The sequence below is a fragment of the Electrophorus electricus genome, chromosome 14, assembly GCF_041902795.1.
Source record: "Electrophorus electricus isolate QZ-2024a chromosome 14, ASM4190279v1, whole genome shotgun sequence".
Lineage (NCBI taxonomy): Eukaryota > Metazoa > Chordata > Actinopteri > Gymnotiformes > Gymnotidae > Electrophorus > Electrophorus electricus.
The window spans coordinates 11,448,552-11,520,640 of record NC_137510.1 but is presented as its reverse complement, the minus strand read 5'-3'; the positions used below and the strand labels follow the sequence as shown (position 1 = coordinate 11,520,640).

At 39.2% G+C, this 72,089-nt stretch overlaps 3 protein-coding genes and 1 long non-coding RNA gene across 6 annotated transcripts; all 4 read left to right on the top strand.

Moving 5' to 3' along the window:
- The first annotated feature begins 11,865 nt into the window (after positions 1-11,865).
- LOC145651162 (collagen alpha-1(XXI) chain-like) lies at positions 11,866-16,944 on the top strand. Its single transcript, XM_081696441.1, is given in 6 exon segments — positions 11,866-11,944; positions 12,295-12,855; positions 13,919-14,084; positions 14,795-15,020; positions 16,388-16,560; positions 16,866-16,944. Coding segments are annotated over 5 exon segments (1,062 nt in total). The 3' UTR covers positions 16,418-16,560; positions 16,866-16,944.
- A 450-nt stretch (positions 16,945-17,394) lies between these two features.
- LOC113574772 (uncharacterized) lies at positions 17,395-35,437 on the top strand. 3 transcript variants are annotated; one of them, XM_081696842.1, is made up of 13 exons: positions 17,395-17,765; positions 17,984-18,037; positions 18,634-18,687; positions 19,246-19,320; positions 25,743-25,796; positions 28,367-28,411; positions 28,702-28,755; positions 30,528-30,572; positions 30,742-30,795; positions 32,253-32,285; positions 32,807-32,953; positions 34,899-34,992; positions 35,302-35,437. In XM_081696842.1, the coding sequence occupies exons 4-12, from the start codon at positions 19,291-19,293 to the stop codon at positions 34,953-34,955; spliced, it is 519 nt and encodes a 172-aa protein (XP_081552968.1). In that variant the 5' UTR covers positions 17,395-17,765; positions 17,984-18,037; positions 18,634-18,687; positions 19,246-19,290; the 3' UTR covers positions 34,956-34,992; positions 35,302-35,437. The 3 variants fall into 3 exon arrangements, with proteins under 3 accessions (XP_081552968.1, XP_081552967.1, XP_081552969.1); XM_081696841.1 differs by having other exon boundaries at positions 34,899-34,951; positions 35,302-35,405; XM_081696843.1 differs by lacking the exon at positions 34,899-34,992 and having other exon boundaries at positions 35,302-35,426.
- Positions 35,349-37,091, top strand: LOC145651231 (uncharacterized). Its single transcript, XR_014117047.1, has 4 exons — positions 35,349-35,493; positions 35,600-35,677; positions 35,895-36,010; positions 36,669-37,091. It is a non-coding gene; the product is annotated as an uncharacterized LOC145651231 (long non-coding RNA).
- A 2,033-nt stretch (positions 37,092-39,124) lies between these two features.
- Positions 39,125-40,505, top strand: ccr12b.2 (chemokine (C-C motif) receptor 12b, tandem duplicate 2). Its single transcript, XM_027005942.3, has 2 exons — positions 39,125-39,204; positions 39,360-40,505. Exon 2 carries the CDS (start codon positions 39,372-39,374, stop codon positions 40,359-40,361), a length of 990 nt encoding a protein of 329 aa, XP_026861743.2. The 5' UTR covers positions 39,125-39,204; positions 39,360-39,371; the 3' UTR covers positions 40,362-40,505.
- Positions 40,506-72,089: the final 31,584 nt, after the last annotated feature.

Below are 72,089 nucleotides of genomic sequence, written 5' to 3'. Positions count from 1 at the left end.
ATGCTATTTTTTGTTTTATTAACATGCGTGTTACCTCTGCTAATCTAAGATACATTTCCAAAGCATAAAACAAAAAGAGGCATCTCTGCTTATTCTGTATTTAACACAAGGTATTTGTGAATGGCCAGCATGTTCACATCTCAGATGATTAGGCACTATCAGAATTTGTCAGAAGCACTTGAAAATGTAAACCTCATAATTCTTCTTTTATTTTGTGTAAGTGAAATCCTGGCGAGTAGATAAGATGTTCCTTTTTATGCTGAGTGGGCAAGACTCTGTGAGGCAGGATATTGCAGTGACTTGCCCTGAAGCTGACACTTCTGTTGCAGGTGAACTATGACTAAATGCCCTGTTGGAGGAAATGGAACTTCAATCTCAATCTCCCTCAACAGGAAAAGAGTCAGTCCCACAAACAGTAGATATAGTGTATTAGTTATTTACTTGTGTCAAGAGGATTCATTCACATTGTCTATTCATGGCATTCTGAGAGGATTGAACTGAATTTGATGAAATTTCTGGAGCCATTTACTTTCATAGTTGACTTTAGGGTAAAAGGGTTATTTCATCTGCAGGAAGGAGAGAGGAAGAAGAAGATAAAAATAGTCATTATAATAGAATAGCAGTAAATTAATAATAATAGCAATAAATTAGCTGAGATATGACAGAAGTAGAGAGACAGAGACAGAGTGAAAAAAATGTCATAGATCAAGGATCTTAATGATAACTTTTAGATGATAGACTGTTGAATAGTTAGTTGTAAACAACAAAGGATAATAGCCTGGAAATACAAATGTTCAAACATAGTCATTGCCAGTGTGGTGTGCTTCACAAAACACATGGTATCCTTTGTAAATCTGAAACCCTAGGAATACTAGAGGGGTCCAGACATTCTGAAATAGTACTTTTTAATATAACACAATATCAACCTCTTAAAGCACTTCAGTGAAGTTTAAGTGAGTGCAATTTAACCGAGACTGTCCACTTTGTTTTCTTTGGTATGGTATTGAAAGCAATTTTGAAAATTGGCAGTTTGAGTCTTTCATAAAGATTAAAAATGTCTGTAAAATACATGCTGGGTGCTACATGCTGGCAAACATGTGCTAAGCCTCTGTCTGGGCCACCAGATTTAGAGATGCTGAGACATTTAAATGTCCATCTCACATTGTACTTAGAGACAGTGGAGTTGCAGTCATGTGGTTCTGGATGATTCTGACTGGCACACTCAAAATAAACAATCCAGCATTTATTTCATCAGGTGTTTTTATAGCTTTTTCAAATAGATGGCTCAGTTCGCCTTTTGTTATGGGAATAGGAGTTTATAACAATTTTACTAAAGTTTGTACAATATGTATATTTTATGGTATAATATTTTGGACAAATTAACAGGAAATGCATATTTGTTCCACTTTCTTGTAAATCACATTGTTCATTTTGGGATTCTTTTGGTGTATGGTAGCTTCTGTTTTAACATATTGTTCACATCAAATTTTCTTGTTTGTCTTTCTTTCAAGTCAGTGTTGATCAAATACTCCAATATCTGAATTTAATACTAATATGCAGGAATTATTATTATTTCTTAAGCACTCAAGCTGTGTTAATGTACTGACAGCAAATAACAGTTTGTGAAGACTGATAGCAAAGGTGCTGAACATAAAACACAAATTTAAATTTGTGATTTCATGACTTTTACTAAAGGCAATTTGATATAGTTAAGTGGGAATATGAATAAGTCATAACATTGTATTTTACTTGTAATGACTCCTTATAAAGATATAATCTCCTTGTACTATTTAATGAATAATCAAAATTGCCATGGCAAACTCTTTTAAGTGGGACAGACAACAAACTGTATACATTGAAATCTAAAAATACAGTTTATTAAGTAATTGTTCAGTCTCAGTATTGTGGTAAAGTACTACTGAACCAAATAAACAACAGTTCTGGTAAGGTTGCTAAGATTGCGTTAATATAATCAGACTAAAACATGTCTGCAAAACACTGCTGCACTCTACTGGTCATTCATCTTTACAGGTTTTTCTTTGAGAAAGAGGTAGTTCTTTGTTTTGTTACTAATTATAATTTTCTAGGGCATCTTAACTGTTTAAGTGATATTTTACACATATCTATTTATCTAATATATATATATATATATTAGATAAATGTTGTCCCAGTGGTGATAGGGGTTACTGTGCGTGTGTGTGTGTGTGTGTTTTGAGTTAAATCAATGCTATGACTGAAAATGAAAACAAATGACATATAATTCAGCCCTATGGTAACTATTTTAGATATTGGATAAAACTAGGGTAGAGGAAAATTTCCATATTCACCTATTAGTTTGTTAGTTTATTGGGTATTGAAAATTTTTTTCTTTTTCATATTATTTAATATTTATTTCGTTTTCATATTTAGGCCTTTATTTACTGTTACACTATTTATTTTTATGTTTAGCTGTTCACAAACAAAAATAAATGCACTCAAGAGATAAATACATTACATTTTTCTTTCAAAACTGGCATTTAGGAACTCAAATAAAGGTTTTTTTAGGCGATTTTTAAAAAATTCCATAAACTAGAATTTTTATTTAAAAGTTTTTTTTACCCGTTACCTGTAATTTTCCCCCATAGATTGGGAACTAGCTAGGTTTAGTTAGCTAAACCAATTCACACAAGCTAGATAGCTTAGGTAGCATTAGCTAACCTACCATGCAAATTATTTCCTATTGTGGCGTAGTAGCTAGCACAGATAGTGTCTAACTAACCTGTCCTGTCTGTGTTTATTGTTTATTAACATGTTTTTCAGAAAAGAAAATCTGATCTTTTTGCCCATAAAGATAATCAAGATGTGTCAGAAACAAAGTTAAGCATTAGAAAAAATTGCCTTGTCTTCTTCTTCTTTTTTTTTTTTTTTTCTGTTTTATCCGTCCTGTCTCTGTGTGAAACATCTTAACTTTCATTTGTTTTACTGGAGTTGTTTTGCTTTTTACTTCTTGCCCTCTTACCCTCTTTACATCAGAACCTGACAGACTCTAGACTTTCCAGGTGCTTTTTAATCCTAAGACCTAAAAAGATTTCAAAGAACGCTTTGATGTTGTTATAGTGATCAAATAACTGTAAATCCCAAATTCTTTTTGTTCTCCTGAGAAAGGAGGTTTTGATATGAAATTGATCATTATTTTGGATCAAATCACTATATATATGACTTATAGGGTATTCAAATTTTAGTATTTCATATACTTCACAAATAGGGTATTAGTACAGAACAGAACTTGGAGAATAAGTGTTTTTCATGCTTTTACTGCGAAAAAGACATTTGGATGACTTAAGGTACTGGTACAGAATGTCTGAATACATGCCAGAGAAAAGCCTCATCGCAGTACTTAATGTGACAAAAGTTTCTGATAATTTGCTTGTCTGTGTATGTGAGGAGTCTCACAGATGAGAAGACTCCAGTGTGCCATATCCTTTAGGTTTTTTATGTCCGGAGATCTGAAAAACCAGAACCTTCACACTAGTAAGGCCTCAGTGTTCTGCAAGCTCACATAAATAAATTATAGGACTCTCAGGGCTATATGGAAATATCTCAGTTAACTCAGTTGACTTCTAAAAATGGCCTTCAGGTTAACCAGGAGGATGAAATAGGAATTATAATGATGGGCCATATAATGTCCCAGAAAATATGGCTTCTTGTCCAAGTCCAGTGTCAGATGGCTATGAGGAACATGTTCAGTATGGCTAATGGTATTGAGTCAAGCATGTCTTTCAGCTATTAGACACATAAATATAGATTGATCATAATTTTGTAATGTGTCCAAACTGCCTGCAGGGAAGGTATATCTGAGTATTTGATATGTGCACTTAAAAAAAAAGTAGTTTTTTTTTTATTTTGTTTTGAGCATAAAAATGTGACAACATCATATTAAGCTTTGCTAGTTTGGATGGGAGGGCATGTAAAGTGAAAGATTTTGGAAGTGTAATTGATCTTACTTTTCAGAGACTACCAAAGAAAAACTAACATTTCTGCAGAGAGACTTCTATAGATCTCTGTCAGCAGGTGAGAAAAGGTTTGGCCAAACCTTGCTGCTCAGCAAGTTCACACTACAGAAGGCTTTAGCTAAGAGGAAAAGTTATCAGTTCAATGTCACACACATGAGAAGCCTCAACAGTGTTCAGTGTGTCACAAAGAGTTTGCTATGAATTGCAATTTTTTTCATGACAATAAGGACCACTTAAAAGTCCACAATTATATTCATTTTTTAAAAATTACATTTATATAAAAATGTTTTGGCATAAAAGTGTATGTGTATGAGAATTGTTACATTTTGCACTGAGTGAATGTGATTTTCTTATCTTCTCCAAATCCTTTAGTCACCAGGGGCCAGTTTTTCAAAAGAAATTCAGCTAGATCAAAGTAATCAGATCACATCAAATAAGAAAATTACATTTTTCAAAAAAAGATATCAACATTTCTGATTGCACTTATTTGGATTTGCATTTTGTAATCCAAATCCAGTTATGAATCAGGATTAAATACATTTAGATTTTTTAAAACCTGGGGCTAAAATCTAGTTTAGTTTAATAAAAAACAACAACAACAAAAAAAAAAAACGGAATATGTTGATATTACATGGCAAGGTGGATTTGGTGTAGCTAAACAGCAAGGAGTGTATTATTATTTCATTGTTTTGGGTCAGAATAAGGGTCTGACTGTTTAAAAGAAGTTGGAATGCAAAGAGGTGTTTGCATTGTCCAATAAAAACACTTAATGAGACCCCATGACGGCTATTCTATCTGTTAATCTTTACTTAGCTAGTATCCTATATTGTGCTATGTAGTTCCATTTAGAGCAGTGATAATCTGGGTTGGTAATCTTGAAAATTGGGTATCTGGATCAGGGAGATCAAGTCCAATGTGGCTTTGAAAAAACCAACACAAAAGTAAGATTGATTACCTGATACTGGATAGCAAAACATGGGATTTCCAAATAAGGATAATTCTGATCTGGATTAATTAATTTTTTTTTATCAAGTGGGTGTAGATGATCCTATAGTAGGGAGGAACAGCAAAGCTGAACTCCTTTCACACCATGTATAGAGATATTGCCTCAAAATAAAGTACCTCTTAAAGATGACTGAAAGGTTTGTGGTATACATTTAAGGTTCATTTTTATATCCACACTTGTTTTTCAGAATATATTTACTAATGTAGTATAATTAGCATGAAGTCATATTTAGTATCATGCAACTCCTGAGCACATTTAAAATGTACTTGTGGCCTCTAAACAATGATCATTACTGCACTGTAAACAGTCCTTTATGATCACTTAGGGAATAAAAGTGTGCTGATAATTTGATATTTTATGTAGGAAAGTAAAAAACTGGTCATGTCATCAACAAAAAGGTCTTTACCAGTTAAGAACATACAAGGGATGTTGTGACATAAAACTGAACCACAGTAAGCTTCAAAATCCTTGCTCTGGATGTACCTAAAACTGCAGAATTGACACTGAGGGTTCATAGGCTCTGCAGATTTTGTGACCACAAAATAACAAATCTCATAAAGTTCAGGTGTCTCTGGTTAATAGAAAAAAACAAAAACAAAAAACAAAAAAAAACTATCGTGAGCACCAGGACTGAGGAGCCAAATGTGCTTGCACACCGAAAAAGAAAGTCAGAAGTGCAAGCTGTTAATTAAATCAATCATGCATGTGGAAGCGCCTATTCTCCGATTCTTTTCCGTCATTTGCCTGTAGGTGGTAGTGAAGAGCCACTAATTCCTACTGTAGGAATTATGTGCACTAAGAATTTTGGGAATAAATCTTTTGCAAACCTAGGTTTAAAATTAAGAAAGATTTATCATGTTAAATGGAGTAGGAACCACGTTAATTCATTAGGTCATTCATAACCACATGATTTCATTAGCATGGCTTACATGTGAACAAGCGATATAGCCTGTTTGACAAGGTATTCTTTATCATTATGTTGGTTAATTTTGGTTAATAGAAAATGGTAAAACAATAACGTTTCTATAAATATAATGAGGAAGTACGTAGGTTTGTAATGCTTAAGGCACATTTAGTTTACGCTTTCATTTTCATGCCAGAAACGGCACAGTGGCTAATTTCTCCTTGATTGGTTGATATTATAGAAATGTAAAAGTAAAAATTGTTACGCCTTCACTGCTTCAACTGTATAGGGTTGTTAATTACAACCTTCACTAGTACGGTAGTAGCCTGACGAGATCTGATGAACGGCAAAGAGTAAGCTTTTGCAGACTTGACGTCACGGGCAGCTGCAGGATAAGAACACGCACCTTTGCGATATGGCTTCCTCCAGTGGTAGCATCTAGAACTTCTCTGAGGGATGACAAAAATTGTGTAATTTGAATAGTAGTTTTCTTTTTGAAACGCAGACCTGGAATTTCGAGGCATTTTATTGCGACAAGTTTAATACAAAAAGGTAAGAGTTTTGTCTTTTTTTCACAAATTCTTACTGCCTACTGTAATTCAAAAGTGTAGATTTGTATCTTAGTACCGTTACACGTCACTGATGTAATAATGGTTTTTATAATAGGTTTTCCTAAAGCGCACAGGAAATGTACAAAGTTCCCTAAATACCCCATAGCAATGTAACAACTTTTGTTTTTTGTTTTGCTTTATAATCTTCAACTAAGGCAAGTCATAACAAAAGAAAAAATGTTACATTAAGTTGGTTTATGTTTAGCTATCTTTTCCGCAAATGCCAATTATTATTAGTTTTTACGTAATTGTTAATTCTACAATAATTACTGCATTCTACGACATCCTCCTGTCGATTAATATTAGGAAGCTATTGATCTCTCACCCCCTCTGCAGGGCAGGTTGTTGAGTTACTTCTCTGCGCGCAACAAGGACATTATATATTGATCGCATAAATTGAAATATCATTTTCTGATTCCCCGTTTTGCTTTCTTTTTTCTTTCTTTAATTTTTTTTTTTTTTACATCTGGATTAATATTATTTAACTATAACACTAAATATAACATTCCAGAGATCAGAATAGTAAAGCTGAAATATACTTAACCTCCCAAGATCTCCCACGATTGCCTTTATACTTTTAGGGTGTTCACATGCAGAAAAGAAACACTAAAATAGCACCCTGTGTTTTTCAGTGGGACCGTGTGCATTTTTTGTTAAATACAGGTTTTCCCCCAAGAAATTGATTTTTGGCCTACTTTTTAAAAAGTTAAATACAGTTTGCCTTACATTCAGAATTCCTGTTAAAGTTAAAAGTTCATGAGAGACTGGACAAATACTTAAGTTACACTATGACATGGTAATAGTAGATGCAGCTGGAGTAACAACATTTACCGGTCACATATTTCTTTCAGGTAGTATTATTAAGAATGAGTTATTCCATCATAAAAGCCTTTTGATTATACCGTAAACCTTGCTTTCTGATTTTTGGTTCTGTGTTGTTCATGGTTGCTAAACTATTAATTTTGCTGTAAGTAAAGATGAATGATCTATAATAGTGGTCACAAATGTCATGTTATTACCCATTTTGTGTAATGTCACTTGCTTAGCAAGCTTGGTTTCTAAAGCTACAGTCTATTCATGATTGGTATACTCATTTACAAATGTTTATTCTAGAAAAGGTGAACATGTCTAATGTGGTATATATTTCAGGTAAAGTGTTTCAGAATGAAAGTAGACATGAAATCAGGCTTTTCATGTTAAGTACTGAACAAGTCTAGCTGTTTCTGATTTATGGTTCCATGTCCTTGCCATCAAGAAAATATCTGCTCATAGTTGCTCATTTTTAATATAATGTATTAGGTTTGATGTGTTAATTTAGTTGTCATTGAATATGTAATGTGTAATGTCACTTGTTCCATAATCTCTGTTTCTAAAACTGCAGGCTATTTTTTTTTTTCACTGGAATTCACAAATGTTAAAAAGTATAAAATGTATAAAAAGGTGGACATGTGTCTCATGTTTATACTGCAGCAGGACTGTTTTACATGAGGCCTCACTACTTATACATTTGTACATATGGTGATTAGGTTCAAAGGTGCAGCCACCTATGTAATTTGTGTAATTTCAGTGGCTTTTAGACCAAGTGTAGCAGTTCCCACTTGGCCAGACAAGGATGGGGTGAACCTGTCCAGTAAACATGCAGTTCCATGCCTGAGTGAGCTTCTAAAGGCAGTTTGTATGTTGTACCATACGTAAAACTTAGTGGCCTAGGGCATGGAAATTCCTCACTGGGGCAGAACTGTCTCAGTTTTCAGAGACAGAGACATATGGGAATGTAACAGACAGTGCCTCTTTTGGAAATAATGCCTCATGCACCTTATATTTATTTAGGTGATGTAAATAACTGAAAATGTCATATATCTTAATTTACCAAAACCCTGCACATGGAGTTTTGAGAATTATATTTATTTAAATGACTAAGTGCCTTGTATTTCTGCTGAAACAATCCATGTGTCCCATCAATATCAAGGAAAAACAATACAAAGAATCTTCAGTGCACAAAAACTCTGCTATGGCACATCACATTTAGTACAGGGGAATATCTGCCTTCCCCACTGTGCTCTGTGGCTAATCAAAAGCTCTTTCCCAGTGCAGAAGCTCACCAGCGGACATCAACAGGAGATATATATATATATATATATATATATATATATATATATATATATATATATATATATATATATATAATATATATATATATATATATATATATATATATATATATATATATATATATATATATATATATATATATATATATATATATATATATAACAAAAGCCAGGCTCCACATGTGGACCTAGCAGTAGAAAAATGTGTCTCCACATATTACCATCAGTAAAATAGTTACTGTTTCCAGCCTACTTTATTTCAGCTTGATTGAGCATGTATATGGAATTTTTCACCCAAAATACTAAAGTATGTAATATGTATGTAATATAATAATATTCCAATAAGGTTTCTTCACTCTTATAAACTGCCTGGCCAAAAAAAAGGTCACACACTCTAATATTTTGTTGGACTGCCTTTAGCTTTGATTACAGCAAGCATTCGCTGTGCCATCGTTTTCAAAAGCTTTGGCAACGTGACAACATTTATTTCTGTCCAGAGTTGCATAAATCTTTCTCCAAGATCTTGTATTGATGATGTGAGATTTTGACCACTGCGCAAAGTCTTCTCCAGCACATCCCAAAGATTCTCAATGGGGTTCAGGTCTGGACTCTGTGGTGGCCAATCCCTGTGTGAAAATGATGTCTCATGCTCCCTGAACCACTCTTTCACAATTTGAGCCTGGTGAATCCTGGCATTATCATCATGTAATGTGCCCATGCCATTAGGGAAGAAAAAATCCATTGATGGAACAACCTGGTCATTCAATAAATTCAGGTAGTCAGCTGACCTCATTCTTTGGGCACATAACGTTGCTGAACCTAGACCTGACCAACTGCAGCAACCCCAGATCATAGCACTGCCCCCACAGGCTTGTACGGTAGGCACTAGGCATGATGGATGCGTCACTTCAGCCGCCTCTCTTCTTACCCTGATGCGCCCACCACTCTGGAACAGGGTAAATCTGGACTCATCAGACCACATGATCTTCTTCCATTGCTCCAGAGTCCAATCTTTATGCTCCCTAGTAAATTGAAGCCGTTTTTGCCAGTTAGCCTTACTGACAAGTGGTTTTCTTAAGGCTACACAGCTGTTTAGTCCCAATCCCTTGAGCTCCCTTTGCATTGTGCGTGTGGAAATGCTCTTACTTTCATTATTAAACATATCCTTGAGTTCTACTTTTGTTTTTCTATGATTTGATTTCATCACACATTTAAGTGATCGCCGATTACGATCATTCAAGATTTTTTTCGAAGATAATGTTTCCCCAGTGTCCTTCCACTTTTTAATAATGCGTTGGACAGTTCTTAACACGATTTTAATAGTTTCAGCAAACTCCTTAGATATTTCCTCTGCTTGATGCATGCCAATAATTTGACAATAATTTGATTAACATCTTTTCCATGACCACAGGATGTGTCTTTTTACATGAGAAGCTACTCACTGCATCAGATAGGGTTAAATAACTTGTTGCCAGCTGAAACATAATCACCCATGCAGTAATTATCCGATGGGAGGCGATTACCTATTTGCTTAGTTAAATTCAGGTGGTGATCTTTTTTTTTTGCCAGGCAGTATATTTATAAATGCAATATATATGCAGATGCTATGCATGAATTTTTAGATGATCAGTTAGGCTCCTTGCAGCAGGTATATCTGGCATTTGGTAATTGCTAAGGGAGGCAGGATGTGAAGGCTCCTGTATATTGCTGTCCTCTGTAGATGTGTATGAGACAGAAGATGGCAGAGCAAGGGCGTGACTGACCTATGAGCAAGCGCCCTTTAGACTGAGCAGAAATACATTCAGAACAAAATCACTTGATATTGCCCGGTTAGGGCACTCTATTGGTTCCTGTCATGTTAAGCTTTCAGGCCATAGTTATAAAAGGTCATGTTGTACTATAAGCTCCCACAGGTTTCTGCCCTTGGTGTTGGATCTTTTTATAGTTTGTCACATTTTGGGTAGCACACACCATTGTGTCAGACCCTATAAAGCACTGAGTGCCCATGCCCTTAAGAACATACTAAACGTCTCCTCATGTTATCTTTTTACAAGACACTACTCTGCAGCAACAATGGCTGCGTTACAGAATGTATTCTTATAACCCATTTTCTATGGCAAAGGTTAATGTGCTTTAATGTGCTTTTAGCAAAGTAAATGTGTAAACAAAACATGCTCTTTGCTAAGCGTTGTTAAAGTAAATGTGGGAAAGCAATACTTGAACAATATATCACAGGTCCTGCTTGACCAGGGTGCAATTATGTGTTATGCTACTTTGGACTAAAGTCAAATTATACCGAGATCCAGCTTAAAACTGACAGCACAGCTAATGTGTGAGGAAAACATCCAAACACTTGCTCTTTTTCTATTTTACTTATATTACAACTAACTGCAGAATAACTGCAAAATATACCTAAAGCAACCAGAAGAGGGCTGAATTTTGTCCACATATACTACTCTGCTCAGCTTAGCCCCTCCATAGGCTTGCCAGCACCCAGCTGCCCTGTATTTATTTTCATGTTGTGTTCACCAGCTTCCTACTTACATTGTTATTTTACTTGGCTGCAGTCTGTGGTCTGCGAGACAGCTCACAGACTTCACTGGAGCAGAGCATAAAATCAAGACCACATAGTTTTATGACACTTGAAAAAATGACCTTGTATAAAATATTTTCACATTATATATATATATATATATATATATATATATATATATATATATATATATATATATATATATATAATGAGTCCTTTACCAAAACAAGTATGAAAGATGGGAGTGGACACAGAAATTCCATTGACTGTTAAAGTGACTGTATCATCTATGATGTTTTCAAAGTTTGGCGGACATACTGCCTAATTTAACAACACCAAATGACAACAACAGTGTCTTATAGATTGCAAGTTTCTTATTAGCTCCACTTTTTAGACTTTTCAGTATATATTTATATTAATTTTGGTGTTTATATTAAGTGGGGATTTAGAGAATAATTACTTATGGTGCTTATGGTATGCTGTGTGTGCTTGCTCCTTACCATCTTTGAAGAATGTGCATAATGAGTAAGAAAATGAATTCTTTTGGTGTCGGGGTGACATCAGACAGAAACACTTAGTATGGTTGATATACTATTGTTGATATAAAGTTGTTTAGGGGAAATATCATATTCAGATGACATTTTTAATTCCTCTTTTTCAGGATCCTGAAAACTGAAACTTAATTTTACCGAAGAAAATATTTTTAAAATGTTAATATTGAAGTTACTGACAGCAATACTGCTCCTCACCTTTATACAATCAGTAGAAGAAGAGGATATTCGGGCAGGTATGTCCATACTGTGTTCATTTCACACTAAACAATTTTTATTCATTCTGCAATATTAGCCAGATCTATAGTAGATCCATAATAGAGATCTATAGTACAGCTATAGTAAGGAATCTAATAGGTTCACATTGAATTTATAGGTCAAGGGTCATAGGTCTTTCACCATGTATTTATAGTCCTTTATCTGACTATATCTGTGTAGTTCTGTATTCCTATTTATAAATCATCTTGAAGTTTCTCAATAGATGTTATCCTTAAATGCTATTACTTTTTTTTTTTTCATTGAGATGCTTAAGAGCAGCGATCTTGCTGTGAAAAATATAACAAATCTGGGCCCCTGTATTCTGTAGGTTGCAGTACAGCTGTGAATGATCTTGTGTACATCATTGTTGGATCCTAGAGTGTGGGCAATGAGGACTTCAACAGAGCCAAATGCTGGTTGGCCAATGTCACCAGTGGAATCGATGTGAGTGCCCACTACACCCAGGTGGGAGTGGTGCAGTACAGTGACACACCTCGCCTGGAGATCCCACTTGGCCTGCACCAGACCACACACGAGCTCATTAGGGCCATCCGGGGCATCAGCTACCTAGGTGGCAACACGCAAACAGGCCGAGCCATCAAGTTTGGTGTCGACCATATGTTTGCCTCTTCCCAGCGTGGTGGCTCCGTTAAGAATCGCATTGGAGTAGTAGTGACAGACGGAAAATCTCAGGACGACGTGGTGGATGTCAGTGTGGAGGCCTGAGCTCAGGGCATCATCACGTTCGCAGTTGGGGTGGGCTTAGAGATCACCACCTTGGAGTTGGTAGCCATTGCGAACAAGTCGTCCAGTGACTATGTGCTATATGCGGAGGACTACACTACCATTGATCGCATACGCGAATCCATGCAGCAGAAATTGTGTGAGGGTGGGTTTCTGCAAAAAGACCAATTCAATCAAAGGTTTTGAAAGGCTTTGGGATTGCTTAGGGTTCTTGTGTAAGATGGGCAAAATAATGAATTCAGTGGATGTGCAGACATATGCATGTGTAGTGAGGAATAGCTCTAATATTGTGGCTGCGCTGGGGAGTTAAAGGCGTGTTTTACTAATTTTTTTAGTGCGCACGCACATTTCTTGTCATTTATTAATTAGGTGTACAGAAATAAATTCATGTGCAAGATGGGTGGAAAGGCATTTGCAGGTGCAACAGTATTTTTAATCCATTTTGGTTGAATACCGTGCTTGCGCTACCGCTTCCTCGGAGCTGCTCTTAGTGCAACACGGTATTTTCCTCAGTTCATGAAGGCACATAAAGATATGTTCTCACGACGAGATTTTGACCACGAACACCTCACCCTCCCACAAAAAAGTGTGTGTATTCGCTACCATGATGAAATTATCACTATGTCGCCGGCTCACGCTCTGCTTTTAAAAGGAATAAGAGGAGTTAATCGGATTGGATACTGTGACTCCTTTCAAGTAGGATCTGCAATAGACACCCAATACTTCTTACTGAATCTGTTACAACTATAGTTGGGGATTGGCCCTATAAACATATCTTACAGAAATTAGTTTGATTATGTCCAACAATAGTATTTTAATATTTTAGGGTGTTTTGATGAATTACACTATAACTTATTGAGTCAGCAAAAGTAAACTTGGAAGTGTTTCAGTTTGACCAGTTCTAAATCTCCATTAGGCTGAATATAAAAAAGAGATCTAGCAGAAGTTACTATTTAGAAGGGCCTTTCCAATGTGTTTTTTTTTTTTTTTTTTTTTTTAAATGACCCATCAAGATTTTATATTTGAACACATGGTAATATGATTTGAGTGAGTTGAGCAAGAATAATGCTACGATTTATGAATACTAAGAATTCATTATAAATAAAGCTTGCATTAAATTTCCTTATTTTGCAAATTTGTAAGACACTGAGTGTTGGTTTTATGTAGCAGAAGGGTTCCACAGCACACTTCTATCTTCTCTTCTTCAGAGTCTGTTTGTCCCACACATATTCCTGTAGCCTCACGGGATGAGAAAGGCTTTGAGTTGATCCTGGGGATGAGGATCCATACAAAGGCCAAAAAGATCCAGGGCTCCCTGATGTCAGAGACAGCCTACCTGCTGAACAAAGGCATAGACATTACTGAAAAAACAAGGTAGGAAAAATCAGTCAGTCCATCAGTAAATCAATCAATCAATCAATCTCTCTCTCTCTCTCTCTCTCTCTCTCTCTCTCTCTCTCTCTCTCTCTCTATATATATATATATATATATATATATATATATATATATATATATATATATATATAACAAATTCATGCCTTGGAGCTGAGAGAAATCCTGGTGTCCTTTCCTGCCAATGACCATGTTGCTGTTGTGTTCTCACATACCTAATTCTGAATTACATCTGTCAGATACACATTTGCACTGCTTTGTGGTACACACACTCACAGTTTTGAATGGAATCTCAAATTTGTTTTTATAACCCCCACATGCTTTCCTACTGTGCTACTCAGAATGTTCTTATTTTTACTTATTTTCACTTTTTCACTTCCACTGTCTAAGTATAGCCTAGATGCATTAAAAGGAGAGGCCTTCTTCAGTATTTATAGCCAATCAGTTGTACAAAGATAGTATAGAAGACATTTTAATTAGCTGTTTTCTAAATCAAAAGGCCATATTTAATTGTTCCCACCCATATGTGTGAATCGTCAATTTGCTCCTATGCAGCCATGGTGTCTCTTCATCCTTCAGGCTCTTCAGGATCAAATGTAATGTTTACCCAGATGTGTTTATGACAATGAATGAAATAAATGAATATACCATAAAACAACTCAATGGGGATTTTCCTCCACATTCATTCTAAGGGAGATCTTCCCAGAGGGCCTCCCCCTATCCTACGCATTTGTGGCCACACTGAGGCTGACGGGTGCTGTGAGCAAGGAGAGGGTTGACCTGTGGAGAGTGCTTTCTAATGATCAACATATTCAAGTTGCTGTGACACTACATGGCCAGGACAGATCTGCCACTTTCATCACCACAAACACAGCAGATGGAGAGCAAAGAGTCACGATGAAAGCACAAGGCATTCAGGTTTGTAAAACGTTTTTCAGGTAACAAAAAATGCTCATAAATACTCAGAGACAATCCTTTTTACTATTTATCACAAGAAATGTTAGATAAAGGATTAGAATGATTTCGGTTACTCATGAATTCATCTATGTATCTTTAAACAGCTGGGTGAGCAGTTTAAAAATATCTGTAAAATACAAAGCACTTAGATGTTCTCTATTCGCATGCTTTCTCAAAGCTCTTTTGTAATATCTGGGGATGTTCCTTGTGTGACTGATGATGATGCTTTGGTGGAAAGCCACAGAGAACCCATAGGACAGGAAAAAAAAAAGTTTCTACTTACTTTTTCATAGTGTTTAGTGTTTGAGAGTAAATTTACAGACCTATTTTCCAGGTAGCCCTGCACACCTTTGATAAGAAATTTTCCTGTTTAGCTGAATTTAGAAAAAGAGAAAAGTTCAGTCCTGTATTTTAAGACAGAATTTACTGTGTCTCTGAATTTTAGTTGTATCCATATTTATTGTTATGAGGACATTTTAAGTGAGAATTTCATCAAATGTCTATAAAAGCTTCAACAACAGAGGTGTTACAGTTGACACAAAATTATACATTTGTTTGCAATCTGTTAAATGAACCTTTCTTCTGTGCTGGGCAGAATTGCACTATACACAGTCTTCCTTGATTCCTGATGAAGAAATATACTTTTATAATTTTGAAATGTGTTATAATTCACACATAAATAATACATGCATAACAAATAAATGCTAGATTTCTTTGAACTCTCTTATAGTTAGTTTCATAATTAGTTAAGATGCCCATTGTATGCATTACCCAGCCTAGTTATTGATGAATGCAGTGACAATAAACATTTTTCTTGGCATGCACTTCTCCTTTCACCAGTGATACCTTTGGTGGGTATAAAAAACTTAAGAACAATCAAAAACTTGAGACATTACTAAAGTTTTACACCTCTGTCTTTGACTCATATATCAGCATGTCAGTTCTTCATTCTGGGAGAACCAGGAAAGTGCACAGTGGTGGTATAATTGCTTGAGTGCCGGCTGCATGTTGAGCTCAGCTCTAGTTTGATACACATTTAAAAGGTTGGTAAATTAGTGGCCCACATTTTATTAGGAGTTTATTTGCCTTGCTTATGTCTGGACATGATAGGTCACTCTGGACTATACAATATATACTGTTTGTTTCAGACTTCTCAGTGAAAGAACTCTCCTCTTGGTCCAATTAATCCAGAACATATTTGTGTTCTTAATGTTATGCAGTAATTGGCTTCACATAGGTTGCATCATAACCTACTGTGTATAAGCCACTGAGAACCACTCAGCCAGGGCTGTGCTCTGGAAACTTCAAGTTTTTCTTAATATCACAAGGACTCTTTGATGGAACTTGGCATCAGCTGAAACTCCTGGTTCGGCCGAGACAGGTCTCCTGCTTTGTGGATGATCAGATTATTCAGGAAAATGATCTGGAGCCAGTTGTTCCCATTTACATCAATGGCAAGACCCAGATCGCCAAGCGCTACAGTGCTGAGGCCACAGTTCCTGTGAGTAACAATGAGAATATTGATTGCTCAAGTCTGACTCTTGACTTCAGAAATAGCTATATGATATGATAGCCTTGCAATTCCAGACAGCAGGATCTTATGTACATATGCAGTATAAAAGATCTCAATAACTTTTGCACAGCTGTATATATAGATAAAATAAAATATATTCAGATAGACAGTTCCCAGTTATGCTATAAAATCTGCAAGATGTTCATTGTACACAAATTTCAGTCCCCTAATCTATACATTATCAATATTGTAGAGCATTTTTGTTTCATGATTTTCTGTTTAAATTTTCATAGATAGAAGTCCAAAAACTGAGGCTCTATTGCGACCCAATGCAAAGTGAGAGGGAGACTGCATGTGAGATCTTGTCTGTGGTAAGCTTAAATGTTACAAATGACAGAGTTATTGATCTAAATGTTTGATTCAGCTAAAATATATGACATATATAAACCCCCTGGGTGGGTTCTCCTCTGCTGTCATTAGTCTCTACCTAACTTTTTTTTTACTCCTTCTCTTTCATTTGGATAGGATGATGAGAGGGTAAGTGAGATTTTTAGCATTATTCCTTCCCTTTGACAATCTGTGAATCTGAGCATGGTTGCAGTCTGTGTTTCTTTCTTTAGTGTCCCCCTCATCGGGAGTCACCTATGGACATGGAGGAAGCATGTGATTGTGGCTGGGTAAGCACTGGGCCTCCTGAAGCACCTGGGCCAAAGGTCCATATTTCCCAGCTGAGGTTTCAGTACTCCTAAACACCAACATAAAGAATGTACATTGGATATGTTATGTTTCATTATTACAGGGTGTAAATGGCCAGGATGGACACCCAGACCCTGTTGGTAAGCCTGTGAGTACTCTCCAATGCTTTCCATAACCTACTTCAGAAAAGGTTTACATATCTGTTATCACAGAAGATCATTGTATTGGATTTATAGTATTAGTCATGTGACTATGATTAACTTTGAAACATATTGTTCTGAAGGGTATCAGAGGTGAGCAAGGAATGCCAGGAGATCCTGGTAAAACAGGGGAGAATGTGAGATCTCTGCCTAACCTATTTTTAAGGAGTGCTTTTTAAAGATGTGCAGAAGAATATGCTGTGCTCTAAACCACTGTGCTCATTCTACATTTCCCCACCCTAGGGTAAACCTGGTTTACCTGGGCTTAAAGGTGATCCAGGAATAAAAGGCAGCAAAGTAAGTTAATCTGAAATGATCTAAATTTGTCAGATCTAATAAGTCAGATCTTCACCAAAGAGAAGATAGTTCTAGAAATAGAGGTGATGCTGCCTTCATTTAATTTATTCAATTAAATTCAGGACCAGTACATCCTATGGTAGTGTGAATGGCATTATCATTCTTCCACTGTGTGGTACCGCACTAGTTCTGTGTTCTAATTTATTCTGTATCTACAGGGGGACAGAGGACAACAAGGGTTGCCAGGGAAACCAGGCTTACCAGAACCCAAGGTAAGACCAGACCCAAGCAGGAAAAGCTGTTGAGTCTTTCTGGCTGTAAGCCATGTGGAATTGAGCCATACGTCCCTATCTCAGTGGCTGTCTTTATGGCCTTCATTAGATCTCAAGGTTTGTTCTCCTGTAGCTCATCTGGTATAGCAGGTAGAACAAGGTGCTGTTAACACCAAGGTCATGGGTTTGAGTTCCAGGGAGGACACATACGGTTGTTCTGATAAACATGTATGGGATTGTGGATAAGTATGCCTCTCAAATGCTAAAAGAATATAGACTATTTTAAACAGATTCCTTGAGCAAAGCACATGGCAAGGAAACAAATGAACTTGTCTAGTGTGTAAGAGCTGACAAAGTAAGAAATGTATCAATAAAATAGCCACAAGGGAGTTTAGACTTCCCTTTATTGTAACCCAAGGGCCCTAATTCAGTGTGGCCAAACAAGGAGGCTGCTGGAAGACCCTGGGAAAAACACAAGCCATGGATTTGATCTAACATTAAGTACAATTATAAAAGGATGGGCTTTTCTGGTACCTTTAGCATCACCCGTGTCCAAACAATGCACTGATTTAAAAAAAAAAACATCTTCTCAATAGTGACCTCAAGGTGAGAAGGGTGAACAAGGACTCCCTGGAGTGCCTGGCTCAAAGGTAAGCAAGCCTGATGTTCACAACTATGCAATTGCACATGACATGGCACACAGTAATTCCTTTAAAAGTTCTTTGGGTGGAAGCTTGAATTTGTGATCCCTAGCATGCTCTGCTGTCACTGCACGTTTCACAGCTATCCCAGCTGCCCTGAACCAACCATGTGAATGCAATATGCCAAACAGACTTACACATGGCTGGCCCTAAGAAATGCCAGATAAAATGAATCCCTGTAAACTGAATGTTGTGTCTCATTTCACATATCTAATTCAACACAATGGCTCAAAAACATGTCCCCTTCATGTCCCCTCAAATTAGTTTTTTTCATATCCTTAACACACAAGACACAGAAGTAATATGCTAACTTTCATTGGGTCACCTGATGTGGACTCTTGTCTGTGTGATAGTAATATAGTAGATTTCCTTTCCCAACAGACTCCCATTCTCCCTAGTTCATTCAGTGTCCTTAGGGGACTAATTTGTGTAATTGTGTTTCCTTTGGCTCATTTAAGAGTGGAATTTTGTTCTTGTGTTGCCTTGTCCTACTTTATCTCCTTAAAGTCCTGGATTTCTTATCCACAAGGGGATCCAGGGATACCTGGTATTATGGGAAGAGTTGGCCCAGTCGGACCAAAGGTCAGTCCCCTTTAAAAATGCTGTGGGGTGGCGAGGAGGGCATAAACTTTGTCATGGTGATGCATGTGAATTGTGTTCACAGGCCTGATTTACTTCACTTGTTGAGGACCACATTCCACATGTCATTGTTTTGCTCTCTTGGGCTCGTAATTTCACAGTCATTAATATCAAACAAGGCGTGCTACAATTCAGTTCACGTCCTGAGATTTTGCAAAGTGAAATGGTATTATGCATTGACCTTTATTTAACTGTTTTGGTGCTTTACTAATCTATGCATTTTCGGAAAAAGATCTGTTTTAGTCACCAAGAGGCTACAATGATTGCTGTAAAATTAGCCATATTCGCTGAAAAAACCCCTCAGCAAAAAAAGCATGTGAAAGTTTCTCTAATTATTCCTCTCTGTGGTCAAGACACCCACAAAGACTTGGCTTCAAAAGTCCTTGGAAACGTGGTTATGTCTATGCAATGTAACTTGACTAAGCAATTTAGGTAGTTTTCCTGTTATTAAAATGATAGTTGGAAGTGTTCAGGTTTGGACCTGTGATGTAGAGTGGAGTGTATCTCAGAATGTGGGTAGACAGCTGCTGCTCCCATTTTGAAGGCACTCACACTTTGAGTTACTAATGCAAAACACATGCTTGCCATGGCTGAGAGTGAGTAGTAAGACTAAACAGTCATATGTTCTCACCCACTGTACACAAACACTTTACATCAGATGGCAGACCTGGGATGAATCTGCACTGTTTAATGCTTTCTATGCTCTGATATACATGATTTAAGTCACCAGCTAATTATCAGGCCCTTTATGAGCTGGATCAGGTGTTTAAAGGCATTAATGATCACACTATGCCCTCCCTTTTCATATTTGAATTGGGATACAATTACCCACAGGGTTTTAATTTGCTAGATTTTCATTTTTAATTTCTTCCACTTATGAACAATCAATGTCTCTGAGTGCAGTCTACGTTCATTATATTATCTCCAGCGTAACTCAACCAGCTCTGAGTTCCAAGCTTACCAACCTTGGAGTATTCCCATGGTAATCTTTGGCTACACAAAAACAATAAATAAAGTACATTGCAGTGGATAATGATTTACAGGAGTCAGGCTGTATTTCAAAGACAGAGCTGTTTCTGCTTAGTTTACGTATTTGAATTAAACTCCCAATTACCATGGCAATAATGACTATTTTTGCATGGAAAAAACAGGATATTACCTAAGGATAGCTTGTCATTTTATATGGAGAGAAGCCATCTAAATTGAAGCAGACAAATCTTTATTAAATTAACAGATGAAACAGTGAGACCACTGATTTCTATGCAAGCAATGTAAAATGTACTTTACGTACGTCCCTTCAAATCATTTAAGAACTAATTCAACAAAGCTAATATATAATAACAAATGTATAGTAAAGAACATTGATCATTTTCCTACTTACCATAGATGACTCTGTTTTGTTTGTAGTGAGGAAGTGCACACTGCCCAGTGAGGCTCACTGGAAGACTTTGTAGTATTATAACTTCATGGCCAAAGTAGTAATTCTGTCTTGTTTGATCATAGCTGAGCTGTGCTTGAACTGGATGAATTCAGTAGGATGAAACATAGAGGCCATGTTCTTGTTGGCAATGTGTTTATTAAAACATGGTTTTCTTAGCAGGAACATGAACATAACACACAGCTTTGTAAAAAATTATTTCACTTGGAGGTGTGTTAGATCAATACAACCCATATCATTTGATCACTGTGAGCAAAGGTGATGGCATGCACTAGTCCTGTATACATAAAGTTTATGCATTAGTTAATTAGTATTAGTAACTACTAATTAGTATATTAGTAGTTTATGCATTTGCAGTTTATACATTTGTTCAGTATTACTGGGAGTTAGCTTCAATTACTTCTACAAAAATAATTTAGTATTTATTTACTTAATTATCTGGGCAGTGGGATGCACAGCAGTTATTGTTTTTTGATTAGTATAACTAACTAGACATAAATTAAAATATTCTGTGTAGAGTGTGTACAGTTTCAGTAAAACACACCATGATTATTCACTAAATCATTAAAAAATAGTAAAAGGCATTATATAAGAATAGTAATTAAAGAGAACAAGTCACAGAAGCCTTCAAAAATATATTTCATTTTTTTTTGGATTAACAGTAACACCTAAGCTCTGAGTTCAAGCCACTGAAAACATGCATCTACAAAAAGCATGTGTTTGGCTAACTATCCAGGGGACTTGTATATGGGATCATTTTCTTTGAAAAACAGGTCTTACTGCTGTTCATGGCAGTTTTTTCGACTGCCCAGCCCTACCTAGGGCTCATATACTTCTGGGCTCTGGGCAAATTGTAGCATTCTATTCAGGCTGTAGTGCATATGGTTAGGCATGACAGTTTGTTAAAACGTGGTGGCATGCTAAAACTGTTGTCTGGATTTGATCCAGAGTCTTGCTGGCTCCCCTTTACAGCATGTTGATTTGGAGCATATTTTTTCTTCAGCTTTCATAAATAAATGCTTCTGGTTCATGCACAAACAGTGTCAGGTGCAGAGGAACATGGCCAAATCCTCAACAAATGGTTTTTAAATAATTAACCTGTGTAGTCCTTTGGGTACTTTACTTTGGCGCAGGTTGTTCTTGGCAAGGACAAATGCTGTTGTAGGAGGAATTTCAATGGAACAGTTCACTATAGTGGGGCAGTTTTCTTAGTTTTGTTGAATTTCTAAATGGAGGTAAATATTATTTGTGGCTTTGCTGTGTGCTTGCTAACTGTTAAAATATTTCAAGCCTCTTTAAAAAGATTTCAAGACCCTTTTTATTGTTCTCAGGAAGTTCACTCTATTCTTGTTAGTAAGAGTAAATCTCAGATGAATAGAAGACTTTCATCTTATAAAATATCACAAGTACAAGCCTTTTCTTTTTGTGTGTGAAGTATTGGACACACATTAAAAATTTCTTTGGTCCTGTGTACTCCCACATACCACTATGTGAAGGCAATAAAAATGAGATCCAAAAATGCTGAAACGGGGGCCTTTCAGCATAAGGACAAGAATATCAGTCCCTCATTCCTTTCTGGTTAAAATAGCAATATGCAATAGAAATAGTCTGTTGGGTCTGGAGTAGACACTTTGTTTGAGTTTGTTAATAATATATGAAGTTTGTAAGTAGATGTTCATAACACTTTATTGAACTTTTAGATTACATATGTAAAGGATAGGTAATAAAAGCAATTGGGGGCCTCTCCAGTAGAAGCCCCTATTGATAGACATGATAATTAAAAAATATAGACATGCTAATTCAGTTGTTAGGAATATGAAATATCATGTGAAACCACAGCTGCTGACTCATGATGATAAGAATGACACACTCTATAGAACAGCAACAGTAATTTGTCTTCTACTCTAAATTTGGGCTTATAAACTTATAAACTTACAAATACCTGCATGCTCTTGTTTTCACAGCTGCCTTGGCTTGTAAACCATATATTTACAGTTGTCTCTAATTTCATATCCGTTCATCTGATTCTGTATCTTTGTAGTCTAAGAAAAAAAAACCCACTCTTTGTTTTTCCTCCCCTTCCTCTTTATCTCTCCATCATGTTACCCTCATATCATATCTGACTATATTTATCTTTCCCATCACGTTTCACCCTGCACTTCTCTCCACCGTCTCTACCTGTCTTCTTTCAATCTTTATCCAACTTTCAAATTCACCCCTCAGTTATTTTAAGGCTCTGCTTTTTTCATTTGCTTTAAGACATTCCTATTTGTTTGGATTCTCATCATCATCTTATTTGTTCAAATACTTGTTAGTTACTTTGTTCTTTTTCACTTATTAGTGGCTGAATCATTTACCAAAGTCTGTTTCTCTTCCACAGACTTTAACAGACACAATAGAATGGGCAGTGTTAGGTCAGTGGTTACGCTCTTTGTCTGATAATCAGAAGATTGCCAGTTCAAGCCCTGTTGGCAATGTTGGGCCCCTGAGCAATGCCCTTAATCCTCATATTTATCAAAGTTGTTTTGGATAAAAAATGTCAGATAAATGTAATGTCTGCATATTTTATAATGAAACCAGTGAGCATTAACGGATGAATCTTATCAAAGTTGTTGCCATGACTCTTACATTTGTAAAGTTTTTTTGCAGTGTTTCTTCTTTTTCAATTTTTTTCTTTTTCAAATACTTCTTTCTCTTTGATTTTACATTTACAAAATTGAGAAAATCTTTTCATGTTTTTAATCTTAAATTACATACCAGTTCATTTAGATGTCCTTTGATGACCTCAGAAAGAAGAATGAATAAACAATAGACAAAATAGACAAAAATATTTAAAGGTCTTTAAAAAAAGCTCTTTCAAAGGATTTTACAGTGACGTGGTTTAAGTGCAGCTTCTAACATAGAATAATATAGTGGAACAGATAACCTCCAATTGCAAATAATGGGCTGAAACCTCCCTTTTCATTGGATTACAAGGCAGTTAAAAAACCATAATACCACAGAAGATGCCTGTAAGGCCTCATATTAAGCATGAAGAATTATTCCCCTATATAGCATTGCATACACACAGCTGTCAGAAAACTAGGTCCTTTTACAGTTCAAGCAGAAAAGTTGCTGGATTGTTGTACTATCCAATTTTCATTTTCTTTTGTCACTGTAGCACACAGAGCTTCTTGTTCAATTTGCATGAAACTCATTTTTAAAATACATTTTAAATGAAGAAATGACATGTTTGACCTTTAGATCCCACAACCCCTCTGTGCATAATTAAAAAGAAATTGGAACATTACATAATGTTTATCAAAATGACACACTGCTAGATATGTTATAAACATGTAAGCAACTGGATTTAGAAGTACAAATTTCACTTACTCACTGATATATGTTAACTATCTTAAAATATGTCAATAACATGTTTAAACATGTTACCTTTATTCTATACTGTTGCTGTTTTATTGTATATTATGTATTACTGCATTAAAAGTGATAGTGTTTTTAAAGCTTGACCTACTTTTTGTGTCAGTCTGTAGAAAAACTAGGCTAGACTTTCACTGAGCTCTCCTTATTAAGATGTATTTGTAATATAACAGCAGTGTGACTTTAATGCCATAATAATGTCTGCCAAAATCAGTGAAGGTACAAATAATTACAGGTAGATCAATTCACAGGAACTGACTCCCACTTTGTAACCACTTCTGCAATTTCATCAACATAAATGCATAAACAATTTGATTTCATAGCAAAGAAAGGCTTTCTGCTGAAGTTCATATAGAAAATGACCCTAATATTCATGATTAAAAAAGGGATAGGCAGTGTTATCAAACAATATTATGCATGTTACTGTTACAACTCAGTTGTTCATGAGGCAGCCCAGAAACCTGTACCATTTTCTGAGATAAAGCAATTCATTGTCAGAACTCTACAGGAAATTGTATCACTACATTTGGCCAACATTATGCTTTAAATTGTCAATCTAGGATTCTTGGATTAGTTAGTATGCAGCATGTATACTGGATGTTTTATGTTGCATTTTTTGCATAATTCAAAAGTGAGTAGGAAGAGTTTACTGTAATGTTTACTATCATTTGCTAGTGATATTTTGTTTGTAATAACAAACGAGTTTCATGGTTTTCCTCCTTGGGCACTGTTGTTCCCATGTATTGCCAAGTAACATAATTGTGTTTTTGTTTGTGTTTCGATTTTGAGCACCTTGTCTGGTGATTTGTGTATCTCTGTCCTTCCTTGTGTCCACCTGTGATCAGTTTCCCTGTAATCATCCTCCGCCTTTTCCTGTATTTGTTGTCTGTTGTTGTAAGCTCCTTCCTAGTTTCCGTGCTTTCCATTGTTAAAATATTCTTGGACCAGTATATGGCTTCTGATTGTGGATTCACCCTTAATCAACAATGCTCAGCACTTGCTTCCTGACTCATCTCCATCTGTTTCACAGAAAGCCTTTAGCCTGTGTTACAACCCCAGTGTACTGTCTCGACGGTATTTATTGCTTATAAATGTTTGACTGATTTCTTTATTGCTTTGTCATAGCAGCCTCAAATCACATTGGACTGGTTTTAGATGTCCAGTTAAGCACTTTTCAAAAAAACCCAACTAATTTTCTGTAACTTAAACACCTTCATACTATCCTTTACTTTTGATTGTACTGTGAAAACACACTTAACTGTATAACTTTAAATTGCTTGATTACACTGTTTTGCAGATGAACTTGCTAATCTTCATGCTAAAGGAAAGTTATCTTCTAAATACCTAATCGAGGAGAAATTACATTCTCATTCATATTTGAGGTGTTGACATGATTAATTTGTGCTGCTATATTCCCTTTCCACTACTATGTTAGACTCTTTAGTAAAAGTATTGTATGGGACTCAGTATAAATAATAATTAATAAACATTCCTGCCTTGTTTTTAACAGGGTGATAAAGGAGACACTGGGTTGCCAGGCACAGATGGACCACAAGGAGTGCCAGTAAGTTGTTTTTCTTCCTGTGTAAGTGATAGCAATTTGGAGATGTACAGGTATATTCAGATGCATGCACACCTTTTCATCATTGCATATTTACTGAATGGGTGAGCACAAGAAAATGCTAACATCTGGTGCCAGATAGAAGATAAATGAAATAAACAAATGCACTCTGTTGCTAAGTTGGTCTATTCACTACTAAAGAAAAAAATCTTTCTTTCTTGGATCAGCGGGGTAATGTTAATGGAATACTGTATTTTATATTCAAGGAAATGTTATTTTACCTATCTTATATGGCTTGGCAATTGCAACTGCTACTTTTATTTATACATTCTACTTGAAAGTACCTAATTAATTAATCACTTAAATAATTAGACCTTTCCAATGCACATTCATGGTAATAGAGCTTTTTGAAAAATGGACCACTTCTTTACAGTGTTACATAAACTTGTGAAGGAAGAAAACATTCAAAATCAAACCTTAAAATAAGCATACAGCTAGGGCAGTCCCAGCCAGGGGCCTTGCCACAATTGTGTGTTAAAATCCTCAGAGCACTCTGCACTGCCATCATGTATCCCATAACAAGCAAACCTCTCTGAACATCCATGATGGAGCCACCATGTCAACATATGGAATATCTTACCTTCCAATCTCCTTACTCTCAAATGTTGGTATTTTACTCAATGGTACTTCAAGACCATGAGTTGTCAAAACATTCTATACACATGACAAATACACATAGACCTGCAAATGGTACTTTGAGTTTTGTTGAGTCCTTGGACATTTTAGCAATTATGACTAAAGACTAAAGTGGAGGCACTAAAGGTTTCTAAAGTTGCTTTCCCAAATGGAAAATTAAATTGGGTGAGGTGCATGCACATGTATTTAAAAGCATGTAATATTGTAACTAATTTTGCTTGGTCAGCATACGTATGTTGGACATGTCTTTAATGTATTTTTGGTTTAATCATTATATAGTAATTAAAATAATAACAATAAAAATCCCATTATTGCCAGTTATTTCTTCTTTATTCTCTTCCTTCATAACAAAAGGTGCTGAGGTTTGCATGATCACTAAGTTGCAGCTCCATATATTGGTAATGATATGAATATGAGCAGATATGGTTACTATAAGACTCACTTTACTCTTCAGATGTGATGACTTTCATTTCTGTCGCGTAATTACATTTATGGCCTTAATCTACTTCTCACTATCACACTTCCACAGTGTGTTACAGTCTTACTCTCTCTAGAGATCTCATCACCTTTGCTGTTTGATTCAGTGTTATCCCTCCCATGGAATAACCTTTTAGAGGGCTGCATGCACTTCTCTCACCATCAAATGAATCATTAACCCAGATCTTATGCAGGAAGCATCACTTCAAAGTGCCGCACCTGTTCCCCAATCCATCACTCCCTGCTCTCATCTCAGAAGCCCCAGCAAGTGAGATTGGGGCCCTTGATGTTCCCACCGTGCTGCTCTGTGTCTCACAGCACCGAGGAAGCTTGAGCTTGAGGTGCTTAATTAACCCCATGTCAGAAGCATTGCTGATATGGGTGGAGAGGGTTCCATGTATCTGGGCTGCATGCTTGTGAGTGCTGCTGTAAGAATTGTTATTCTCCATTTCAGTAAAATGACAGTAGATTGTTTACTACTGTCTGTGGTTCTTTGGGCTGCCAAATGCGTGTGCTGATAAGATCTGCATGTTTTACATTGGTGGGATGCAGGACCTGCCTGGAAGTGCCTCTCTTAAAAACGAACTATAAAGCCATCACGCCTCATAGTGTAACATAAAGCTATATATTTCTCTATAAAAAAGTGTTTATCCTCCCATTTCATCAGGGTATCAGACAGGGTGAGGCAGCTGTGCAGTCTGTGGCAGGGTAGAAGCATTAAAGTGCTAACGACTGTGTTTCATACTTCATTTAGTACTGCCAGTGATTCAAGTCTTCAAATCCTCCTTTTTGATCTGTTTTTAATTGTTTGTATTTTTAGTGTTTGCTTTCATGTTATTTTAATAATATAACTGATTTCTCCTTTGTGCATTTTAAAGGGTCTTTTGTATCTTTAGCAACAAAAACATATGATTTGGCGAGGTGTAAAATCTATCTGTGGTGCCATTAGAAGAGAAGTACTTTTTCTTAAACAGTTTTAACAGTTAATTGCTATCCTACATGTGTATGTAGTTATATGTATAGTCTGTAAGATGTGTGTTATGGACTTCTACAGGAAGCAGAGGAGACATGGTATCTCTGTTAAACCTGTGCAGTGTCCTGTAGTACAAGCAGGCAGTGTATGGACCTCAGACTTATTTATCTTATATAATCTATGTACCTGTCTCTGATCCTGTCATTGTTCTTGGCAATATCATCTGTTTAATGACTTAACCAGAAATTGGAATTTAATTGGTACCATTGCAGTAATGATGAGGTAGCTGAAACTAGAGAAAAGAATCATGATTAATGATAGGTACCCATGGGGTTTCTTCCTTATAGTGTGCACTATCACCTGGCACTCAAAGTGTTGGCATGTATCTGAGCAGTACAGTAAGGTGGATTTGCCCTTTTGTATTCAGGGTATTTATGGACTTCCTGGTGAAGTGGGGCCAGAAGGACCTCAGGTAAGGCCTCTTGCACTTCATGCACTTCAGTTTAAAAAAAAAAAAAAATTCATGACTCATTTCTTACTATTACTTGCTGGTTTTGCTGAAAGGCTGTTTAGGTGAAGAATACAGAAAGGCTGTGTATTATCATAAACCTCTTATTGATTTTCATAGAGCATTTTTTTCTCAAATATTAAATATTGCGCATGTAAGCATGTAATGAAAACATGTAAGTGCATGCAGTTCCTTGCCAGTTGTTGTAGCCACAATACAATGTTATTAATATTGGATTTGTCTCCGGAGCTTAGGGGGCCAAGGGACCACCTGGACAGAAAGGAACTCCTGAACCTAGAGGACCTCCAGTAAGTGAACATTTATTCTGAGCACTCCAAGTTCAGCTCTTTACCTTGTCTTCCATTTGTGACAATTGACCCGTTAAAACGTGAGAGAAATCAGATTGAAATTTCTTCCAGTCACCTTAAGATACAGTCATCAGTTCAGCTATAACAAAACAAGGCAGGGATGAGCAATTTGGACATAGCCAGAGTTTAATCACAAAATGATCAATGGGATTTGTAACAGAAGCTGGTAAGCAATGATAGTGCCTCAGCATGTCTAAAATATACACCAAGAAACACTCAAAGAATCAATAGTTGTCTGACCTCTGTTGGTGGGGGTGGAATATTGCAGTGGGCAGTGGTTCTGCAAAGTTTTTCAGTTACTTTATTACCACCATCTTCTGGTATTACAGTTTGATCTTCAGCCATACTACAGCCATACTTGCTTGTACTTGCTTATACACATATACAATATGTATTTACTACACATGTATTTCATTTAAACCTTCACCTGAACAGGATATGAACCCTACACAACACCAAAGCCTAATTTGCTATGGGACTAGTATAAACAGGAAAATATGAAATATAAAAAAGGGAAAAAAAATACAATTTTAATATCCAATTTATCAATAAGTATGAATTAAAACACACCCATGAAAATGTCAAATTTTCTTGTACAAGCCAAAGTGCTTTACAAACAAACCTGTCCAAACCCTCAAATTTAATAGCATTCTATGTTGCTTCCTCCTTATGATCAGGGATTGCCAGCTCAGTAATGACTACAAATACAGCCACCAAAGCAACAAATCAGAGACCAGAATTCAAAGGTTTCAGGGTGAAAGTGGCAGAATGTAATGTCACTGTAATGATTAGGTGACCCAGAGGTCATCAGGAACACTACATTCTATTTTGGATTATGAAGCTTTCAAAAATATGTTTTTAAAAACGCTACAAAAAAGTCATTTTTTCTACAATAACAATTTAATTGATTTAATATTTTTATATTAATCTAAATGTTATTTAAATTATAATGTGGCCTCTTTTCAGATATGTAAATATGGATACAAGGTAAAATATTTAATTATGTCTTCACAAAGGTCTAGGTATTATAGACATTTTGGAGAGAGTAAGATGAGATGAGATGAGATGAGATTAAATAACTAACACAGCACTGTATTATTCCCTTGATTAATGCCTATCAAACTAATGTTTTTAAAAAAATTAATTTTACATTTTCTGTAAATTGAACAGCACAAGATTTACTGATAAGAAAGGAACCAGCTGCATAACAACTGTGCAATTTTAAATAATTTCTTCAAAGCTGTTTTTCAAATGGTATTGTTACTACAACCAACAGTTTTAGGAAAATCCGTATTTATATTCACACCAAAATCAAGCTGAATCCAATTAGTTCTCTGCTTAATGTAGCTGTCACGTTTGATGCTCAGGAAAGCATTTCACCATATGTGCACTGTATTGTAAGAGTAGCTGGCACTTCTTATTTATGTAGCATTGTGATGCTAAAACAACGATACCATTTTCTAGTGCTAGGGAACTGCTACAAAAAAATGCTGTTACTAGCTGAAAAAAATTATTGCAGTAAGTAATTTAAATCAGAAATAAAGTAACTTTATATGATTTTGTTGTACCTGATTGCTGTTTTGTTTAATACCACAGTCATAATTTTTCCCAGAACTATGGTAAAGTGATAGTGCCTAAAGTGGGCAGACCATGTGATCACCAATGACCACAGTAGTTAAACAGTGTCTGTTTTAATCCTTTGGGGCATTCAGGGACCCCCAGGTCACACTGGAGCAGATGGACAAATTGGCCCCAAGGTTAGTATTAAAAATTGCCTGTTGCAATTATGCTAATGCACTGACTTTCTCTATTCAGGATTGTTATAGTTATATAGAGACTTCATTATCTAGTGTTCAGTGTTTGTCCAATGGCCAAGTGTGGGGGTGTGTTTGTACAATTTGGTGAATCCTGTTTACTTTTGTGAAGGGTAGTCCAGGAGAAACTGGGGAGGCTGGTCTTCCAGGTGCACCAGAGCAAAATGTGAGTTTTATATAGATCTTTTTCTTTACAAGAGCCAGCTTTGGAGCTTTGTTTGTTGCATGATTTCATGGTCATGGCATTTAGTTAAAGATCAGATGTGTCATAATGGTCTCAGGGCCCACAGGGTGAACCAGGCTTTCCTGGATTACAAGGTGCACTGGGTTTTCCTGGATTTAAAGGACATAAATAATCAAAAAAGCAGTCTAAGAGAAATGGCCAAACCTGATATCTATTAGCTATGTAATTAGCTTTATAGTTGCAGTACTATTCTCAGACATAAATATATGTGTTTCTAATAAAATACAAAATTAAACTTACATATAAATAGGAGTTAAGTGTTTAAACATGTCAACAGTGATAGGTGTGAAAATTTCAGCCAGGCTGATGTCAATAGTTTCGCTTGACCCAACTGTATTGTATACAGTTTGTAATTTGGTATCACAGGGGCAATAGGAGAACCTGGTCCAAAAGGCACTCAGGTATAGACACTCATCTGTTTATTTTGAACCTTACTTCTGCTAGTCACTTTAAAGTGATAAAAGTGAGTAGGATGTATGCACTCTTTACTGGACATAGAACTGTTAATATGTGTTTGTTGTTTTTGCGGAGATAAGATAATCTACTTCATTTGAATATTAATAAAAAATACCATACGGAAACCAAACGACCAGAGCTGCCACAAAAATTATTTGTTGTTTCATAGTGCAACAGTTTCTATGGCTTTCAGTACCTAAATCTGCACGGTCTGTTCCAGCTAAACTCAGGCAGCATGTTCTCCTAAAGGTTACTCTGAGCCTCAGGTTGCTTTTAGGCATTAAATGCTAATGATAACCTTTCAGCATCTAAGACCCCCTAACAGAAACCAGCCTTCATCCTTTTTCAGGGTGAAAGAGGCAGTGAGGGAGCACCTGGGGTGCCTGGCCTATCAGTATGTGCACATAAACCATCTGATCACCAGGTGGCAGCACATGGCATGTGGTTTTCCCAGCATTGCTGATACAACAAACTACAATAGTGTGGAAAAAATGGAAAGACTATTGTTTTAACATGATATACAATTACCTTATAACCTTTATTACATAACCACTGACAAACAACCAATTATACATTGGCCACAATCAACATTGTACATATTGTTGTACTGCAGGACATTTTACACACGACTTCTTAGTAACATAGATTCATTGCCTAGATTACTCTAGAATCTAAACTCGGATATTATGAGCAGTTCACATTAGGAATTGTATTCACTTTTAAAGAATTGAGTTGTAGTGACCTGGTACATGTGACTCTTGTACACAGCTTTCTTATATTTCATTATGGTACCTCTAGTTCTTTCTCTCTCCTCCTCTTACCAAGAGCAGGAAGGCCAGTTTTGTAATAAGATAAATTTTACTCTGTGATATTAATTTAGTTTAACAGGTATCTATTCCCTTCATTCCTTCTTCCCTTGCCAGGGTGAAGCTGGACCCAGGGGATGCAAAGGAGAGGTTTGTACAATTAGATGCCTGCATTACATTTAATCTATTCTGCCTCATTTTACAAAGGAAGCAAGATTGTCCCTTCCTGACAAAGAAACTAAAAAGAGTGAAGCAATTCAAAGTTGTGTCCACAGGGCATTTATACTGGACAGGTTGACAGTGATTGAGGTGGGTTTACTTCAGCTGGAGTGTAGGCAGGGTGGAAGGGGCCATTCAATCACTCGCACTCATGCTTCAAGAGGACGTACAGAACACATGAAATTTTGGTCCTGGTGGGACACAGCATTACACAGTTCAGTGTTTTCCTTGCAGTTTTTCTGGCATATTTCACTTTATCAAGAACATCATAATGAGATAATTAGTTGGTGGGATGAATCAGGTAGAAAACAGTCAGAGAGACAAATAAGTGTAATAGAGGCAGATCAGCAGTGTGGCTTCTCAGGAGTTTCCCCATCCATGTTTTACATTCAATGATTCTTTAAATCTGTGCTTCATTGTTTATATCACTGTGGCTCTTCTCTCCTGTTTAGAAAGGTATTTTGGGAGAACCAGGGGCTAGAGGTCCTCAAGGGAACAAAGGTGATACAGAACCAACAGGATCAGCTGGGTCTCGCGGCTCTCCTGGGCAAGATGGCTTACAAGGACAACCTGGTGTTCCAGGCTATCCTGGGAAACCTGTGAGTCTACCGACAATTCAACTGGCAGAATATTGCCTCGCTTCTGATTCAAAATGTATGGTAATTTTACTAGTGTATCCACAGCAAAATTCTTCGTACGGGAAAAAAGCATGTAAACTGAGTTATCAGAAGGTAATACAACCTTATCAGAAGTTAACACTTGAAACTCTGTTTTAAGTTAGTAATATTTTCTAAGATTTATCATGGATAGTGTTTTGAATGTATTCATCAAAAGTCAAAGAAATTAAAATACTTAAAGGAGCAATAAGTCATTTTCCCAAGGATTCTTCTTCACATTATGAAACAGTCATTAATACTGACACCCAGTGGGCTGGATGTGTGAGAGATTTTGTACTAAAGTTTTAAACGTCTGCCTCTGTGTGGGAGACTTGTTCTATGGAACATAAAGTGGTTTATTTGAGGACTTCAAAGCAAATTAAGTCTTTGTCTTGTGTGAGCTGCACTTTATAGAAAAATATAAAAAATAATCATCACTCAAATATTTTTGGTGGTGAAAATGACTTACTGTTGCTTTTAAAATAAAGGAATTTTAGTTCAGGTCCAAGCTCAGCTTTAGGGGGCCAAAGGGACTAGTTAGCATTAAAGCCACTGTTCAGGATGAAGCAATCAAGTTCAGGGATTACATCAGGAAGGTCATCAAGTGATGAAATGCTTAGTGAGTAACTCAATAAGTACAGCAGACACCTGAAGAGAATGGGAATGAGGAGGAGCTGGAACCAACATGGGAGGATAAAACTCTCCATGGTATGTACCATGGGCAAGTAGTGGAAGTGGCTGATATAGAATAATTCTACCAATGGATGAAAATGACTGGGTTGAAAGACAGCACTAATCATGGCAAAACAAGAACAAGCTCTGAATACAAGATCAATATAGACTGTGATCTACCACACCAGGCAAGACCCCAGATATAGGCTGTGCCCCTGAGACAATCCAGCACATAACAGCACATAACAAGATGCTAGCAGGCAGAGTGGAAATAGAATGCCATAACCAAGTGGCTGGCATAGTATACAAAAACATCTGTGCTGAATACAGGCTGGAATTTCCAAGGTCAAAGTGGGATACACCCCAGAAGGTGGTGAAGAATGCCTGAGTTAAGGAATTTTTTAGAGAACGAGAAGGAGGGAGAGACATATGTTTCTGACAGAGGTCATCAGCTGTGCAAAGCGTTTCTAAATTAGTAGAAGAAGTAGATGTTCAAATCATAACATTCATTCAATGGGGTTCTAAAGTTCCAAGAGTATAGTTCAGTTCTTTTATTTTGAGTTTCCTAATTTCATTACTGCCATTGCAACTGGGAATACAAACAGTTAATGCAATGTCCATTGGTATTAAAATAAATTAATGCAATGTCCATTAGTATTAAAATGCCTTGCCACTGGAAATTACAAATACTTAATTTGGATGCACTGAAGGCCTTCAACAAACTGATCAGCAAGCCTTCTCATGGTATATAACTCCCGCAGTAATGCATGAGGATGAATTGACCTCTGTCTGAAACATCCTGTTTCTCTGAAAAGCAGCTTCGTATAGTTTCGACACAGTGGCTTGTGGCTTCCTGGACAATCACAAGGCTGAAAACTATGTGGTGCTGGTTAAGACTCTAATTAAAAACTAAGGCAGAATGCGCTGCAGCATGTCCCTGCAGAGTCCATATCCTTGATGCTCATCTGGATAAATGGAAAACATGGGAGCTTACTCAAAGGCGCAAGGTGAGCACTTTCACTAGGATATACTGGATTTTGAACTGTATTACCAAGGACAGTATAACAAGATATTAGATATTAAGATATATTAATATTTTACACATTAGAAATTGGAATATATCACATAGATGCCGGGAACAAAAATGCTGTTACTTAGTGTTATAGAATAGAATTCAGAGAATTCAAATTTTGAAGAAGTGCCCAATGTATTGCAGGGGAAGTCTCCTTCTGATGAATACCTGAAAAAACTGTTTAGACATACTGAGATGTGAGTAACTTCAGTGAAGTTCAGAAGCTCACACAGGGCTAGTAAGTAATAACAGTAACTAGTAACTATACAGTGTCATAGTCTATGTCGCAACATCTGTAGAGATGTCAAAGGGAAGGTGCTGGCTTCTATAGATAATCAGCAATGTGAAATGATGATGTGAGAAAACCAGTTCCTCTTAGACTCAGAGCTGATTAGACATGTCTGATGGTAAAGTTTTTTAGTCTCATTGAAATCATGCCTTCCCTGGACTTTTCTCAGAATAAGCAATATGATTTCATACAAACAATTCTTATGAAGTTTGACCCACATGTGCTCAATATTGTTGTTTTTGTACCCACTTCATTTAGATCAGCTACCCCAGCTTCTGCAAACAATGACTCCTCAAAGCTGTGAGCCTTGTGAGACAGTAAAAGGGCCCCCAGGACAACCTGGAGCCCCAGGGCCAAAAGGCTCCACAGGTTCCCTAGGATACCCAGGCAGACCAGGCTCTCAGGGTTACCCAGGGTCAATGGGCTTGCGGGGGCCTTCAGGGGTCAAAGGTAACAGAGCCATACTATATCTGACAAAAAAGGATTAAAAGCTTGTGGTGAAAAATTGTAAACTGTGCATATACTGTTTGTGCAAATTAAGTGTAACTCTCAATAGGGGACATGGGTCCAAGAGGGTTCAAAGGTCACAAAGGGGAAGGCAGGCTAGGGCAGCCTGGGCCCACTGGACAACCAGGTGAGAGATCAGCATCTTATTAAAAAGTTTTGCTTAGAAAATTAATTGACAATATTCAAACTTTCGTTTTGTTTTTTTAATGACTTGGCCTGTGCAAATGATATTTGAAGCATAATGAAATGTATTGCTACCAATATTTAATGTAAAAAAAGCTACAACAACAAAAAATCTCAAATTGATCATGTCTTAGATCTGACACATTCTGTCTCGACTACAGGCATCCAAGGCCCACACGGGATTGATGGAATTGGCCTGCAGGGTCCTCCTGGAATGCCGGGGAAATCTGGCTCTCCAGGCACTCCAGGCAAACGAGGTGACCCAGGGCCAGCTGGAGTATGTGACATATCCATTTGCTACCAGGTCTACAATCTCAGGAATGAGCACTAGAGCAAAGGGCCAAACATCTGAAATACACAGACACACAAAATGGACTCATTATGACAAGCATCTCAGAGTGCCGATGCAGGATCACAGGATACCCTTCAGTGGTATTCAGCAGAACAATTATGAATTGTGAAAACTGATCATAGAGTAATATTTTTAGTGATCTTAGATTAACATATTTGTATGTCTTGGATAATATTGTTAAAGCAGTAACATTGAGAGGAATTTGGAAATGCAGTCCAGTACAGCTCCTGCTGCATTAGTGATTAGAGCAGAGGAAATCCAGTAGCCCTTTAATCTGATTGAAATAGAGGGCATTGCAATTAGAATTAATTTATCAGAATGGTTAAAGATACTACATTATGATCACTTGCCTATCAAATGTATTTATTATAAAAACACCAGGCAACTGGAGTTATCGCTCAAGTTTTAAAAATAAATAAAATAGGAAATGTTGAAAAGGCTACTTTTAGAGATTAGGTAATATGTACATAATAATCCTGTGTTGAATTCTATGTCTAATTAAATTCTATGTCTAATTAATTACTGGTGTATTTAATTCAATAATTGATGGGGTTTGTTTGGTTTCTGAATTTTTCATGTTTAGATGTACACAGCAAAATGTTTGGACATATTTGCACTGCCTGAGGGAAGCTACCTGTGATGGGACGCTCTTCCCCCCCCCACAAATCACGTGGTATGGCCTGCCACCTGCAGGGGGGTTTACTCTTGTTTGTGGCTACACCCCCGTGAGGGGACGCACCTGTACAGGGTTAAGTGTCAATTTTCGTTGGGCTATTTAAACCCCTGTTGGTGCTCCCCTCACTGTTGGTCATTGTTTGTTAGCATCTGTGCATAATGTTAATGTACATGTTCGTGTAGCCCTTGTTAATGTTTGTTTAGCTGTTGTGCCTGTGTATACTGTCTTCAGTTATGTGTGAGTTGTCCATGTTAATTATAGAAGTCATGTTATCCATTACTGTTATATGTGAGTGCCACAGTTACGTTGCATGTTAATAAATGTATTTCACAGTCATTGGCACTCGGGCATTCATCACAGAATGACCAACCACCGCAACTGGTGTTCGGGTCCACTCTGGAGGTGGAGGGGAACACCCCCAGGAATTTCTTGGGGGGGCCTACAGATATCGGGCCTGGGCCGGGGAGGACCGATATGCCCCACAACAACCAGAAAGAAGGCGGTTGTGTGGAGCCAGCGGGATCCCCGGAGGGCAGAGCTGTAGCCTGAGTCCCTTCCCATCAGCGGACTCGCCACTGAGACTGGAGGGGTCTGCCCAAAGCCTCGGAGGCAAATCGCCTCTGGGATGCTCCTAAAGCAGCAGGAATAAGGAGGGCTATTCAGGGGAAGAGCACGGCCGGAACCGGGGCAGACCTGCACCCTCACGTGTCCGTTGAGGCTGGGGACACGTTTACAGCGCCTGTGCTGACAGCAGGCGCTGCAGCACAGCGCTCGAAGTGTTTTTGTGTGGGCGCTTCTGTTTGTGTAAATGTGCGCCTTTTGTGTGTGTCTAGGCGCAGCATTTCGAGAAGCACTCCGGACTGCCCTGAGGGGGGCAGGGATTCTGCCATCCTTCCTCCTTTTAAGGGGTCTCCTGGGCTTGCGGTTCCTAGCCCGCCTCATGTAGGTTGGGCACCAGGCAAAGCCGTATTGTTTGTGTATTTGTAAATGGCAGCCTGGGTCTTGTGGTCCTGGAGAGGACATGTCAGCATCCGCACCCCTTGGGAGGGGGTTCTGTCACCGGACGCTCCTCCCCACAAGTCACGTGGTACGGCCTGCTGTGTGCAGGGGGGTTTACTCTTGTTTGCTGCCACACCCCCGTGAGGGGACGCACCTGTACAGGGTTAAGCGTCAGTGTTCGTTGGGCTATTTAACCCCTGTCAGTGCTCCCCTCACTGTTGGTCATTGTTTGTTAGCGTCTGTGCACAATGTTAATGTTCATGCTCGTGTAGCACTTGTTAATGTTTGTTTAGCTGTTGTGCCTGTGTATATTGTCTTCAGTTATGTGTGAGTTGTCTGTGTTAATTGCTGAAGTCATGTTATCCGTTACTGTTATGTGAGTGCCACAGTTACGTTGTGTGTTACTAAATGTATTTCACAGTCATGGGAATCTGTGTGTCCTGCTCCACGCCCTTCGGCACTCGAGCATTCGTCACACTACCTACTACAGTCCCGTGGACTGTTTGCACTTGTGTAGCATGTTGTCTGTTGCACTATTGTTTTGTGTTGCACCATGGTCCTGGAGGAACATTGTCTCGTTTTTGTTGTGTACTTGTATATAGCTGAAATGACAATAAAACCTCTTTGAACTCTGAACTTGAACTACCTCTATGATGGACATAAATTCTATAAAAAAAATGCATTATTTTGACTTTTGACTATTTTTAACAAAATGATTATTCAAATGGTCCTCATTTTTTTTTCAAATGGTCCTCAAAACTACTTTGGTAGTTTTAGAAGTTGAAATATATTACAAGTTCAACATATGTAATTTATTCCATGTAATATTTTCTTATTAAGATCTTTGGGATTTATGGTATTTTGCACTGAAATAGCAAAATATAACCTCAAAACAACTATGTACTTTTCAGATTATTTTACTTAGTCTAACTGATCATAGACAATGATACGACAGTGACCAAAGTATATGCAAAGATTATAAAAGTATAGGTCAAAATCATCATAGTTTTTGAAATGCATGTCATTTCTACACCATCTTAATATTCTTATTTAGATTTAGTCTGGCAAGGCTGGTTATGTGAGATATAGGGTAAAGTTAGTTCACTCAAAGCAACTTGCAAGCATTATTAAAATATATAATTAATCAAAATGTTTGTTTTTTTCATCTTTGTTTGTGTGTTTTCCTTATATGCCTTCTAGGTTTTGGTAGATATCTTATTTTAAAAAGCCTTTCAAAGGACACAAAAAGACAAGAGAAATTCAGATGGAGGTGTTTCCTAGAGTTTTGAAGTAGGTGGAGACATTAAAAGGAACCAAGGGATGATAGAGTAAATAACTCAGCTAGCAACTCACACACCCTAGATATTCCACTCTAGTCTGACATGCTTCTTTAGTCATTCTTGTCCTTGTGCTCAAAACAGCTGACTCTGATAAGTGCTCTGAGGTAAGTGAAATTTATTTTCTCTAATTTCTAGTTTGGTATATATTTAGTATATTGCTATGTCTTTACTATTGTAAATTGTATGTATAGTTGTCTTTGCATAATACATCATTTAACCTAATAACAGACAGTACTATAACCAACACTCTGTTGCACAGGTCGCTTGAAATATGGCAAAATACAAGTCTGACACATCAACTCAGGTCTATGAATTTGATAATGAAACGTCAATGACTTATACACCTCCATGTAACACAGATGACATTAATAATTTTGGTAAAAATTTTCTTCCACTGTTCTACTCTGCCATCTTCACCATTAGCATATTAGGCAATGGATTGGTACTGTACATCTTATATAAGTTTGAAAATCTCAGAGCCATCACTAACATATTCCTCATCAACCTGGTGGCTTCTAACCTGATTGTCATCTTCAGTCTTCCGTTTCAAGCTGTTTACCATTACCATGAGTGGATCTTTGGCAGTGTAGCCTGCAAAATGGTGGGCGGTGCCTACTTCTTGGGCATCTACAGCTCAGTCCTCTTCCTCACGCTAATAACTTTGGACCGGTACCAGGCTGTAGTTCATGCTGTGGCTGCCACAAAGCGTCGGCACAGCTGCTATGCCTTCACCATGTCTGCCATTGTCTGGAGTGTCTGTGGCATCGCTAGCTTGGAGGCCTTTTTCAGTCACGATACAGAGGATGACCTATTTCTGGGGATCACCTGTGGCAAAACCAGTGACTCCAAGGTCCTTGGCACCTACCCTCAGTTTGTGATATTTTTTATCTTCCCATTGGCTGTCACCCTGTATTGCTACATCAGGATTGGTGTAGTGGTGATCTTATCCCGGATGAAGGGCAAACACAGGACTGTTAAGATTATTTTTGTCATTGTGGTGTTATTTTTCATGTGCTGGACCCCATACAATGTGGTATTAATAATGAAAGAGCATAACAGTGGTGACAATTGTGATGACAGTCTTATTTACGTACAGTATATCACTCACAACATTGCTCACTTGTACTTCTGTGTCAACCCTGTATTCTATACTTTTGTGGGTAGAAAATTCCAGACTCATGTTCGTCGGCTGCTGGTGAATCAGGTGCCATGTTTAACAAGTCATATGACTGTCACCACAAACAGCAGATCATTTTCTTAGATGATTCCTTAGCCTATATGTGACTAGACCAGAGATGGCACTGTAATCTAAATTAATGCATTATTATTTCCTAAGTAAGAACTTCATAGTATATGGACACAGAATGAGTGCAGACTTTGAGCACATTGACAGAGAAAGAAGCTTCAAAATAAATTGCTCATGACTGAACATATTCCTTGTCCCTCTGCTTCAGTTAAGTAAAATTTGACTCATGGGTGTATGAGACTAATCAAGAGTAGATGTTTACATCCCAATGTCATGCTGTGATAATTGTTAATTTGTTAATCAGAATCTAGCTACTGCACTGAATGCTGTATGCCTGGGGTTCTCAACATTACCCTGCATAGTTTCCCCTTTCCCCTCCCAGGACCCACACACAGATCCAAAGGTCCAAATATCCAAATAATGAAGACATGAGGGACTTGCTAATGGCCTGACAAGTTGAATCCGGTCTTCTGGGAAAAGGGAAAACTTGAAATTGAGCAGTATGGTTCCCCAGGACTGCAGTTAAATGCCTTTTGTGTATATTTGCTCATGACAATATCTATTATCTTTGCACATTTTAGTAAAAAAAGATTCACTTGAATCAGTAGAAGCAATTTAGTAACTACAACTCCATTCACTTCATACTGAACCAATCCAGATCAATCTTGTGTCAGTTTTACTGTTGCATATTTTCCAAGACACTATTTCCAATTAAATGCAGGAAACAACAACTTTATTCTCCAGAAGTGGGATATAAAAGATGCCAATAGGGGTATTCATTATAACCCTGACATATTAATTTGAATTTAAATATGTTTTCTGAACAAGTATGACTGATAATAATAATAATAATAATAATAATAATAATAATAATAATAATAATAATAATAATTATTATTATTATTATTATTGTTAGATTTTTACAATATATAAAATCTAGTATGTTTATTGGTTTTATTTCACAACTGTATAAGAACTGCATTAAACAATTCAAAGGAAGTATTGTTTAGCTCTGGGCTTTTTACTATCATCCTGGTCACCACTCTTTTCATTACTGCTGCTGACAGTCACATAGAAATTTCACAGGAACAATGGTAAAATATTACATGCCACATCTGAGCATTTTTCAATAATTTATGTGAAATTATGTACTATTTCTAGCTTACATAACTAAAGCTAATTATGTGCTTTTTCCCCTTAACGCTAACATGTGGAACAAACATCCTTAGTCAGGATTTTTTTGTACTACTGATACATTTGTAATCAAAAAGAAATGTTACATTTGTGTTATCAGTGTGACTTCAGCAAATGGAGCTGCCTGGATCTTAGTTCAGACCACATAGGTGTGTTCACACAATATATTTGTATTGAACTCTGGGGCCTGAGATTTATTTTTCCTGTCAAAACTATAATAAAAAATATTATGTGCTACATGAATTTTTTTTGTTCTTGTTTTTTAATTACATGGTCCATTTAATCGCCTCTAGTCGATTGCCATTTATCTGTTAGCAACCTTCACACATGCTATATAAGTGTAATTAATAATAATAATAATAATGATAATAATAATAATATAATTTTGGTAAGGGATTTCTAGTTTGGCCTATTTACTAGAATCTAAACATGGTGCTATAAAACACCCATCTGCATATACAAAACACATGCACACACACTTAGAGGAAAGCAGACAGGAATTAGGTTCAGTTGTGTTTGGTTTAACTCTCCATATTCTCGTTTGCTTATCAGAATCTCCTTTTGGGGAAAGCTGTAGGTTGTGTTGGATAGTAGTTCAATATAAATGTTCTTTACTCAAGCACACTTAGTGGTATTTGTATGTTTGGGTTATGTATGTAGAGTTGCTCTGTTAAAGATAACAAGATGCATATTTTTATACTTATGCTCATCTGCTCAGTTTATGTCTATGTGGCTATATGTTCACATAGCAGGGTTTCTTTCTGTCATTCTACTGTTAACCTGTGACGGACGAGGGTTAAGCAGGATGCGGGGACGAGGCACGTCGAACATAAACATACGTTATATTTACAAATGAAACATACACGTCTTAACACAGACTACTTGGATCAGACACCGGCAAATTTGACGATACGAAACGAGACACGCATGACAATTACACACAACAGGGATCAGGTGAACGACAAAAGAGGCCTTATGTGTGGTGTTTATAAATAGGTGAATATACAACTCCTAACCCTCAGCACTCTTTATTGTGTCAGCTTGCACCTTCTGCTGTGCTAACTGCCTCTGGACAGCCTTCAGTGGTAGACAGCTGGCACAGGGACTCAAACTCATAGGGTGTGTAATGTACCTCATTCTGGTATAGTCTGTTCTAGACAGTAGGTTGCTAAGTGGCACCCAACATGGGGCCATGCACTGCTATATGAAATTTTAACTGTTACCTGCTTTTGTTTGGTGCTTTCATTTGTTACTGTTGTTTAGCATGGTGCCCCAGCAGCCTGAGGCAGTGGTGGAATGCTCACCTCCACTATATTTTACTGCCAGACCATTTGAAAGGACTCACTGACACCATTAATCATCTATATACTGAGACTAAGTTGGAAGAAGACGACTCAGTGGGTCGGCAACAAGACCCATCACACCTTCTCTTCCCCCTCAAGAGGATAGGAACAACCTAGCTGATCAGGTTCTGTGAGAGACTCAGCAGTCTGGAAGGTAAACAAGCTCCTACTGTAAAAATACACCAACTAAACTGGAACCTAGATAACCACCCCAAAATGTATAATCCCCTAAGCATGGATATATGGGTTAAATCTATTCACTGTTTGTCAAAACAGACTTGCTTGTGGGAACATTCCCAGTAGCAGAATCAGAATAGGGGTATGTGTCTGTAGCTATGCACCAAGCATTACATCAAATGACCTAACAGTGCACAACATAATTTTCTGGATTAAAGAGCAGTGGTGTACAAAGAAATGTGCACACACTTAGGGTGCGTGATGGGATGATACTTGATGGTTTTGCTAGTGATGGAAGGACTCTTGGTTAGTCCAGGTGGGTGCTGGGGGGACAGTAGTGTTAAATAAACTGAAAGCTCTTCTGCAGTCCAGAAGTGTTTGATTTGGTGTTCTATTACCTTCTGCTACATGACAGGATGCTAAAGAGCCTATGAGGGGCTGGGAGGAATCTTCCACAGTGCTGGTTGCCTTGTGCGGAATGTATTAAGTCATGTTGATGGAGAGTAGAGGTGCCAGTGATCTTGTCAGCCATTCTCAAAATTCACTGTAGGGACTTGTGATGTGAATGCATTTTCCATACCAGAATGTGAGTGAACTGGTCAGAGTACTCACAATTATTCCCGTGTAGAAGGCATTTTTGCTTATACACCACAGGAAGTGAAAATGCAACTGGGCTGGATCTCTTTGGTAGGCAGGTTGTGTGGAGAGTCCATGTGAGATCCTCTGTGTTGTGGACACTAATGAGTTTTGGCTTTCTCTGTACTTGTGCCACTGATGTGCAATGGAGAGTGCTCATTGTTGGTCCTTCTAAAGTTTATTTATTTCAAGTTTGTTTATTTATTTAACTCTGCATCATGGTGTAAAACTGAATTGAGCAGAAGCTTAGAAAATACACTATCATTACTAATAATCAAGTTTCAGCTATAAAGCTATGCAAAATATAAAAATGACAAAATATAATAAAACCATATCTTTAAAGACAAAAAAAACTATAACTGATGACATCCAAGAATTACAAGTATACAAAATACTACAAACTTAATAATCATAAATATTTATAACTGAGCATTAGAAATTCTAATAGCTGTGGCCAGCAATTGGCACTTATGCAGATCAGTTTATTTGGATTCCTTAGGCCCATGCCAAGCATCATTCCTCTTTTCCATGGAAGGAAGTCATTCATAGGAGCTGTCAGAGCAGACATGTCATTTATGAGGTTTACAGCTGCTTTTTGTCATCTTGACTGCAGTGGGAACAACAGGAACAGAGTTGGATTCGTCCATTATGTTAATTGATATTTTTTGGATGCGTTCTAAAGCTCTTGTTTTTTTTGTACATCCCTAAAATAACAATCAGCATATTCCAGACATCTGTGTTGAATATATTGTTAGCAAGTCTTCCTGGGGTATTCTGTTTATCACCTTAAAGATTAGCAAATGTTTGGAATCTTTTCTCACAGACTGGTTAATATGGAGATTGTTGTTTAAAGTGATTTACATTTACATTTATGGCATTTAGTCGTAAATGTAAATCACTTTACTAAGTGATTTCCCAGTGATAGCCCAGATATTTTGCATTTGTATCCACAGGAACTGTCTTGCTCCCAAAATTAAAGGAGCTGTATGATGACATAACCCCTCTTTGTGGGAGTTGAGATGTTGCTTCTTTCCAGATACTAAAGAATCCATTTGCAACTGCTCTTTGTTTTTGACCAGCCAGATAACTTCATAACCAATTGAGTAATTGCAGGGGGAGGTCCATTTGTTCAAGATGATTCCTGTGATCTACACGATCAAAGATGTTTGACATTTTGGGCAGCAAAACTCTTATGATAGTTGTTTCATTGCCTCAACCAGGTGTGTGTCGATATTACCAGAGCATTAATTGTGTTATCTCCTGGAGGATAACCATGCTGATTTAGATAGTACCCATCACTGTAGGTATGATCTTATTTAACACAAGTTTTTCAAAATCACTTCCCAAATCCTTTCTGGATAAGAGGTCTTAGGTACAGGGCAAACATTTGATGATGAGAGATGACAGGAGCAAAATCCTCTGCACAATCTCCCAGCAACCATGCACCACAGGCCATTTGTGTGTTAAGATTAGACAAGGCCTTCTTGACTTGTCCCATTCAACATAAACTCCAACAGATCTGTTGGAGTTTATTTTGGTTTTTCAAAGGTGCACTGACACATGAGGCTATGAATGTGCTAGGAACATGCATGACTCAGTAAAGTAATCATTCAATACTTCAGCCACAGTGTATTTTTTTTATTAGTCTTTTATAGTAGAAACACTGATAATCACATGAGAAAAAGATACTAGAGAGTTTCAGGACTGTAGTAAAAAAAAAACTTTGAGTGGTGATTATTCGGCCCAATTCCTCTTTGTTTCTGCTTTGTCTTCAAAAAGTAGACTATATCTGACCTATTTCCAATCCGAATTAACTATTCTGGTACCACCAAATCTGTGCAGCTGGCAAAGTGCCGCAAGTGAAATTACATACAAACATTTTGTCCCTCTCTATCTAGGAGGCTTGTAATGCTGTCGCTGTGAGAACGCATTAATGCGATTAGTACTACGCTTCTGGGAACCATGGTGCACACAGCAGTACCTGATTGCATATATGACCTGAGGGTACCTCAAACTGCTTGTGAAAAATAATCTCTCTACAGTGGGGAAATATAGGCCGATGTTTTTAAACATTGTGAGCCTTGCATAGAAGGAAGCAGAAGTGAGGCTGAGTCACTGGCTGAGAAATAAGAGCTTTGGTTGATGATACATAGTCATGCGATAGATGAAGAGAAGGGCATTGGTCAGCTAAGAGATTTCCAAGAACATGGAATAAAAGACTGAAGTGGGCTCTCACACTACTAAAGCACATGATGCAATGCATGTGAATGTGTCATATTATAATAGGAGCTAGTTACAGGAAATCTTGCTTGTAAAAAAACAACAACAATGTTCTCCCTTTGAACTGCATTTACACCACCCTTAGAACCAAGCAACTTACAAAGTATCATACCTGGAGTGTCTTTCTAACCAATGTTTCAATGGAAGTAGAGTTTATACATTTTATATATTCAAACAGATAAATGTTTTTTGTTTAAACACTCTTTTTGAAATTGATCTGGAAGTACTGTATTAAGGATACTAAATTGACAGGTATGCTTTTGCCATAACCTGATCACTCATGAAAAAGGTCAAAAGAGGCAGGATACAAGACTGGTACATTTACATTTACATTTGGAAGACTCATTCCTTACATTTGTAGGCTGTATCAAAAATATATTTTCTTGTTACAATAGATAGGTTGTAGATAAGTGTTAAAAGTTGGCCTACTATCAAACTAAAACCCTGACCTGTAGAGTAAGACTAGTGGAGGAAGCCTGGTAGCATAAGACAACTGAGTGGGAAAGGCATGAAGGCTTGTTTGGTAGTTACTCACAGAAGAGTTGATTCCCCCCCCCCCCCCCCTGCCTTTTCCCTTCTTGAGAGGTTTCCAACCTAGTCTGGGAAATATTTTGGCCATTTCAGGATTAAGATCATAACAATCTCACTTTACTCAAAGTAGTAGTGCAATTGAATTATGGATTTAAGAAAATCTAATATTTAATTGTGTTTCTCTCTTAAATCTTAATTCTTAATGTGGCCAGTGTGGATGTGGTGCAAATTAACTTTTAATGAACCTGTCATATTTGTTCTGCAACTGCAAAAATACTGGTAACAATCCTGTCATCCTTCAATCTGAGAAACACACTATAACTCTTTGACTATAACTCCATTATAAATCTTTGGGGTATTAACAGATAATTGTCTTCTTTGGGAACCCTTGGTTCCCTAGTCACATAAAGTTCCTATGTTTTAAACTGCTCAAAGGACATGTTGGTGATGGTATTTGAGCCAACCTGGACTGATGTGTATCTTTCATGGGTGACATTCGGGTAGTGTTTTCCATGCTGCATTTTTGTTATTTACAATACCATTTGTGTAGCGTCATTGATATATATATATATATATATATATATATATATATATATATATATATATATATATATATATATATATATATATATATATATGAGAGAACTATTGTCTAGGAACCACTATCATTTAAAAAATTGCAAACACCACTTTCCTATAAAGTATGTATTCTGTGATGTGCATGTTTACTAGGTTAAAGTTTCTGTCCTTGATCATAGGCAAGCAGGGTAGAGGTATATAAATACAATCACAAAACCCTCCTACACACACATCCCTTCACATATCATATTGGAAAGTTAAATATATGATGCTTTATACCAAATGTTCACAGTTAAGAGGTTCATTATTACAGTAAAGGCTGAGTGTGTGTCATTGCTTAAAGTGGATGAATTATTCTAGGCTCTGTTCCTAAATTATAATGTGTCTTTTTTTAAAATGTGACTTTCTTTAAGTGTTATTTGCACAAGAATGCTTTGGGAAACCCAGACTTGGGGTTTCAAGGTTCAATACTGTTCATCAAAAATCCTTATTATTGCACTCATTCTGCTTAAAAAAACATTCCTCAAGATGACTGTATCAAAGAAACCTCTCAAGTAACACAAAAGGAGATCCCACATTACCTTAATTGGTTTCATTCTTATTTGTAATGGAACTGTCAACCTGTGCTCTTGTGGCCTATGAATAAGTGGTTTTGCCTAATTATGGGATTTAAACACGCATGTTCCTTGATGTACACAGTGCACTATGATTCACAATAGACTGCAAAATGTTCGGCTTGCTCCCCTGTTCAATTCCTGATTTTGATGTGTCTTGCTCTAAGATGGTTTCAGGTTTGGTAGTGGTGGTGGGGGGAGGGTTTAGGGATTAAAGATTGAGCTCTTGCCTTTTTAAGCAAGACTGTGAAATAAGCATGCACCTAGGGGTTTAAAAGCAATTTCCAGGCCACTGCTTCTGACATAGGTGTATGCTGAAAATCATACACGCGTCTGCATATCTGTCTCCACACCTGACTGCACCAAACTCTTTAACTATTCCATTACAGTAGCAGGTAGCTGCTGCACCAGGTTCAGCATCACAAAGAATATGCATTCTGGGGCCAAAGCTTTCCTTTGTTATATTTGCTCAATTGACAGATTTGTTCTTCATCCGATTGACTACATGGTAAAGAACTGTGGTATTGAAAAGTGTATTTAAACATGCATTTAAAAGCTATAAATATATATGAGTAATGAAGTTACAATAAGCATTTGTCTTTGGGAATGTCAGTAAAAGATGATCCGTGGAACTGAAAATAAACTGAGGTGTTTAATGGCATTGTAGGAAGTGGTCCATAAAGAGACAGTGCCTTAAAAGCCTTATGCTCTAAAGAACAGGAAGAGGCTGTACTCTGTGATTCTAAGTGCCACGCTATTACAATTTCTATTCATAGACAGCAAGCACAATAGTTCAGAAAAAGGTAAACAACCTCTATCTAGAAACTGTAAAAAAAAAAAACATAATGGGAAATGTTCAAACACAAGCAATTAAAACAACTGACTTATGCCCAGATGTGCACAAATTAAGTATAGCATGGTGCATCTATTGAAATCAACCAAACAGATTGTCCTGTGCTGTAGAGATATGACAAAGTTTTGAGTGAAACACATTTTGTAAAGTAGGGATATGTGGAAAGTTTAATCCAGGACCATTTCCTTTTATGTGGACCATCAGATTTGCCAAGACCAATGTCAAACCTGTGGAAAACTACAAGTTAGAAATCTTCTGTCCCTGCATAAAGTTCATCTGCATTATTGTGCATTATGCATTATTATGTAGAACATTTGAAGTTAATTTGGGTATCATCCTGAAGCTCTGTTTTCTGATTGCAATCTGGCACATCTGCCATTTTCCTCCCTAGATGTTTTAAGTGGCCAAATCTGCCATCCTAGACATGGGGTGAAAACCAAACCAAGCAAAACAACAACAAGAAGGTTTGGAAAACAGTGGTTTCAGATTGTAACTGTTAATATAATATTAAGTAGCTGTGCCAATTAATGTGCAAAGAAAATTACATCTCATTCTCATGTGTATGTGTACATGACTGCATCGACCTTTGGTTATACTAACATCTTTGTGCAGCAACAGCACAAATTATTGCCAATAATTTGGGCTGCAATGATAACAAAGGACTCCTACCCTCTACTGCCTCCTAGAGAACATCTTAAAGAGCATCTTAGAGAATTAATTCATTTGTCTTCAGATGCTGATGATGTTTCTGAAGCACTGAAACTCAATCAGAATTGACAGAAAGTGGGGAGAACAAGCACAAAGCTATTACATCTCAATTTTCTGGTTTGTTGACTGTACAGAAAGTGCCCCCCATGGTACCTTTTTCAGCCATCTCCTTGCCCTGTAAACAAGAGTGCCTGTGAGTCTCCCAGGGCAGAGTGGTCTGGGCTAGCATATGCGTGGGGGCTGAGAGACATGCTAACTTCTTAGGCAAGGCAATTATTGGCCAGTTTCACTATTGAACATGCTGCAGTCAGGGTTTAGGGAGAGAGGGAGGCAACTCCTTGAAGAAAGTTTTCTTCAAAATAGCCACCAGATGCACCAGAGTATAATATTTCCTCAAAGATGACAATGCTAAGATGTATAAAAACCACACTTTTCATTCCATTTGTTGAAACTTAATCACAGACAGGTTTTCTATAGTTGTACCTATTAATATTTCATTAGCTTTTTTGGTTAAATTCATATGGCTTGGTTTTTCACCAAATGTGTTAAATCATTATATTTATAAATAGTTAGAACATTTACATATACATGCATAACTACTGTTAAGCAAACATTTACAAACCTAAGAGCAAAAACTCTTCCTTCCATACAAGACGTCTTAATCAATGGCACCTCAAGAATGGTTCTTTGGCACTGGGTAGACTTGGACCTGAGTGTTGTTAACAAGGATGTGCCGAATTCATCTGCCACCTTTACAGGGAGACTACTGGTAGGCTTCAAGGATGAAAGTGTCTTAGTAAGCTGAAGACCCAGTGTATTGTTATTATATCTTGGATTGTTAGCTTGAGGTGAATCATCTCATTTAAAATGACATGGGAATGTAACCTAAATGCTTTCACACTCAGCATTTTGCAAAGAGTGGTCTCCTAGTGGTTAATTCACTCACCATCAGGACCGTTCATGCAAAAATAACAATTTTCTTTCTTTCCTGAGTAAACTTTTTTCAGAACCTTCATTGTACTGGCAACTATTTTCCAATTTACCCTGACAGATGTATAAGGATAATAAAACCATTGTGTCAGCATTTTAAAACAGAGGTCAAGAGAGGCCAAATATGCTAATTAACCTTTCCATCAGTTATAAAAACACTGGCCAACTTCAATCAGGCATCATAGCTGTAGGTGTGTTAGGCTAATTCAGTAGAGGCTACTGAATTCTCTGTTTATCCATATGCTTTTCTGTTTTATATTCAAGTCAAAGAACACTAAAAAATTAAAAGTGATTATACTGCAGTACAAGGGGGCATTTTATAGTCCTTGTTCTGAATGTGTCATCTTGATCATATTGATTTAGCAGTAAACATTTATAAACTTGGGCAGCACCCAATTCAAATTTTTCCCTGTTGAACCTTGGTTTTTATGAGAGAGTGATGTACATTTTGCACTTTTGCTCATTTGTTAATTGAGGTCTGACATATGGAAACATATTTTGCCAAGAGAATTGCAAAGGCTTAAAGTTCACCTGTAAGGCACTTTTGGAAATTAGTTTTTTATTAGTGTCTCATTGCTAGACAAAAGACGCGCACATTCTGATAGAGTAAGAATTTTAAGAAGTAGGTGTTAATTATTAAAAGCTTAAATAATCAAAGAATACTGTTTGATAACTTTTTAATTTCTTTCATTAATTTCTTTAATCAATTTCAATATTCACACAATCAACAGACTGGTTAATGCTTTGCAAGGTTCACCATGTTAGTCAAAAATGTTTACATGTATTTGTAACGTTGGGAGGCTTGGCAGGATGCACAAACGAGCTGTATGACACACAACAACATTTTATTGATAAACATAAAGACAATGTAGCACTTAGGCTATTGCAAGGTTAAACACCAACACATCCACCATTAAAGGAGAGACATTTATACATGCACATTGACGATGCAAAATGAGGAGCAGGTGTGAAACATGAGGAGGGTGTGGCCATACGGACGAACACACACACACACACACACACACGCACACACAGGGAAACATTTTGGAGGAGGGGCCGTACCATGACAGAGCCCCTCCTCAATGGCGCGACTCCTGGCGTGCCACCCACATCCCAAAGACAACGCCAAATGGCGAGGCCGGAGGACTGAGTGACCCGACACAGGCCAGCACAAGCAGGACAGAGGGGAGGAAGACAGGGACCAGGATGACAACAGACACAGGGACACTGACAGGTACAGGGTCAGATACAAAGGGAGACAAAGTGACAGACACATTAAGTGTGACTGGGACTGGCACAGTGAATGGGACAGGTACATTAATATAATTAAACAAAGGGTTGTGAATAAGTCCAGGGAAGCCAGCAGGAGTCCTAGCCTGTCCCCCAGTTGTCGGCTGGGTTGGAGTCCAACCAGCCGGGGCAGAATTGTCCTTCGCCGGCTTAGGTGGCAGCTGCTCAGTCTTTGGAGTATGCGTGTCGGAAAGTGCACCACCTGTTTTGCCCGTTTCTGGGGAGGGCACTGGTGCTTGTGCTCTGGGGCTATTTGCCTTAGGAGCAGGAGTGTCTTCCTTGGACAATGATGACGCTTCCTTGAAAGTCACATGGGGCAGCTTGCTTGCTCTGGAGCGGCACGGCCTGGGTGGAGCCTTGGATGGAACCTTGGGTGCTGGAGGCTCATTGCTCTCATAGTCTGCAGTGTCGCCAACAGAGGGAGCGTGCCTATGGAGGATCTCCTCCACTGTCATTGCTAGATCCTCCTCATGGTCAGACTTGGAGTCCAACTGCACACTAACATCACTGCAGACTAACATCCCCACTCATTCCATAATCACCAGAGCCCTTTCAGTGTTCCTCATACAAATAAACGGACCCCACGGAGTCCATACCTGAATACTGGTCATATTTGTACCAGTTCCGGTAGTCCATCAATGGTCTGTTGGACTCTGCAGAGTCCAAACCTGAGCTATACACAGGGCCCCCCCCCCCCCCAAAATTTCCAGGAGCACTCTCCCCTGATGGCCCAATCTAGAGCGTGCGGCTACGTGTCTTCCTCCCCTTTTTATTTCTCTTCCCTGGCATCCTTTGGCGGTCGGTGTTTCTGTAACGTTGGGAGGCTTGGCAGGATGCACAAATGAGCCGTGTGACACACAATGACATTTATCGATAAACATAAAGACAGCATAACACTTAGGCTATCGCAAGGTTAAACATCAATACATCCACAATTAAATGAGAGACTTATATACACATACAATGATGATGCAAATCGAGGAGCACGGGGGAAAACACGGGGAGGGCATGGCCATATGGATGAATGAACACACACACAGACACAGACATTAGGGAGGAGGGGCCGTGCCGTGACAGTAGTTATTTATATGCAGCTACTGATGCATAGGTTATGCTCCAGGTAGTCTTTTTCACTGATTAAGAACTTAAACATTGTAATATTAAACAGTGTAATATTACAAAGACTAAAGATATTGAGAATAAACCTTTGAAAATAAGATCCAATTAGTTATATATTAAGCATAAAGAGTTATGTCTATTCTTGTGGCCTAAGAGCAGTTGAAAAACTGGAGGCTTTAATTTTGTCTTATGAAATGACCAATGATAGGTATGTGCAGGAACCATTGTAATTCATTGTAAGTCAACAGACACACAACCAAAAATCACTGGCTGAAAGAATTACAGTAATATAAAGAAACTGTAGAGAAAGAGGGTGCAGTTTTAAAACCTTGAAATACAATATTTATATTAGCTTGAGTTCATGGAACCTTTCTTGGCTCTGTTTTGCTATTAAAAACCAAGAAAATATAGTCTTCAGTTTGAGGCTAGTCTTAAATTGTGGTCTCATATAAGCATAAAAGAGCACTGTAAAATAAATAAAAGCCATGTGTGTAAAAACCAAAGCCATCACCTCATATTATATATTATGGGTAATCGGTTGAAAGCTGAATAGTTAAATAAAGGTTTCTGTCTGTTTTTCCTCTATCTTCCTTACTTTCTCTATCTGTTGTTTTCTTTCTGCTCAAATCTCTGAGCAAAAGGCTTATCACTTAGGAGATACAGATTCATGGCAGAGTCCCATAAATCCTCCATGTTTTTAGAGCTCTGGCTCCCCAGGGTCAACTAAAAGCAACTCTTCCTGTGGCATTGAACACCCTTTTCCCCTTCTCTCTGTGGACAGCCATCTGTGATGGACAGATCAGTTAAAGTGCCTCTTGGTATTGTGGACAGGAATTCACCACCCTGGTACACATGCTCTCTTTTTCACATCCCAAATCTCTAAGCACATGACAGCACATACATGTTGCAGCTTCCTGGAGTTTATGACAAATAAGATCTGGCAGAGCTTCTAATTCTTTGTTTTTATGATCTCATCTGTTACTTGCATTTTCACACCTCCCTTGCTATTGGGGCAAATAAAGCAAATGGATTTGAAGCTACTGCAGGGACATTGCAGCCATGTGTTAGCTATAAACACATTCGATCAGGTCACTAGTTTTAAATAAACACACGCACTCACATCACCTCTCCCCTTTCTTGCTCTAATGTTCTGTAACTGAATTTAGCTCCTTTAATTTTCTCACTGGAATACTATAGTACAGCTAGAATAGGGAGAAGAAAATGAGTGTGAGAACTTTGGCTATGTTCGAAATAGACTACTACATATTACTTGCCTACTGATTGTTCCCTAAATCAGTTTGCTGTATACAGTATGCGACCATGATCATTTTTAAAGTATGCGAAAGATATACAGAAGATGTACTACTTTGGCTAAGCATTCCAGTACATGACCGGAGCTATCTCCGTGGTGTACTGCATCCTGTCATGCAACAGTGGTGGAAAATCTTTCACAAGTGTGCAGAATCTTTATACCTTCACATGACCTTGTAGTATGTTTTTATGTTTGTTGCATATTGAATACTATACAGCATACTACTATAGGAACCACTGAGTGCTGTCTGTATTATACAGTATGTAGAAGGCTATTTTAACATAGCCTTTTACTCCAGAGCACACTTTAAAAAAATTATTGGGGGTGTCACATGACCTGGTCATAGATAGCTGCTTGAAATTTTTGTCCGCTCCTAAACCTCCAAAATATTCTTTATAATATTGAATTCTGTGATAAAGGTCACACAATTTTTTGTAGATTATGATGTTCTCTCAAAATGACTTTTCTCATTTCTGCTCTACCCTGACCTCAAAGACCTAAAAAACAGGATCCTACAACATTAGGTGAAATGCCAGGCAAAGACTGCACATGCAACACGAGAATTCTAGCCAAAATTATGTCAGTCTTCCTTTGATTGGATAGTATTGATGGTTGGCTAAACACCATTGCCACATCTATCTCATCTTTGGGAAGTTCAATTACCGACCTCTATCAGTGTGTTCAACAAACCAAAAGCAGACTTGATGAGGCCAAAATCCAAATCTACATGCGTGAGGATACTAATAATAGCTACGCTGCTCTCTTCACTGATGAAAACCATGGAACAGTTTCAATTGAAGGTTGATGATCTTGAAAAAGAGGGCAATGCAAGAATTTAAAAATTGTCAACCTACCGTAGAATGTGGAAGGATCTGGATCACTTATCAAGCTTCTCCAAGAAAATCTTCCCTTTTGAGTATATCTTGTATCCAATTTTCATTCTCTTGACATAAAGCATGCCAATTGTTTTGTGACCCCTCCACCCACAACAGGCTCCCCACCCCGGAGCATTCTTGTTCATTTTTTATGTAAATCGGACAGTGAAGTGATTCTCTTGCGATGAAGAAACACAATGTGATTTTTAAATCCTTGCAATTCCCCTTCTATGTGGACCTTTCTGCAGAGGTGCTTTGAAAGCTGTGTGTGTTTGATATTGTAGCATAAACCATAGCATGACAGAATATGTTCTGGGGTTTCGAACACCCAGTTAGGCTAAGATGCCTTCATGAAGGGAATATTAGATTATTTGAGGATCCAGACTCTGCTGCCACATTTCTGAAATCTCTTGAGTCTTGGGAATGTGTGACATATTTTCATTGGAAGAGGACCTAAATACAGATCCAGCTATTTATTTTTGTTTATATGCTTGTTCAGTTGGTTGGTTTTATTCAGGCAGCTAGCCAGCTCAAAACTGTTAACCAGCTTTGCAGAGGGCGTTTTCTGTATCTGTTATGCTAATATTTAATAATGGGCGCCCCAGATGCCCAGTCACTCACTATGACATGCATACCATATACCTTTTGAAGGAGATTCACTGTTTGCTTGTTCAGTATGCAATACAAAGTGTGGTTGGAGATGTTTTTTTCCTTGGTGGTCTCACATACAGTGTGTATGGCTTGACCGTGAATCACTAGAGCACGGATAGCTTGACCGCTGTGTGCTCTCTGCTCATTACGTCCAAGATGACCTAATGCTGCGTTCAAATCAAAATATTGCATTTATGAGATGGGCGCACATGAACACCACCAAATTGGTAGGAAACTAGTAGGAAATGCAGATTTTTCCAACAAGGTCCGACTTTCTGAGTTGGTGTGCTAGTAATAAAAATAAAATGGTGGCTGCCGGTATGGATGCTGTTCCTACAAGAGACGGTAAAAGTTTTAAGCTTATTAGCAACAGCTTTATATGTTAACTGTACATTTCAAGCTTGTATATATTTTATGCACAACTTACACTTATGTGAATGAGGTATAGTAAGAAAGTTAATCAGAAGAACTCAAAAAGTGATGCCTCATGCACAGCTATTGATATTTTGCACAGATATTTTTGTTATGTACATTAATTCACCTGTTTCAGTAAATTTTCTTACAGTAAGACAAAATAAGTCTGTTTTTGATGATACAAAAACAAAAGTAAAAACAGTTTTGCATTTTCCCTCGACCAAAACACACTTGAACGCATACTGTGTTTTAATTACGACCTCTGAATTAGTAAATATGAATTTCCGAGCAGAACTTGAAGTCAGCATGAAGTAAGTGGACAATTATATAGGGTAGCGACCTGTCAGATGGGGACAGGGCTGGGGTGTTGGGGGGAAAAGTATGTTCTTTTTGTTTGTTTTTGATGTTGTCCACATACAAATGGTTCTTATTTCAAATATTATACATGGGATGTCAAATATTATATCTATTCGGATGGTACAGGAAACGCACCTTTCCGATGCTTATCGTGTTAAACTCAAATGTGTCTGGGAAAGTCAAATAATTTTTTCCTCCTGCAGTTCTAACAGATGTGGAGTAGCTACACTTATAAGTAGAAACTCACTATTCATTCTTGTTAAGGAAATACGTGACTCAGATTGTTATTATTATTTAGTCAATACTACAAGGGTTTGGCTTTTCTGCCTGGGGATTTTAATTGTGTTATTGAAAAATGAGATAGGTCATCTATTCAGTCATCAAACTTTAATTTCCAGTAAAGCCATTAATCCAGGCTGTCTCTTCTCCAGTTTAGTAGAAATTCAGAGGGAACAACAAGCTTCAGACAGGGATTTTGCCTACTACTTGAATCCGCAACAGTTGTACAAGAGGCTTGATTATATAAATGCCTGTCAAGTACAGTCTTGTTCAATTTGTCCCATATTGCTTGAGGTCACAGTCCAGTACATTTAAATTGCAATTTTAAAGAGATGTTACCAAAGAGACTGGAAGTTCAATTCATTATTACTGAATAATTAATCCTTTTGTAGAACTATTTGAGATTCAATCAAGCATTACTGGTCAGACATCCAACATTTTCCAGCATCATTTTTAGTGATGCGGAATGCCGGTAAAGCAACAATTCATGGTCATATTATTAGCGAGTCCTCTCAAAAAAAAAAAAAAAAAAAAAAAACTGCATTAGGAGAAGGAGAGAAATGTAGAAGCAGAGGTAACACAACTAGAGCAACAACAAACTCCAACACAAAACAATTAGAATCTATTGGTTAAAGTAAGGGTACAGTTAAACCTCTACCACACTGTCCATTTAAATAAAGTCCTCTTCTTAATAAAATAAAAATACTATAAGTATGACAACAAACTAAGTAGTAGACTGTTAGCCTGTCATCTTAAAATGGTTTAGCACATGAAGTTTATAAAAGTGATTAACATGGATGATGGCATTATTGGCTATGACTCCCTCTTTATCAATGCTGCCTCAAGGTACTTTTATAAAAACATTTATTCATTCCAGCTAATTGTACAAAAATTGTACAAAAAAGTACAAAAAATGCCACCTTACTGGACTGAATCCCCTTGCAAACTATCTTGAAAGTGGACCTTTTTACTGCAGAGGAAGTCTGGGAGGCAATCCAGTATTTGCCTTCTAATAAAGCCCCTGAACTGGATGGGTATCCCACAGAATTTTATAAAAAATTTTGGTTTGAAGTATTGCCTGTCCTTATACCTGTATTTCATGATATGTGCAAGCATGGCACAATTCCAGATTCATGGAGAACTTGCTCAATTATTGTGATCTTGAAAAAAGGCAAACATCTATTGGAATGCTATTCCTACGGACCAGTTCGTTTATTGCATGTGGATCTTAGTCATCACTAAGGTACTGCCTCATCGACTGGAAACTCTGCTGCCATGATTGATACACCCAGACCAAACGGGCTTTATAAGATCAAGATAAGGCTCAGACAATGGACACCAAACGCCATGCATACTAGACCATCTCAGCAGAACAAAAGATCCCATGCTAATTGTATATTTTGATGCTGAAATAGCCTTCAATAGAGTCAATTGGGAATTTTTGTTTGTGTTTGCTGTTTTTGAAAGAGTCAATCTGGGACCAGTCTTCATTAATCTTATACTTTGCTCACATCCAGTTGCCAGAGTAAACACAAATAACTTCCTCCCTGATGAGTTTCCAGTTAGTAAGGGCTGTAGGCAGGACTGCAAACTCTCTCTTCTTCTGTATTCTCTGGAGATTGAGCATCTTGCTCAATCAGTTATGGCAAGCAAGGCCTTTTCTTTTATAAGAATTGAGGGATAAGACCATCGTATCTCTCTCTATGCAGATGGATTTCTCTTGTATATGACTAACCCAGTGAGTTGTGTTGGTATTGTACTTGATCTTATCTTTGAACCTAGTGGGGTCCCTGTCAATTTAATCAGTAATAACATCATAAAAATGGCCTTACCTCTAAAGTCAAGTCAAATATATTTGTCATTTGCATAAACATACAGGACATTCATGCACTGATATGTTTGTGGTGAGGATCGGGTAAATCCTGCAGCTACATTGACATTGATACATGTAACTAATAATGAGATGACAACAATACACTAAATATACACAAAATATACATATTATATAACAGCAAAGTAGACAAAATAAATGTGACTTCAGGAGAGTCCTAAGGAGGATCCTCCTGCTATTTGAATATATTAGACAAGTGTAATCTGTAAGTAAACATTACACTGTATATTAATAGTGACTATATGGAAATGTTCTAGTGGTGTGCTGCATTATATTAATAGTAATAGTGATAGTAAAGTGCCACAGTGATATTGGGAAGGCCTAACTTTTTCACCTCCTGTTTAAGAGCTTGATAGCCAGAGGGTAGAACTGTTTATCAGCCGGTTTGTTCTGGCATGTGTGTTGCGGAACCTCCTGCCATATGGCAGCACACTGAGCAGGCTGTGTGCTGCATGGCTACTGTCTAGACAGAACTTTTTGACTTTGCTCAAGCAGTGGGACTCAAACTTTGTTTCTTATAATGGATTCTGCAGTCCTCACTACTCTGGAGGGCCTTGCAGTCACTTGAGGTGCAGCTGCCATACCATACAGTGATGCAGCCTGAGAGGATGCACTCTATTGTGCATCTGTAGAAGTTGGTGAGGATGTCAGGGGGCAGATCAAACTTCCTGAGCCTTCGTAGGAAAAAGAGGTGCCGAGGGGCTGTGTTGGAGTGGAAGGATCAGTTGACGTTGCTGGTGAGGAGTACACCGTGGAACTTTGGCTCCATTGATGTATAGGGGAGAGTGTCTGCTCTTCTGCAGCTTCCTCTTCTGCAGTGTTACTGACATTGAAATGGAGGTTGTTGTTGTAGCACCACTTTGTTAGGGCACTGACCTTGTCTCTGTATGCTGACTTGTATCCCTCTGTGATGAGGCCTAGGATGGTTGTGTCATCAGCAAACCTGAAGATGTTAGATGTATGTTTGACTACACAGTCATGTGTAAACAGGGAGTACAGGTGGGCGCTGAGCTCACAACCCTGTGGAGCCCCTGTGCTTAGAAACAGTGGAAGAGAAGCTGTTTCCTACTTTCACCATCTGGGGTTTGCTTGTCAGGAATTCCAGTATCCAATTGCAAAGATGGGCAATTAGACCCAAGTCTGTCAGTTTTGGGATGAGTTTAGTGGGGATGATTGTGTTGACTGCTGAGATGTAGTCTATGAACGGCATTCTCACATATTTGTTTTTCCTGTCCAAGTGAGTGAGGACAGCATGCATTACGAGTGTAATGGCATCATCTGGAGATTTGTTTGGGCTGTATACAAATTGGTAAGGGTCCATGGGTCTGGAAGTGCCGAACAGTTGAGAGCTTTGACTAGCCGTTCGAAGCACTTCAAGGCTGTTGAGGTCAGAGTAACAATCTGGTACTCATTTAGGCAGGTGTCAGGTGATTTATTGGAAAGTGGAACAATGAAACAACTGGAACACTCTCTTAAAGCATGTGGGGATCGATGACAGTCTTAAGGAGAAATTGAAGATGTCAGAGAAAACTTCTGCCAACTGGTTGGCACATGCTCCAAGTACCCGACTGTGTACACCATCCGGACTAGGTGCCTTGCATGGGTTAACTGCCTTAAAGGTCCTGACCACCTCAGACACATTAATTGTTAGGGTGCAGCTCAACTGATCTACTGCGAGATTTGTAGCATGGGGGTGTTTGCCTCAAACCGAGCATAATGAGCATTTAGCTTCTCTGCAAGTAAGGTCGTCAACTCCCATCACAGTTTCAACTTCTTTTGTAGTCAGTGATCATGCAAAGTCTGTACCACAAACATCTAAGGTCAGAGTTTAGGTAGTTGGCTTTTACTCTGTCTATGTAGTCCCTTTTGGCTAGTCTGATAGTCCTTTGAAGGTCATACCTGGCCTTCCTGTAGGCTGTCATGTCTCCAAAGATGTAGACATCAGCTCGGCTCTTAGTTTGGCCTGAGCTCAGCATTGAGCCAGGGTTTTTGATTAGGAAAACATTTGACATTGACTTTAGGGACAATGTCATCAGTGCATTTACTGATGTAGCTCATGCTAGAGACTGTGTATTCACTGATGTCGGTGCCAGCTGCATCACATGGTTTCAAAGCAGTCCCGAAGTGTAAAGATGGCCTCCTCACTCCATTGATAGACTGATTGGAGAACTGTTTGTTCCTGTTTGAGTCTTTGTCTGCATGCAGGCAGGAGAAGAATAGCAATGTGATCAGAATTTCCAAAAGCTGGGTGGTCAAGAGTTTATAGCTGTCTTTGAGTGCAGTGTAGCAGTAATTAAGGGCTTGCTCTCTGAAGGAAATTTTAATGTGCTTTTAGTATTTTGGTCGAACCCTTTTCAAGTTTGCCTTGTTATAATCCCCAAAATCAACAAAAACAGCCTCTGGGTGGGTATACCAAAGTCCATTGATGTTTTCGTACAAAACATTCAGCACATGCAGCTTATCTGCTTGTGGTGGAATGTAGAACATAGAAAGTATGACTGACTGACCTGAATACTCTTAGCAGCAAAAAAGGTCTAACTTTGAATGTTATAAATTCGATGTCCGGGGAGCAGTGACAGGCTTAGATCACAACACCAGTGCCCCAATGAGAGTTCACCTTATCACATACCCTGCTGCCTCTGCTCTTGCCAGAGCCAGCCGGAGTGATGCCTTCGACTGGTACTGCATTGGACAGCCACGTCTCTGTGAGCTCTAGTACGCAGGAGCTCTCGATGTCACGTTGGAACTTGATCTGTGCAATCAGTTCCTCCATTTTGTTCTCCAGTGAGCAGAATGCTAGGGAGTAGTGAAGCGCCTTCTCCTTGTCTTTCATAAAATCCTGGTCTGTCTGCCTCTCTTGCTCCTCTTTCTACTCTGCCAGTTTACACATGTTGGTAAACAAAGAGGCAGAGAAACCACGAAGGGGGAGCCACTCATGTCTGTGTTATAGTCCTTCATGAGCGATGAACAAATGTTTACAAGTCAAGTCAAATTAATTTATATAGCATTTTTTACAAAAAATGTTTTCATAAAGCAGCTTTACAAATGTCCAAGTCCAAGCCCCCAGTGAGCAAGCCAAGGGCAACAGTGGGAAGGAAAAACTCCCCAGAGCATTAGGAAGAAACATTGATAGTAATCAAGACTCAAAAAAAAGGGGGAGGGGGGCATCCTCCTCTGGCTACCACAGTATTAACAATATAGACAATAAGGTACAATAATGTCTAGTCCAGTTTTCTAAAAGTCCTAGTCCAGTCCCAATGGTGTGTGCATGTCCAAAACCCACCCTGCATCAAGGGCAATGGAGAAGTAGTTGGCTGGGGTGGAAGTGTGGTGGGATACAGCAGGGGACACCAGGAGGTGGTGGGAGGAGCCATGGTATCTGAGACGGGTTGAGGCTCAGTAACATGACATCAGGGGTAGGTGCACCTTGGCAGAAAGAGAGAATAAATTATTAAGCATATCCAGGTATGAGGGTGTGTAAATTATGGAACTATAATGTGCAAGAATTGAGTCTAGCAGATCTAGCTATGGCAGCATAGCTAAAAGGATAGAGCCAGAAGGAAACACAAGCATGAGGGCACCCTGAAACATCAGCACTCTGCCACTCTCAGTCAAGAAACTTGAATGGCAAAAGAGAGGTGAAATGACAGCATGTGATTGGGACATCACAGAGGTTCATTGAGTGTAGTTAAAAGAGCTTTTTGATTGTAATGAATGTTCCTGAAAATGATAAGTGCAAAAATGCTAAGAAATAATATGACATCTGGGCCAGCTGCGCACCAGGAGGCTGGCGAGGTCTTGGGGCGGTGGGGTTCTGTCACACTTGGACAGCCGGCTAGCAGGAGAGACACACCCACTTCTGCTAAGGATCACAGCTCTTGCCTGCCCCATTCACAGTCCCTTGATTATTGATTGCCTTCACCTGTTCCTTACTCACTTTCTGCCACATTTAAACCCACAGATCCCAGGAGCTGGGGCTGTACATTAGTAGTCCTTCTGTGGCATGGCAAACCGAGTCTTTGCATTTCTCTGAAGAGGACTAAGGCTTCTATCGTTGTGCACCCGATGGATAATAAAGAGCACCTTTTTGCAACCCTGCCTCTTGCTTCCACTCAACCGCCTCCGTCACAGAATGTGCAGCCGGCTGGAAGCGAGGTGAGTAGCCCAGATTGGGTTCACCTGCTTGCTACCCAGAAGCAACAGCAGGAGATTGGGGAGCTGCGTTCTCTGGTTCTGAGTCTCGGACAGCATGTTAATCACCTGACCCCGGCACCAGAGCAGCGATCCTCCCCGCCTATTCCAGAAGGGATGAAGTGCCTCATCACTACCCCTGAGATGTATGGAGGAGACCCAGAGGAGTGTGCGGGCTTCCTAGTTCAGTGTAGTCTCTTTTTTGCATATCAGCCTCACCTGCCTGACCACGCCAAAGTGTCTTTTGTAATCTCCCGGCTCACGGGAAAAGCCCATACCTGGGGAGCCATTCTTGTGAGAGCAGGTGAGCTGCCTCCCCTTCTGGAGATAGTAGGAGGTCTGGTGTACAAAGTGAGGGCCCTGCTCGACTCTAGGCGATGAGGCGCACAGCTGCAATACCTTGTGGACTGGGAGGGGAACGGGCTGGAAGAGCAGTGCTGGATACCAGCTTCCCAAGTTTTGGACCCTGACCTTATCATTTCCTACCACAGGGTACATCCTCAGAGGCCAGCCGCGCACCAGGAGGCTGGTGAGGTCTTCGGGGGTGGGGGGGGGTTCTGCCAGCTAGCAGGAGGGACATGCCGATTGCCTTCATCTGTTCCTTACTCACTTTCTGCCATATTTAAACCTACAGATCCCAGGAGACAGAGCTGCACATTAGTGGTCCTTCTATGTCACGGCAAACCGAGTCTTCATGTTTCTCTGAAGAGGAGTAAGGCTTCTATAATTTGTTCTGTTGAGTGCTTCCATCATCGTGCACCCAATGGATAGAGCACCTTTTTGCAGAGGGAGGCCTTGAGTCAGGCCTTGAGTCAGGCATGCCATTAATCAGCCTTAACCCCCAACAGCTGGGCTACACCTATATAAGACTATATAAGTCACTCAGTGCTGGGTCTTTGCCAAAGTTCTGAGCCAAGCTCCTAGTTGGTAACTTTGGGTAATGAGGTCTGTGACCCCATCATTAGAGCATGGTTGCTTACTCAGTAAGCTGTTGGTGCTATCACCTATCTGACCTGGGTTCAAGCCCATGTTACAGAAAGACCCAGCTCAACAGTTAGACCTAGAACAGGTAAAGGTGGCTCTGACCAATCAGGGGATTACTGTTGGTGGACATGAGCAGGCTCTACAACAGATCACTTCTCAGTTGCAGGCCCTGACAGACCTCCTGACACAAACACCAGTGCTTAGGCTGCCCCCAAGTTGTGGATGTGGCAGAGCTAGCCCAAATCCTGCCTACCTCATGCTTGGAGCTGTTGCTCCCTGCCCCTGAGCAACTATGCTGGTGAGGCAGGAAGTTGTAGGGGGTTCCTCCTTCAATTCGTTCAAGCAGCAGCCCTCTTGGTTCCCCACTGAGTGAGTTAAGGTGGCATACATCATCTCCCTTCTGACTGGGTGGGCTTTGGCATGGGCCACACTGGTCTGGGAGCACCAAACGGATGTATGTTCCACTGCAGCAGAGTTTGCTGCTGCCCTCAAGTGGACTTTTGACACTGGAGAGGATACGGCTTCCCGTCTCCTTAATATATGTCTGTGGAAAAGAACGGTGGCTGATTATGCTATCAAATTCCACACTCTGGTGGTCAAGAGTGGATGGAAACCCACAGTGTTGATGGCCACTTTCCATCAGGGCCTCAGCGAGGAGCTTAAGGATGAACTGGTCCACTGAGATACTTGCACCTCTCTCGATGACCTGGTCGATCTGGTATTGCAAATTGACAGTTGCATATGGGAGAGGCACAGGGCACCGGGACCAGAGATCAGTCAAGGCTCTTATGGAGCCCCGCGTGCCCTTAGCCCTGTTCATGTGCCTGACAACTAGGGAGAGTCTGGACCCCAGCCAATGCAGCTTGGACACACTCGTGGGAAGGGAGGTGTCTGTACTGCGGAAGCTCGGGTCATCTCCGCCCAGCTTGTCCTGAGCTCCGGGGGAAAAGATAACATCCGTCAGGGGATGGAGGACCAACCAGTTCTCTCTGAGCTCAAGGGTTGTTCCTAAGAACCACAATTGCTTGGGGAATGTCTGAAACATGTCTCCAGGCATTTGTGGACTCAGGAGTGGTGGGCAACTTTTTTTGACGATGGGTTAGCCAACAAATTATCCCTGCAGCTGGTCCCACTGGACGAACCCCTACCCATTGCCACCATTGATGGTCGGTCCCTTGAGCGAGCGGTTGTTTGCCATCACACTCGTCCAGTCACGTTGAGAGTTGGCCCTCACACTGAACAGGTTGCGCTGTATATTATCTATCCATGCTCCCAACTTGTAACTGATATTGGGGTATCTCTGGCTTCACCGACATAATCTCCATGTGGACTGACTGACACAGTCAGTGCTATCTTGGGGTTTGACATGTAAGACCATCTGTTTGCAGCTACCCAAGCCTCAGTCTGGGTCCGGTCATGGTCCCAGTGGTCTGGACCTGTCTTGAGTCCCCCAGGAATACTGGTACCTCGGGGAAGCATTTAGCAAACAGAAGGCCCAACTATTGCCTCCCCACCGGCCATATGACGTGGCCATAAACCTCCTCCTGGGCTCCAGCTCCCTTAGTGGCCACCTATTCTCCCTTTCAGGGCCCAAACATCAGGCAATGGATGATTATATACAAGAGTCCTTGGCCCTAGGGTTCATCCAGCTGTCTAATTCCTTGACTGGCACAGGGTTCTTCACGGTCACGGCCTTGCCCTTCCACCGTCATTGAGGGTCCACCCCTTTCCACGTGTTTTGCCTTACGTCCGTATTGTGTTCAGTGGGCCCCTCCAACCCGCCGGGTCCGCGCATGGTGGATGGTGCACCAGCAGACATGGTCAAGCATCTCTTGGACGTCCAGCAGGTTTGTGGTGGGGTCCAGTATCTGGTGGACTGGGAGGGATACGGGTCAGAGCAGCTGTTCTGGGTCCACTCCTATCACATCCTGGACCATGACCTCATTCAGGTTTTTTGACGGAATGGTGCGGCTGGCCTCGGGGCGTCAGGAGCCGCCTCTTCTGGGGGGGTCCTGTAAAGGTCGGTTCCAGGCTGAGGCCTTGAGTCAGGCACACCACTAATCAGGCTTAAGGCCCAACAGCTGGGCTACATCTACATAAGCCCAGGCACCCAATCACGTCTCCTCCGCTCTTCAGTTTTCCCCCTCAAATCTGTCTCTCTCCCAAGGTCTTTACAGTTCCTCCCTGTTTTCTGGTTTTATTTGGGTAGTTTTAGTTTGGTTTTCCCCAGGGCATCGGGGCTGCCATTCTTCCTCTGGCGTCCTTGGTTCTCCCTTTTCCCATGCTCGGCATGATGATTAGTTTTTTCCCTCTAGTTTTGTCATCCTCCATTCCTTTGAAGGGTGATTTATGCGCAGGTAGTTTTATAGCTGCCGCAGTCTAGTGGGTATTTGTCCCCCTTGCAACAAAGTGGCCAGGGTTCAATCTCCACCTTTGCTTAGTTACTTTTCTAGTTTTGCCGGTTCTATGAACTAACTGGTTCACACACAGGCCCACCATCATTAGAGCATGGTTGCTCACCCAGTAAGCTGTTGGTGCCATCACCTATCTGACCTGGGTTGTTGTTGTACAGTTGTTTGATGACAGACATAAGGTATTTTGAAGCCTGGATTCTGGTCTCTCTAGCATGACTGCAACTGTCAAAGAAAATCAAATGGTCAAATTTGAAAAGGATACAGCATAAACAAACTGAGCTCATTATTTAATTATATCTTGTAGTATGTCACAAGTATTTGAGGCAAAGCAGGTAGGACTATATTGAGTTATGAAATAACTGTAGTTTGGGAGAAAGACCATGCCTGAAACTCCAGTATTTATACTCCCCAACTTCCCTGTTTTCTCAGTGATGAATCTTGCACTCCTCCTCCTACTCTACTCCTCCCTGGTTCCTGTACTTTAGTAAGGGGGGGTTAGCTTCTCTCACCTATGGAGGTCCCCCACACTTCCAGTCCAAATTTAACTTGAGTTCACCCCCTCTTACAGTCTCACAATCACTTCCATTCCAGCCTCTGTAAAAGATGCAGTTTTCTCTCACACTCAATAAAATATTGCTGCAAGTACATAATAGCTTTGGAGTTCTACACTTTGTTATAAATGTAATAATTGACTTTTAAACACTGCAACACAACAGGGGAGGCTCTGGCAGCCCCTTTGGGCTTCTGGGAGAATCAGACTGTTTATGAACGTTCATGTTTAATGTAGATGGCTGTAAACAGGCCTATCTTGGTCACGTCACATTTCATTCTTTACTAAAGAAAATATGGAGAGGTCTCTTTATGACTTCTTTCTGAGCTGAATTATATTTAGCTCTGCCTTATGATCCTCTGCATTTCATGCTCTTAATCACACCAATGGAAATGAGGGATAATTGAACAAATAAATCAAGCACATGCACACTAAAGCAGTTTGTGCTTTGAGTTGGTGGTGTAGAGGCACACATTTCTCTTTCTTTGCAGGAGCCTATTATCAGGCTTTCAACATATGAGTCACAATAAGGGCATCTATTATGGATTATTAGTCTTTTCTGCTATTGAATTACATACTTTCTATACATAAACCATTAATCATGCTCTCATCACAGAGAAATTTTCCATGAGTCCACTGATTTTTAAAAAAGATACAGATTTTCTGTACATCTGAGATAATTGCAGAGGCCATTAAATGTGTTGGAGTCTCTTTGTTTTGAAAGACCGCTGTGGTTTCCTAAGACAGTTCTAGTACACCCTCTCTTGTTTTTAAGAGAGCATGACGTTATGAAATGTCAACAGTAATAAATCAACTTCATCTTTAGCATCCTAACAAATGAGATGACTCCAGTGGCAGCTTTTCTGCCATTAGATAATCGATCATCTTTCTTTTTGGATCCGAATTGCTTTAGCCATCACCACACATGGGCATTAAGCTAAGCGCCCAAGCTCCTTGACAATATGATGAAGAGAGCAGCTCTGAATTAAAGTGAAGATTGATTGCTTTCAGGTACTATTGCTTTCCACTAGTCATACATCATAGCTGTCACCTACCCCTGCTTTAAAGTTAACTGGGACATGTGGTGCTCCTCTGTTGCTTCTCAGATGCTAATCCACTGAGGCAGCCCTCAGCTCTTATTTACTCTTTCCCTTCCACAGTATTTACACTGTGCCTGGGATGCAACTGTATTGCAAGGTCATGTCAGTTTGATGTGCTATAGGTTTGAGATCATAAGGGGATGACCTACCAAATAACCCATTTAGCTGCAAGATATTAGGTTGTCCTTTTGGGAATCTTTGTGTTAACTGGTCATGGGAATTTTGAATGCACATTTACATATTCCCATTGAAATTACTTCACACCTAGTATTTTATCCACAAATATGAGTAATAAGTAGGTCATGATAATTTATTCATGTCAGGTGTTATGACATGGTCTAAAGTGCCAGAGAGCCCTGATGTTGAACAGGTCATGTTTTTATTTATAGACCAGCTGCAACATTAAAACCACTGAAGTGAATAATATTAAATTATCTTGTTACGACAGCAACAGTAAAGGGATGGGATATAATGAGCAGAAAGTGAACAGTAACATTTGTGGGGATAAGGCGAGAGGCAGAAGGCAAATGTCAAATGTCAGCAAGACAAAAGGAGCTGATTGGACTACAGCAAGAAGCAGGAGCAGCACTACCAACCTGTGAGGATCAATGGGACCATGGTGGAGAGTAGATAGTTTCTAGTTTCAGGTACCTTGGAGTTCACATCTCGCAGGACCTATTCTGGTCCCACCACACCAAATAAGGCTCGTCAGCATCTTTACCACCTCAGACACCCAAGAGACTTCAGACTGCTCTCCAAGGTACTGTGGAAGTTCTACACCTGCACTATTGAGAGCATCCTCATGGGGAACATCAGTCTGGTTTGGGAACAGCACCAAGCAGGACAGACAAGCACTCCAGAGGGTGGTGCGTTCAGCAGAACTCACTCATACGGAACTTCCTGACCTACAGACCATCTATTACAAGCGGTGCCAGACAAAGGCTAGGAGGATTGTGAAGCACCCCACCCATCCCAACAATAGGCTCTTCTCTCTGAGGTCAGGGAAGTGCTTTTGCTTCCTGAAGACCAATACAGAGACTGAAGAGGAGCTTCTTCCCACAGGCCATTCAGGCCCTGAATCAGGGAAAAACACACCTCCTATATCTGCATCTCTCCTTATGCACCACTGTTTTCCCCCAGTTTGGACAGAGCACTGAAACCATTTCACTGTGAGTTATACCATGTATGACTATGTTTGTAACTAACCAAACTTGAAATGCAGGAGGCTAATAAACACAGAAATAAAACTGACATGGGGAAATCACTAAGGCAAAGTAACACTAAGCAAACAAAGAAAATAAGGGCCATGACTCCACACATGACCTACCTTTACCAAAATAACACATGGGAAGCCACAGGGCTTAAATAACCAAGAAAATAAAGCACTAACCAGACACAGGTGAACACAGGAACAGGGAGAACAAAAAACTGGAATAAAGGAACAGAGGGGCAGAGCAAACTAAACAAGGAAGTAAAGGAAAACAGACAACAGGGAAACCAAGAAAACCGGCATGCTAGAAGGGTGGCCATTTGTGACAGAACATGCAACACTGGGGCGCACAAAACAGAATAGGACAAGACACACAAGCAGAACGGGCAGGACGTAGAGCTGGGACAGGACCCAAAAGATAACATAGAAACAGGAGATTCAACAGGAGCAGACAAGGGAATGGATACAAAAACTGGAGGAAACAGCATAAGGACCAGAGGCAGGAGGTCAGGGAGTAAAAAACCGGAGTACCACATGAAGCAGAGACAGGACCAAAAGGGGGAGCTAGAGAAGGCAGGACAGGAAACATTGAGGAAGACAATCTGGACACAAGAACTTGGACACAAGCAGGTACAGAAACAGGACCTCATCTGTTTCTGCTTCTCAACCAGGACACATGGAGTAAACAAAGTGGGAACAGTACCAGGGTCAGGACTACAGACAGGATTGTGGCAAGACCAGGGGCATGCAAGGAACTCTGGGCTAAACCCTGGACAGGTAGCGGAGTTGGGACAGATTGAGGGAGAGAAGCCAGATGGGGAAAAGGAGTGGGCATGGAGATCTGGCTGGGGCCGGACATGGGCACTGAGACAAAGGGAGAGAGGAGGAAAAACTAGTGTCAGGCACAGGGACAGAAGCAAGGAGAGGACATGTTGTTAACTATGACAGGCACAGGAACAAAATACACAAGCATGGGTACAGGTACTGGAATACGCAAGGGAACACTAATGCCACAAGGCAGGGTAACAGGTTTTACAATATTCACACAAATAGATACTTGAACAGGAACAAGGACAAAACAGGAACAGGAGCAGGCAACACAGGAACTGAGGAAACAGAAGCAGACACAGGGGCAGTAATGGGGCACAGAAGCCTCAGGGGGCAGAGGAGTTACATGAGACCAAGAGGTCATAGAAGTCACTGGCAGACTAAGGTGAGGCATGGCCAGAGGAGTTCTAAGCATCTCAAGCAGTTCACCAGTAGCAGCCTTCTTTGGCACAGGAGAGTCATGAGGAACAACTCCAGGGATAGGTCTGGTGCAAGGCATGGGAACTTGAGGGGCTTTATCCAAGCTCTGAGGCGTCCTTCGCACCAGGACCAGGCTGGTGTGGGGGCACGGCTGTGCCAGTCAGCAGCAGGTTCAGGAGGTTTGGCTACAAGAACAGACCTGATGCAGGAAACAGGAACAGGTTAAGTGACATCTCAGGCAACAAGAACAGACCAGCTGGCCTCCACTAGGCTGGGAACAGGACAGGCAGCATTACATTTACAGCATTTAGCTGATGCTTTTATCCAAAGCAACTTACAATTATGACTGAGTACAACTTGAGCAATTGAGGATTAAGGGTCTTCCTCAGGGGTCTAACAGTGGCATAGCATGGCAGGACTTGAACCAGCAACCTTCCAATTACATGTCAAGTACCTTAACCACTGCCCAGCATCTTCCATGCTGGAGGCAGGGACCGGATCAGGATGGGTGGCATCTTCCACACCAGAGACATGAGCTGATTGGATGGCATCTTCCACACTAGTAACAGGAAGTGTGGCCTCCTTCATGCTGGCTTGGTGGTTTATGAAAATAGCAATGACTCCACACATGACCTAACTTAACAAAATAACTGACAACATGGGAAACCAAACACAAGACAATTAAGCACTAACCAGACACAGGTGAACACAGGAACAGGGATAAACAAAACAAGGACTGGAATAAAGGAACAGATGAGGGGTGGAGAAAACGAAACCAAGGAACGGAACGAGGAAGTAAAGGAAAACAGACACGACAGGGAAACCAAGGAAACAGGGACGCCAGGAGGGTAGCCATTCGTGACAATCAGTTCTTGACATTTTTGGCAAGCATACAGATCTGAGCAACTTTGACAAGGGCCAAATTGTAATGGCTAGACAACTGAGAAATCAGCATATCTTGCGGGGTGTTCTCGGTATGCAGTGGTTAGTACCCACCAAAAGTGGTCCAAAAAAGGACAATGGGTGAACCGGTGACAGGGTAATGGGCTCCCAAGGATCATTGATGTGTGACGGGAACAAAGGCTGGCTTGTCTCATCTGATCCCACAGAAAAGCTACTATACCTCAAATTGCTATGTGGCCACAAACCAGTCAGAGAACCCATGCTGACCCTTGTCCACTGTTGAAAACACTTACATTAGGCACATTATACTCAGAACCGGACCATGGAACAATGGAAGAAGCTGGCCTGGTCTGATGAATGACTTATTTAATTTTTTTTAAAATGTGGATAGCTAGGTGCATGTGTCACTTTCCTGGGGAAGAGATGGCACCAGTGTACACTTTGGGAAGAAGGTAAGCTGGTTGAGGCAGTGTGATCTTCTGGGCAAAGGTGTTGACCTGGCTCCTAAATTTCCCAGGTCATAATGCAATACTGTATCTGTGGGGTATACTGGAAAATCAAGTCTAATCCATCTGATCTATGGAGGCCCCAGCTTGCAACTTACAGAACTTAAAATATCTGCTTCCAGCATTTTGGTGCCAGATACTACAAGACACCTTCAGAGGTCTTGTCGAATCCATGACTCAACACGCAGAGCTGTTTTAACAGCACAAGGGGAATGATCATAAAAGTATGTGGTTTTAATGTTATGGCTGATCAGTGAATTTAGTACTGAAGCCAAAATCTGATTTGGCTTCTAGGTGGAACTGAATACTGAAATCACTCTATTCCATATAGCTGCATGGAATTATATTCATTAGAGTCTGGAGAGTTAAAGAACATTTTAAAACCTTCAATTTTGCAAGGAACTGACCATATGTGTGGAAATTGAGATTCTGTCACGTCCAAGATTAGGGTTTGACTTCCCCTCTTTGTAATTGAAGTTTATACATGATAATTGTTAGGTATTATAAAAATAGAGCGGGCATCTGAATTGGGAAGAGAGCCAAA

Excerpts from the sequence above, each read along its gene's own strand:
- LOC113574772 (XM_081696841.1), top strand. The coding sequence starts at position 19,291 with ATGGGAAGAGTTGGCCCAGTCGGACCAAAG. Across the intron at positions 19,321-25,742 it reads TTGGCCCAGTCGGACCAAAG|GGTGATAAAGGAGACACTGG; the intron begins GTCAGTCCCCTT and ends TGTTTTTAACAG. Across the intron at positions 28,412-28,701 it reads TGGGGCCAGAAGGACCTCAG|GGGGCCAAGGGACCACCTGG; the intron begins GTAAGGCCTCTT and ends TCCGGAGCTTAG.
- ccr12b.2 (XM_027005942.3), top strand. The coding sequence starts at position 39,372 with ATGGCAAAATACAAGTCTGACACATCAACTCAGGTCTATGAATTTGAT.